Source organism: Oncorhynchus gorbuscha, linkage group LG19 (genome assembly GCF_021184085.1).
Source record: "Oncorhynchus gorbuscha isolate QuinsamMale2020 ecotype Even-year linkage group LG19, OgorEven_v1.0, whole genome shotgun sequence".
Lineage (NCBI taxonomy): Eukaryota > Metazoa > Chordata > Actinopteri > Salmoniformes > Salmonidae > Oncorhynchus > Oncorhynchus gorbuscha.
The window spans coordinates 49,204,894-49,263,741 of NC_060191.1; the positions used below are offsets into that span (position 1 = coordinate 49,204,894).

The 58,848-nt window shown below is 42.3% G+C and overlaps 4 protein-coding genes, 1 long non-coding RNA gene and 1 other non-coding gene across 7 annotated transcripts; 3 read left to right on the forward strand and 3 right to left on the reverse strand.

Annotated features, from left to right (window-relative positions):
• Positions 1 to 4,342: 4,342 nt before the first annotated feature.
• On the forward strand, positions 4,343 to 12,486 carry LOC124006210 (protein NipSnap homolog 2-like). Its single transcript, XM_046316056.1, has 10 exons — positions 4,343 to 4,500; positions 6,376 to 6,515; positions 6,725 to 6,770; positions 7,773 to 7,867; positions 9,227 to 9,297; positions 9,605 to 9,745; positions 10,049 to 10,080; positions 11,056 to 11,150; positions 11,332 to 11,415; positions 11,524 to 12,486. The coding sequence occupies exons 1-10, from the start codon at positions 4,355 to 4,357 to the stop codon at positions 11,586 to 11,588; spliced, it is 915 nt and encodes a 304-aa protein (XP_046172012.1). The 5' UTR covers positions 4,343 to 4,354; the 3' UTR covers positions 11,589 to 12,486.
• A 626-nt stretch (positions 12,487 to 13,112) lies between these two features.
• Positions 13,113 to 23,222, reverse strand: LOC124006211 (phosphoserine phosphatase-like). Of its 2 annotated transcripts, none has more exons than XM_046316057.1 (6): positions 23,007 to 23,222; positions 16,989 to 17,132; positions 16,672 to 16,806; positions 16,301 to 16,446; positions 14,195 to 14,343; positions 13,113 to 13,683 (listed from the first exon to the last, which is right to left on the reverse strand). In XM_046316057.1, the coding sequence occupies exons 2-6, from the start codon at positions 17,126 to 17,128 to the stop codon at positions 13,573 to 13,575; spliced, it is 681 nt and encodes a 226-aa protein (XP_046172013.1). In that variant the 5' UTR covers positions 17,129 to 17,132; positions 23,007 to 23,222; the 3' UTR covers positions 13,113 to 13,572. The 2 variants fall into 2 exon arrangements, with proteins under 2 accessions (XP_046172013.1, XP_046172014.1); XM_046316058.1 differs by lacking the exon at positions 23,007 to 23,222 and adding an exon at positions 20,896 to 21,037.
• A 477-nt stretch (positions 23,223 to 23,699) lies between these two features.
• Positions 23,700 to 45,467, forward strand: LOC124006209 (T-complex protein 1 subunit zeta-like). The gene is made up of 14 exons (XM_046316055.1): positions 23,700 to 23,937; positions 26,502 to 26,565; positions 26,812 to 26,946; positions 27,211 to 27,384; positions 41,127 to 41,230; positions 41,331 to 41,441; positions 41,861 to 42,020; positions 42,436 to 42,518; positions 42,799 to 42,895; positions 43,197 to 43,344; positions 44,106 to 44,239; positions 44,660 to 44,762; positions 44,887 to 44,959; positions 45,077 to 45,467. The coding sequence occupies exons 1-14, from the start codon at positions 23,801 to 23,803 to the stop codon at positions 45,147 to 45,149; spliced, it is 1,596 nt and encodes a 531-aa protein (XP_046172011.1). The 5' UTR covers positions 23,700 to 23,800; the 3' UTR covers positions 45,150 to 45,467.
• LOC124006543 lies at positions 43,531 to 43,664 on the forward strand. Its single transcript, XR_006833798.1, has one exon. It is a non-coding gene; the product is annotated as a small nucleolar RNA SNORA15 (small nucleolar RNA).
• Positions 45,468 to 48,693: 3,226 nt separating the features above from the next.
• Positions 48,694 to 52,715, reverse strand: LOC124004746. The gene is made up of 3 exons (XR_006833521.1): positions 52,662 to 52,715; positions 51,448 to 51,589; positions 48,694 to 48,900 (listed from the first exon to the last, which is right to left on the reverse strand). It is a non-coding gene; the product is annotated as an uncharacterized LOC124004746 (long non-coding RNA).
• Positions 52,716 to 52,933: 218 nt separating this feature from the next.
• On the reverse strand, positions 52,934 to 57,087 carry LOC124005343 (coiled-coil-helix-coiled-coil-helix domain-containing protein 2-like). The gene is made up of 4 exons (XM_046314490.1): positions 56,887 to 57,087; positions 56,125 to 56,389; positions 55,693 to 55,918; positions 52,934 to 53,745 (listed from the first exon to the last, which is right to left on the reverse strand). The coding sequence occupies exons 1-4, from the start codon at positions 56,934 to 56,936 to the stop codon at positions 53,735 to 53,737; spliced, it is 552 nt and encodes a 183-aa protein (XP_046170446.1). The 5' UTR covers positions 56,937 to 57,087; the 3' UTR covers positions 52,934 to 53,734.
• Between the last annotated feature and the right edge of the window lie 1,761 nt (positions 57,088 to 58,848).

Here is a 58,848-nt window from a genome sequence, read left to right on the forward strand (position 1 = left end):
GAAAAATCAAAAAAGAAATAGTCTCACTGTGGTTACCAGATACTGTGAGGGTTAAAGGTAGTGTCTCAAATCTGATACTGGGAAGATGACTACCATCTAAGGCGAACATGGGCGTAGGCTTCTCTAACTCTCTGAAAGGAATGTCATGTTTCCGAACCCATGCTTCGTCCATGAAACAACCCTCAGCCCCAGAGTCTATCAAGGCACTACATGTAGCACCCGAACCGGTCCAGCGTAGATGGACCGACAAAGTAGTACAGGATCTTGATGGAGAGACTTGAGTAGTTGCGCTCACCTGTAGCCCTCCGCTTACAGATGAGCTCTGGCTTTTACTGGACATGAATTAACAAAATGTCCAGCAACTCCGCAATAGAGGCACAGGCGGTTGGTGATCCTCCGTTCCCTCTCCTTAGTCGAGATGCGAATCCCTCCCAGCTGCATGGGCTCAGACTCTGAGCCAGAGGAGGGAGATGGTTGCGATGCGGAGCAGGGAAACACCGTTGATGCGAGCTCTCTTCCACGAGCCCGGTGACGAAGATCTACCCGTCGTTCTATGCGGATGGCGAGAGCAATCAAAGAGTCCACATCTGAAGGAACCTCCCGGGAGAGAATCTCATCCTTAACCACTGCGTGGAGTCCCTCCAGAAAACGAGCGAGCAGCGCCGGCTCGTTCCACTCACTAGAGGCAGCAAGAGTGCGAAACTCAATAGAATAATCCGTTATGGACCGTTCACCTAGGCATAAGGAAGCCAGGGCCCTAGAAGCCTCCCTACCAAAAACTGAACGGTCAAAAACCCGAATCATCTCCTCTTTAAAGTTCTGGAACTTGTTAGAGCAATCAGCCCTTGCCTCCCAGATAGCTGTGCCCCATTCTCGAGCCCGGCCAGTAAGGAGTGAAATGACGTAAGCAACCCGAGCTCTCTCTCTAGAGTATGTGTTGGGTTGGAGAGAGAACGCAATCTCACACTGCGTGAGAAAGGAGCGGCACTCAGTGGGCTGCCCGGAGTAGCAAGGTGGGTTATTAACCCTAGGTTCTGGAGGCTCGGCAGGCCAGGAAGTAACAGGTGGCACGAGACGTAGACTCTGGAACTGTCCAGAGAGGTCGGAAACCTGAGCGGCCAGGTTCTCCACGGCATGGCGAGCAGCAGACAATTCCTGCTCGTGTCTGCCGAGCATGGCTCCTTGGATCTCGACGGCAGTGTAACGAGCGTCTGAAGTCGCTGGGTCCATTCCTTGGTCGGTTCCTTCTGTCATGCAGGTGAAAGAGGACCCAAAAGCGACTTGGCGAAAACAGAGTCTTTAATCCAGTAAAGTAAATACAAACAAAAAACACAACTTTCACTCGAAATGACGAGGACAAACTGGAGACTCGATCTTGAACAGCAGGTGAACAGCAGGTTGCCTCGGGAAGGCACTTGAACCAGACAGACTCAGACACCTGCTCACCACGCAGCATCTGAGGAAAACACGACACGACAGGGCGATACACAAACACAGCACGGTGAATTCTAGACAAGGAACCGACAGGACAGGAACGGAACACAAAGGAAGAAATAGGGACTCTAATCAGGGGAAAGGATCGGGAACAGGTGTGGGAAGACTAAATGATTGATTAGGGGAATAGGAACAGCTGGGAGCAGGAACGGAACGATAGAGAGAAGAGAGAGCGAGAGAGTGAGAGAGGGAGGGGGAGAGAGAGGGATAGAAAGAGGGAAAGAACCTAATAAGACCAGCAGAGGGAAACGAATAGAATGGGAAGCACAGGGACAAGACAAGATAATAAATGACAAAACATGACACTTACAGGCTCTAACCAACAGTGCAAAAAAGGTATTAGGTGAACAATAGGTAGGTAAAGAAATAAAAACAACAGTAAAAAGACAGGCTATATACAGTAGTGAGGCTATAAAAGTAACGAGGCTACATACAGACACCGGTTAGTCGGGCTGATTGAGGTAGTATGTACATGTAGATTTGGTTAAAGTGACTATGCATATATGATGAACAGAGAGTAGCAGTAGCAGAAAACAGGGGTTGGTGGGTGGTGGGTGGCGGGACACAATGCAGATAGCCCGGTTAGCCACTGTGCGGGGGCACTGGTTGGTCGGCCCAATTGAGGTAGTATGTGCATGAATGTATAGTTAAAGTGACTATGCATATATGATAAACAGAGAGTAGTAGCAGTGTAAAAGAGGGGTTGGGGGGGGGTCACACAATGCAAATAGTCTGGGTAGCCATTTGATTATCTGCTCAGGAGTCTTATCGCTTGGGGGTAAAAACTGTTGAGAAACCTTTTTGTCCTAGACTTGGCACTCCGGTACCGCTTGCCATGCGGTAGCAGAGAGAACAGTCTATGACTGGTGTGGCTGGGGTCTTTGACAATTTTTAGGGCCTTCCTCTGACACCGCCTGGTGTAGAGGTCCTGAATGGCAGGCAGCTTAGCCCCAGTGATGTACTGGGCAATATGCACTACCCTCTGTAGTGCCTTGCGGTCAGAGGCCAAGCAATTGCCGTACCAGTGAGGATGCTCTCGATGTTGCAGCTGTAGAACCTGAGGATCTGAGGACCCATGCCAAATCTTTTTAGCTTCCCGAGGGGCAATAGGCTTTGTCATGCCCTCTTCATGACTGTCTTGGTGTATTTGGACCATTCTAGTTTGTTGGTGATGTGGACACCAAGGAAATTGAAGCTTTCAACCTGCTCCACTATTGATGAGAAAAATGCTGTAACATAACAAAATGTGGAAAAAGTATCGGAGTCTGAATACTTTCCGAAGGCACTGTACACACTACATGTCCAGAAGTATGTGGACACCACTACAAATGAGTGGATTCGGCTATTTCAGCCACACCCGTTGCTGACAGGTGTATAAAATAGAGCACACAGCCATGCAATCTCCATAGACAAACATTGGCAGTAGAATGACCCTTACTGAAGAGCTCAGTGATCCTATGACGTGGCACTGTCATAGAATGCCACCTTCCCAACAAGTCAGTTCGTCAAATTTCTGCCCTGCTAGAGCTGCCCCGATCAACTGTAAGTGCTCTCATTGTTAAGTGGAAACGTCTAGGAGCAACAACAGCTCAGCCGCCAAGTGGTAGGCCACACAATCTCACAGAACGGGACAGTGCGTAGTGCGTAAAAATCGTCTGTCCTCGGTTGCAGCACTCAGTACCGAGTTTCAAGCACAAGAACTGTTAGTCGGGAGGTTCATGAAATGGGTTTCCATGGTCGAGCAGCCGCACACAAGCCTGAGATCCCTATGCGCAATGCCAAGCGTCGGCTGGAATGGTGTGAAGCTTGCCGCCATTGGACTCTGGATATTAATGCCCATGATTTTGGAATTAGATGTTTGATGAGCAGGTGATTTGGTCATGTAGTGTGTATACTGTACCTATCAAAAGTTTGGACACACCTACTCATTCAAGGGTTTTTCTGTATTTTTGCTATTTTCTTCATTGTAGAATAATAGTGAAGACATCAAAACTATGAAATTACACATATGGAATCGTGTAGTAACCAAAAAAGTATTTGAGATTCTTCAAAGTAGCCACCCTTTCCCTCGATGACAGTTTTGCACACTCTTGGCATTCTTTCAACCAGCTTCATGAGGTAGTCACTTGGAATGAATTTCAATTAACAGGTATGCCTTGCCAAAAGTACATTTGTGGAATTTCTTTCCTTCTTAATGCGTTTGAGTCGATCAGTTGTGTTGTGACAAGGTAGGGGTGGTATACAGAAGGTAGCCTTATTTGGTAAAGACCAAGTCCATATTATGGCAAGAACAGCTCAAATAAGCAAAGAGAAACGACAGTCCATCATTACTTTAAGACATGAAGGTCAGTCAAGCGTCGGCTGGAAGAGTACATAAAAAAAGAGTATATCATTCCAGTCACCTGATGTAGACTGTCCTGGAGGCCGGGGAATTTAGAACAGGCACATCATCAAAGATTTTAGAATGCATGAATGAAGTCTTCCATTTATCCCCAATCATAGAAAATACAGTAGATATATTCAGTCAAGCAAAAAAGAAAGAAATTAAGTCTACAAAGAAGAGGAACACACACACCAGTCTCCTTTTCAAGTGTGTATGTAAAAACAGTAACATACGGTAGTACCGAGGACAGGTGGTCCTCCCCTGGTCACACCATTCATTTGTTTGTGTTTTACTACCACCTGGTGGCTACATTGTAGACAAAGTAATAATAGTGTTTTTGCATAAGACGGAGGTGTATTCATTACGGAAACTGTTTATCGTTTAAGAACCAAACGGAAGCAAACAGAACAAAACGAGAGCTTCTATTGGACAAATTCAGGTCCCGCCCCATTTGTTCCGTTTGCTTCCGTTTAAGAAATGTTTTGCAACCGATTCGGCGTAATGAACACGCTCCAGCGTGATCAATGGAAGATGGCGACGCGAGTCCTTCAGAGATTTGGCAATGGCCTGAGTCAGGCAAAAAACACGGCCCAGTCAACAGGACAGACCGTCGTTTTATCCAGGTGTGACTATTATTACTTTTCACGTTTAGGATTTAACGCGTTTGGGTTCTGACTTTTGTTCCATTTACGATTTAGGAGAATAGAGGCTCCCACTGACTCGTCTATGCTGCAAGTGTGCAGGAGTGAACCTGAACAAATGACTGCTAGCAAGCTAGCATAAATAGCTAGCCAGTCAACTATTGGCCTGTCGTCTATTTGATAAGCTACTAATTAGTGCACCTTCTAATTTGAGCTATTCTAAAATGGTTACATTCTTGAAGTTAATGCACGGCATACCCAGTTACTAGTGTACGTGTCTGTCTAACAGTGAATTATTATCACACATGCTCAAGGTCATTATTATAAAGGTAGGGCTACTGTTGTGGATATACACTACATGACCAAAAGTATGTGGACAGCTGCTCATCGAAGATCTCATTCCAAAATCATGGGCATTAATATGGAGTTGGTCCCCCCCTTTGCAGCTATAACAGCCTCCACTCTTCTGGGAAGGCGTTCCACTAGATGTTGGAACGTTGCTGCTGGGACTTGCTTCATTTCAGCCACAAGATAATTAATGAGGGCTGGGACTGATGTTGGCCGTTTAGGCCTGGCTCGCAGTTGGCGTTCCAATTCATCCCATAGGGGTACGATGGGGTTTGATATCAGGGCTCTGTGCAGGCCAGTCAAGTTCTTCCACACCGATCTTGACAAACGGTTTCTGTATGGACCTCGCTCTACCTTCCTCAAACTGTTGCCACAAAGTTGGAAGCACAGAATCGTCTAGAATGTCAGTGTATGCTGTAGTGTTAAGATTTCCCTTCACTGGCCTGAACCATGAAAAACAGCCTCAGACCATTATTTCTCCTCCACTAAACTTTACAGTTTGCACTATCCATTGGGGCAGATGGTGTTATCCTGGCATCTGACAAACCCAGATTAGTCCATTGGACTACCAGATGGTGAAGCGTGATTCATCACTCGAGAGAACGCGTTTCCACTGCTACAGAGTCCAGTGGCGGAAAAAACTGTGGCTGCTCAGCCATGGAAGCCCATTTTTACATGCTACACGCTTCAGCAGTCCCGTTCTGTGAGCTTGTGTGCCGGCGTTGCTCATAGAAGATTCCACTTCACAATAACAGCACTTAAAGTTGACCGGGGCAGGTCTAGCAGGACATAAATTTGACAAACTCACTTGTTGGAAAGGTGGCATCCTATGATGGTACCAGGTTGAAAGTCACTGAGCTCTTCAGTAAGGCCATTCTACTGCCAATGTTTGTGTATGGAGATTGTATGGCTGTGTGCTAGATTTTATACACCTGTCAGCAACTGGTGTGGCTGAAATAGCCAAATCCACTAATTTGAAGGGTTTTTCACATTTGTGTGTGTATATATAGTGTAGCTTACTGTATTTTGCATTACATTAATTGACTATGTTACTACATCAGCATTTCTTTACCTTATGTCAACTAGTCAATGATGCATCGTTTTAAAGATTTTTTTAGTGCATAAGCACCATGATTGCACGTGTGTACTGTATATGCAACAGTGGTAGTCTGTGGCAAGCTGTAACTGTCAATGCTTGTTGTTTACTTTGGAAACATCCAGAGACTTGCAAGAAATGGTACTGCATGTAGGAAACTACTGTGCATTTTCTCAAACATTGTGTGTAGGCAGCTTGGGCATCAACATACATGTGTTACTGTTATTATTCTTAGATAGACCTTGCTGTCATTCACCTGTAGAGAAATGTGGAATACATGCACGGTCAGATCTGACTTCAACTCACTACTCAGCAGTGAAATCCTTTGCTGCAGGAATAGATGAGTCAGTAACTTCATAAGATGTCTCCGTTCACATGTGTATTAACACCACCATCTGTATTTTTTTCTCCAGGGGGTTGTCAGCGTCAAACCATAGGAGTCGTGAAGACAGCTGGTTCAAGTCGCTATTTGTGCGTAAAGTTGATCCCAGAAAGGATGCCCACTCCCACTTGCTTACCAAGAATGAGGAAAGCAACCTCTACAAAATCCAGTGTAAGTTGTGCTTTACTGTAACTTGTTCACCTTAATTACTTTTTTATATTTCAGAGTTTTGAATGCAGTGTAATAACCATAAGCATAATGTGTAATTACAATACTTGTTTCACTGTACTTACAGACCTTGAGTGTAATGTAAAGTGTGACCAATTTAACCCCTTCCCACACAGAGGGCACTATGTCTAATAGAGCTTATTCTGTTACAGTCCATAACGTGAAACCAGAGTGCCTGGATGCCTACAACCAGCTTTGGTAAGTAAAATGGACCTTGTTCAGTCTAGGCCTTTATACCTGAAGCCGCTCAAGTAGTAGCCATACTGAGGGTAGTACTGTCGCAAATGGTTGTTTAATTTGGTTGTTGAGTATGTGTGAAATATAAGGTAAACGGTAGTAGTAGCTGGGATATTATGACTGCACAGCTGGTGTCACTAGTGGGTTGTGCACCATTACAGAAAAAAACACATGCTTTCATGTGTGGAAAATCACATGACGTGAAAACGTGTCTTTGGAACACATGTTGCCACATGTTATCAAATTAAGATCACGCGAAATTCATGTGGTTTTTCTTTAAGGGCAGAGTTTAGCCAAAATGTTTTCAGTTTTATTCCTGTGATGTAATTGACTCAGTGGCATGGCAACAGTGTGTAGAATAATTTATCTATGCTAATACTTAAGATGACTAAGTCATAATAACCTTTTACTTATCGTATAATCTGCACAACTGGTTTAGACACAGAAGACACCGCCAAAATGCATATTTTAAACATTTGGGATGGGGATTGTTATAGAGCATTCTATTTAGCTGGGAAGTGTATGTTGAAGTCCTAAGAGAAACCTGACAAGAAAGCTGCAGTGGTGTCTGTGCTAACATCAAATTATTGCATCCAGGCATCAATAATAACAGTTAATCTGTTATAGTCATAATAAGTCACATTTTTATATTATATATCAAACAATTATTATAAGGGGAACCTAGTCAGTTGCACAACTGAAGGCATTCAACCAAAATCTGTCTTCGGTATTTAACCCAACCCCTCTGAATCAGAGGTGCGGGGGGCTGCCTTAATCGACTTGCATGTCATCAACACCCAGGGGGGCAATGGTTGTTAACTGCCTTGGTCAAAGGCTGAACGGCATATTTTCCCAGCTTGCTGGCTCAGGGATTCGAACCACCGACCTTTCGGTTACTGGCCCAACGCTCTTAACTGCTAGGCTCCCTGGTAGAATGTGTTTGTTATTGTTTTCCCTTGACAGTGAGGAGACCCTGCCATCTATCCATAATGATAAGTACTATCCATGTGAGCTGGTGGGTACCTGGAACACCTGGTATGGAGAGCAGGACCAGGCTGGTAAGAATGCTGGCAGCAGAGTACACCCTCCTCCACTTTCTAGTCTAGTTGAACTGCACATTCTCTGGAATTGGCACACCTGTAGGGATATGCAACCTTAGTTCAGGAGAAATGGTTCAATGAAGGCCAGTCTCGCACATATTCGTAGTGATATGATGATTCAATTAAGTCGGCGTTACACCCACTTGGCAATAATAACAAAGCCTGCAAATAGTGCTGAGCATTTAACCGAAATGTTGGTTATTTTTTGTTTTTTAAACAACTAATCACAGGAGGTTGGTGGCACCTTAATTGGGGAGAACGGGTTCGTGTTAATGACTGGAGCAGAGTATGTGGCATGGTATCAAACACATGATGTACAGGTGTTTAATGCCATTCCATTTGCTCCTTTCCAGCCATTATTATGAGCAATTCTCCCCTCAGCAGCCCCCTGTGCAACTAATTGACGAATGTTGGTTCAATTATTTGAATACCATTTCATTAGCTTTTTTCTGTGAGCTCAATGCGCACATTGCACAGGTTCTCTAGAGTTAAATCAAATCCAGCATGAACTGTGCGATGTAGTAGGGAGTTGTAGTTTCCAACAGGCCAATATTCTACATAGTTTAGCACATAAAACGTGGCAATTACCTACAATGACCATAATCCATTGTGCATATACTTGGCCGGTCTGTGTTTCTTTTACGCCTGCTACAGATGAGAAGAATGTGCAATGGTGAGGTGATATAGAGAGCAGCTGTTACCTCAAAATACATGATATAAGTGATTAATAGTTGGTATTCAGCAGTCATAAAAGTATGACTTATTTACTTTGAAGAACTACAAAATAATGATTTTGTCAGAAAGCATAGGCAGCAGCTCTATAGAGATGAGATGTTGACTTGGAATTAAATAATAAAGTAATCAAATAAAACAAATGTAATATACACAACTGAAATAATGTATTCACGTAAAGTAATGGGCAGTCACTACCTGCTTATCAATTAATGGTTATTAAGTAATAAAAAGTAATGGGCAGTCACAACCATCATGGGACTTGTATTAATTGTTTTATTCTGTGTTACAGCAATCAACCTTTATAATTGAAAACTGTGATTATAGTTTTTATAGTCGAACCGAAACCAAAGCGACCTCAAAAAGCACTAATTGCTCAGCACCTGCAGACATCTACCTTTCCAGGACCAGTGTTGCCTAACCCCAGCCTTCCCATGTAATGTCTACACGTTGTCCGTAGTTACCTGGCTGTTGGTTTTGCATTGCTGAAATAATGCCCTTACACTTATCAGAAGGATTATGGATATGTCTCTGAATATGCTTATTATTGCTTTGCAAAGTAATTGCTATTGTGTGTTTTTCCAGTCCATATGTGGCGGTATAGAGGAGGATACCCAGCTCTGACTGAGGTCATGAGCAAACTTAGGCAGAACAAGGTAACAAACTGTTGCATGACTGTCAATTCCTCCCCGGCAGCATCTACAAGCCTTCACTTTGAATATAGTATTCTAGAATATAGCTTCATATGCTAGTATTGTCTGATGTTGCCTGTCACATTAACTCATATACTGGGTGGCCAACCTTCCTTCTGAAGAGCTACTGTGTGTGCTGGCTTTTGCTCCAGCCCTACTATAACCCCTGGCTTATAATCTACAGCTAAAGAACCCCTCTCTATATAGACAGTGCGGTATCATATGTGCTTATTGATATGAGGTTGACACCCAGATTGACGTTCATCCATAGGAGTTCATGAAGTACCGGGAGGAGAGAGGAAAGATGCTGTTGTCTCGTAGGAACCAACTGCTCCTGGAGTTCAGCTTCTGGAATGAGCCCATCCCCAGGAAGGGACCCAACATCTACGAGCTCAGGTCCTACCAGCTCAGAGTGAGTACTTAGTGACTGAACCTCATTAACCATAGTACTACTAGGGGTTTAGTTTAGGATGGTGCTATATTTCTGAACAAATATGAATCACCATGAGATAATGCAAAAGGTGGGCAATTGTTGACATAAAGATTGGAGAGTTTGTGTATGCTCTATGGAAACATGCTCATAAATGTAGGCCTATATTGCAATCCAGGTGAAAGGGACTTTATGATTAATTTTGAATCGTGGAGGAAATTGTGTCACACACTTTGTTATTCCTGTAAAATACAAAACCTTTTTTCTCATGTTTCCTTTTTCCAGCCTGGCACCATGATTGAGTGGGGTAATTACTGGTAAGGCAATCTGATGACATTTAAACTACTCATCATCTTTACTTTCAGCATATAGTTTTATTTTTCTGGTTAACACTTTCTCCTTAATTAAAGCTATTCCAGAGAGACACTATTTTGATACTCTGTTAGATCCTAGAGTGCACAGGATTTAAAGGGAGATTATACTATTGTCCTTGCTATTTTCAGATTGAATTTAGTTGTTTACATTCAACAGGAGCCTATGAGCCTGGATGACTCCATTCTCTCAGGTTTATGTTGAAAACATTTGTTTGTTTATGACAAATATTCAATATTTCAATGTTAATTAATTGTCCTGAATTATTCAAACTTGTCTGCCAAAATAAGTTTAATTTGTGATTTTGCGTACTCTGATTTATTTGATTCAGTAATTGATCAGAGTTATCAATTCTAATTGGGGGAAATGTAATAAAATAAAAAAAGTAATGCCACATTGTTAAAGCAACATGAATTAAGTCAGTATGATTTGGCTAATTAAAATGACTGTACATGATTGGTATTGATATGGTTGTATATACGATGACTAATAGGACTGCTTCAGAGCCAATAATGAAATGTCTCCAACCCCACACCATACAGTTAGCAGTCTCAATGCATGAGTACGTCCAATCCAACTGTCTGTATAGCCAACTGGTTCTGCCAAACTGGAATGATGGTTTTCAAGCAAGTTCAATCAAACCGTATGAGTAGTCAAATGAGTGTCCAAACAGTCAACATTGGTTGAGACACCACATGCACAGTAGCCCATTATAATTGTATATGGCTGCTGTGCTCGCCTCTTTGACAGGTCATCATGACAAATAAGAATATGTTCTTAATTGAATACTTGTATAAAGTAAGGTTAAATAGATATAACAATTATAATCTGCATGGGGTGGCATTGAGCAAATGTGAAGATGAAGCATTGGTTGTGGGGAAGTGTTGTGACTGATGCTGTGATTGGCATGTTTTCCCAAGGGCCAGAGCTATTGGCTACCGCCAGCACAATAGTGAGGCTGTCGGAGGGTTCTTCTCCCAGATCGGAAACCTCTACATGGTGCACCACCTCTGGGGTGAGGCCAGGCAGACCAGCTGTATCGCTCCTCTCTCCTTTCCCCTCGTTCATTCACACAGATCTAACATTCTTGTAGCCTCTCAGCCTAAAAGCCTAGTACATCTTATATACAAAGGTGTTATTATTTTTCTAAAAGAAGACAAACATTAATTTTATAAGTGTTTCATTGTTGATTTCAGCTTACAAAGACCTTGAGGCCAGAGAAGCCACAAGGAACGCAGCTTGGCAACATGAGGGTTGGGATGAGGTTGTGTATTATACAGGTCAGCAAAATCAGTTATGAAGTGTACTTTCACATAGTGTGCACACTTTTTAAATGAAAAATAATATGAATTACTTTGAACTCTCATCTGACCATGTATCTGTTTCAGTTCCTCTCATTCAGCACATGGACTCCAGAATCATGATCCCAATGAAGGCTTCCCCGCTGCAGTAACCTGAGAGAACACAGAAGGCCGAATGCCAAACCTCACCTGTTTTTAAATGTAACGAAGTAAAAAATCTCACTGCCGTGGTCTCAATCTCTAGTTAATGTTGCCAACCAACCCCTCTCTGATTTGCTTTCTTTTACTTTACCCATTTCTGACTTTGCACCCGCAAGCAATATTTGGTACTCAAAAAACAGACACAGGAGGTTAAAATATTGTATCCCATCTGGAAACTGTTGCCTAAAATACTCTTCTATAATTGGAAGAACTAAGGCAATGGCACGAGAGCTCAACAGTGCAAAATCAGCATATTGAAACCTGATAGTGGTTGGGTGGAGAACTGATGTCCAACATACTGGGTCATATTAACACTGGTCACTTGGCCACAGCAGATCTAGTATATATTTTTTTTTAGAACCAACCAAAGTGCTGCTTTGGAAAGAAGGCTAGCCTAGCAGTGTGTTCTGTTTGCAGTGAAGAATTGGGCAACTGGGGCACGACTTGACAAAAAAAAATCACTATAGATGCACAATGTGTGATTTAGCGGTTATTTTGTTTATTTAATGTAAATATATGAATCACATTGTTGCATTGCAAAATTACTTTTGGCTGAAATCTGATCTAAGAAATGCTGTTACTGATTAAAACAGAGTGCTAGAAAGACAGTCCAAATGGCAAGTGCATTGTTACTGTATTTTGTCAGAGAATATCTACTTAATGGTCAATTATGTAACTTTGAAGTGAAGGCACTGAGCGGGATTATTTCTTCTTGGGATAATTTGTGTATTAGTATTGTACTGTTAGACATTTACTGCACTGCTGGAGCTAGAAACACAAGCATTTCGCTGCGCCAACTTTAACATCTGCTAATCTGTGTACGTGAAAAATAAACTTGGATTTATTTGAGAACTGGTATGATGAATACAGAGCTAAAGCCCATGCCTATTTTAACCCAAAATGTCTTCTGTGAATTTTTTCAAGTGCATGTATTGATTGCAATCGTGGGCATTCTCTCCCTATTTCTTTCCCATCTGCAATAAGCTTGACGTTATTGTACTTGTTTAGTGCACATGGCTTGTTTTAACCTTATGGAGAAGATATTGCCCAGTTTGATCAGCTTTAACATGTTTTTGGTTAGGCATAATGAATAATCTGTTCTGCGTTAAACCACAAGTCTAATATTATCATGGAACATTTCTGTGCCCAGGTGCAACTACCAATGTACTGAAATGAAAGTTTAATTGTGGAGTCATGCTGCTACTCGTTATGATTTTAAAAGATGTTTAAGGGTTGATAGTAGCATGCATCATACTAGTTTTATTCCCTGATTTACAGGGTATTTATGAAAGGTGGCAAGAATTGTCAGCACAAAGTTATTCAAAGAGAAACTGGTAACTGGAAACTGCTGCCCTTTGTTGCCAGACTGTGCGCTAGTCAGTACAATATGGATGTGTTTGTCATTGTTTAGTGGATGGTACCATGAGTCTGACACAAAGAAAACAAGCAATTAAATGACCACGCACACTCAGAACTGCATTTTACACTTTTACTATTATTAGTGTCAATAGCAAAATTAAAACATCTATAAATGCACATTTGATGGCACATATTGTACAATGCAGTAGTTGTATTTTCCTGACCACTAAAGCATTGAAATGAGGACAAAACCACAAAAGTGCAGTTTAAAACATCCAGGATTGGGGTCAATTCAATTATTCCCGAATTAAACAAATTCTGAATTGAAATGGAATTGACTCTAATCCCTCCAAAAATAATAACATTTGGTTAATCTGAATTATATTCTCTAGTAGAAAAGTTAAGGGTCAAACCCAAGAAGACACTATTGTTGTGGAAACTTATTGAAAATTATTGACTGGGAAAAAAAAGTGTGCATTGGATAAAACCATAAAAGGCACACCATTAGGTGAAAATAAAACACTGATGTTAGCATTAGTAACACTAGTTGTAAGAGGTTTATATGGTATTTCTTTGTTAAATCTTCTCCAGTTCTTTTAGCAGCTCTCCAAAACTTGTGACGTACCACAAACTTTTCTCCTTTACTTGCTGCCTGACCACATTTCCACCAAATCCAATGAATGCATTCTGAAAAAGAAAACATTGTGCTGAGGAAAATTGCTTAAAAGGCAACCAGTGTCCATTATTCCAGTGTTACTTTACATTATAGCTGCCTTTAACACCTGACAATCTGGTACTGGGGTGTATTCATTAGTCGCAGACCATAGCAAAACATTTTGCAATGCAAACTTGAGTTTCTATTGGACAAATTCAGGTAGGTTCCTCTGTTCGTTCCGTTTGCTTCTGTTTGGTTCCTAGTGAATACACCCCTGTAATTGTGTCTTTGAAAAAGGCACTTAATAATTAACTCCTCCACAGGCACTGCTCTGCTCTGCTGTTAACACTGCTCCCCCTAAAATGTGTTGTGTGTGTGTGTTTCTGTGGTGTCTAGGAGTGTTGGGAGCAGAGACAAATATACAAATTTCCTTCTCAAGATGGATAATGAAGTATTCTATGACAGAAAGCCGGAGATTACATAAATAACAGCTTTAAATACTAGCTTGTCACCTGTCTTTAAGAGTATTGACAAAACACTTACTGCAGGGGGACAGGCCTCCAGGTCTGTGGCTCCATCGCCAATCATCACCACGTTCTTGAAGCCGTGCTTCTCCTTGAGCATGCTGATCACCTTCCCCTTCCCATTACTCTCAGATGTGGGCTGGGTCTCGTCAAAGCCAGCATATTCACCTAGGAGGAAAATATTATGGTTTGAATTAGTAAAGAATTTCTCCCTGTAGAGGCCAATCTACTGCTTGCTTGGCTGAAACCAGCCCTCTGAAGTTCAGTTCAAGTTTTATTAAGTACAGTAAAATGCTTCACTTGCAAGCGCTACCCAACAGTGCAGTAATCAATATCAAAATAGTATAACTAATGCACAAAAAAAATACACAGACCAGTTAAAATGTTGGACACCTACTCATTCAAGGGCTTTTCTTTATTTTTCAAAATTTCTACATTGTAGAATAATAGTGAAGACATCAACACATAACCCAAAAAGTGTTAAACATGAAAATATATGTTATAATTTTAGATTATTCAAAGTAGCTACCCTTTGCCTTGATGACAGTTTTGCACACTCTTGGCATTCTCTCAACCAGTTTCATGAGGTAGCCACTTGGAATGAATTTTAATTAACAGGTGTGCCTTGCTAAAAGTTAATTTGTGGAATTTATTTCCTTCTTAATGGATTTGAGCCAATCAGTTGTGTTGTGACAATGTAGGGGTGGTATACAGAAGGTAGCCCTATTTGCTAAAAGACCAAGTCCATTTTATGGCAAGAACAGCTCAAATAAGCAAAGAGAAACAACAGTCCATAATTACTTTAAGACATGAAGGTCAGTCAATATGGAAAATGTCAAGAACCTTTGAAAGTTTCTACAAGTGCAGTCGCAAAAACCATCAAGCACTATGATGAAACTGGCTCTCACGAGGACTGCCACAGGAAAGGAAGACCCAGAGTTACCTCTGCTGCAGAGAATAAGTTCATTAGAGATACCTGCCTCAGAAATTGCAGTCCAAATAAATGCTCCACAGAGTTCAAGTAATAGACACATCTCAACATCAACTGTTCAGAGGAGACTGTGTGAATCAGGCCTTCATGGTCAAAATTGCCAAGAAACCACTACTAAAGGACACCAATAAAAGAAGAGACTTGCTTGGGCCAAAAACCACAAGCATTGGACTGGTGGACATCTGTCCTTTGGTCTGATGAGTCCAAATTTGAGATTTATGGTTCCAACAGCGTGTCTTTGTGAGACGCAGAGTAGGTGAACGGATGGTCTCTGCATGTGTGGTTCCCACTGTGAAGCATGGAGGAGGTGTGACGGTGTGTGGGTGTTTTGCTGGTTTCACTGACTGTGATTTATTTCGAATTCAAGGCACACTTAACCAGAATGGCTACCACAGCAATCTGCAGCGATACACCATCCCATCTGATTTGCGCTTAGAAGAACTATCATTTGTTTTTCAATAGCACAATGACACAACACACCTCCAGGCTGTGTAAGGGCTATTTGACCAATAAGGAGAGTGATGGAGTGCTGTATCAGATGACCTGGCCTCCACAATCACCTGACCTCAACCCAATTGAGATGGTTTGGGATTAGTTGGACCGCAGAGTGAAGGAAAAGCAGCCAACAAGTGCTCAACATATGTGGGAACTCCTTTAAGATGGTTGGAAAAGCATTCCAGGTGAAGCTGGTTGAGAGAATGCCAAGAGTGTGCAAAGCTGTCATCAAGGGAGGCTACGTTGTAGAACCTCAAATATATTTTGATTTGTTTCGCACTTTTTTGGTTACTACATAATTCCATATGTGTTATTTCATAGTTGTAATGTCTTCACTATTATTCTACAATGTAGAAAATATAAAAAGAAAAGAAAAACCCTTGAATGAGTAGGTGTGTCCAAACCTTTGACTGGTACTGTATGTAATAAAGAAAACACAATAATTATATATGCAAGGTCAGTGCCAATACCAAATGTACAGCGATACTGGAGTGAGAAGATGGCCACCTGTTTTTGCTTCAAGTCGTCAAACCAAAATAACTCATAATATTCAAACATTAATGATCATACAGTAATCAAATACAGTTCATCCCTGCAACAGTGTGAGGTGATTCTGATGCTGCTCTGATCTGCTCTTACCATTGAAGTAGAACTTGAGGCGGTTGGCATACACGTGATGGAGGGGAATGTTGAGTTGAGTGGCAACATGCTCCACGATACAGCAGAAACCGCCAGTGACCAGGAACACCTTCACGTTGCGCTGGTGCAGAGTATCAACAAGCTCCCTGGACAATGGATGGAATTGTGTCCATTTATTCTACAACATGCAGAAATTAGTACATGTTTCATAGGCAATTGTGCAACTTGAGGTTAGACACTCAGCTTGAAGAGACTACTGGAAGTTCAACCATTTTATGTGCGAATGACGATAAAATTACAATAGCCTCTGCTAATAATTAAATAGTGTTGAGTGGAAAAAAATTGACCAATTGAAATCAGCAACCACTTACTTAATACCTGTCGTCAACTGGGGAGGGTGGTCAGTTATCAGTTTGTTCACTTGTTCCCTCGAGCATCGGATGATTGACAGGCGCTCTGTCAGAGCGGTTTTAAAAGTCACTGACCCCCCCATGGCCTTGCGAGTCCTGAAATGAGAGAAACTCAATGTACTCAACAAATATGTTGAGAATGAAACATTTAGAACATAACATGTAGAAAATTATGGCACAGAGAAATGTAGACAGGAATGTAGATGGGCCGGGATAAACGAGAGAAGAAAGCACATGCTTTTCATCTTAAAATCATTATGAATTGCTACACAACATACATTTCTGTGACAGCATCTCCAACCCCGCAGAATTTGGCTAGCTCATCAATGCCTTCTTCTCTGATAATAGTGCTGTCAACATCAAAGCACACAGCGTCTGCTCTCCGGAAGATTTCCTTTGTCTGTGATAAAGTTGTCATTATGCTGAAACAAAAGCATGCAGGATAGACAAAAACATAATTGATTGTTTAACTGACAGTGGTAATTTCTATTTGAACAGGACAGTACATTGAAAGTGCATCAGATAACAAGTAATTCAATTTGTCAATAGTAGACAGGTACAGAGGTCATGAGAAGGGAAAGCAAATCCTTAACTACTTGAGCATGCATGAAGCATGCATATGAGAGCAACAGCTGTTCCGGACGACTGTGTAATTACGCTCTCCGTAGCCAATGTGAGTAAAACCTTTAAACAGGTCAACATTCACAAGGCCACAGGGCCAGATGGATTACCAGGACGTGTACTCAGAGAATGCGCTGACCAACCTGTCCCTGACCGATGCTGTAATACCAACATGTTTCAAGCAGACCACATTACATTACACATAGTCCCTGTGCCCAAGAACACCAAGGCAAACTGCCTAAATGACTACCGACCCGTAGCACTCACGTCTGTAGCCATGAAGTGCTTTAAAAGGCTGGTCATGGCTCACATCAACACCATTACCCCAGAAACCCTAGACACACTCCAATTTGCATACCACTCCAACAGAACCACAGATGATGCAATTTCTACTGCATTCCACACTGCCCTTTCCCACCTGGACAAAAGGAACACCTACGTGAGAATGCTATTCATTGACTACAGCTCAGCATTCAACCCCATAGTGCCCTCAAAGCTCATCACTAAGCTGGTAAGGGTGGTAAGGTTAGGTAACAACACATCTGCCACGCTGATCCTCAACACGGAGGCCCCTCAGGGGTGCATGCTCAGTCCCTTCCTGTACTCCCTGTTGACCCATGACTGCATGGCAAAGCACGATTCCAACACCATCATTAAGTTTGCAGATGACACAACACCGTCAACGATGAGACAGCCTGTAGGGAGGAGGTCAGAGACCTGGCGGTGTGGTGCCAGGATAACAACCTCTCACTCAACGTGACCAAGACAAAGGAGATGATTGTGGACTACAGGAAAAGGAGGACCAAGCACGCCCCCATTCTCATTGATGGGGCTGTAGTGGAGCAGGTTTAGAGGTTTAAGTTCCTTGGTGTCCACATCACCAACGAACTATCATGGTCCAAACAGACCAAGACTGTTGTGAAGAGGGCACGACAATGCCTATTCCCCTTCAGGAGACTGAAAAGATTTGGCATGGCTCCTCAGATCTTCAAAAAGTTCTACAGCTGCAACATCAAGAGCATGGTTGCATCACCGCCTGGTATGGCAATTGCTCGGCCTCCGACCGCAAGGCACTACAAAGAGTAGTGTGTACGGCCCAGTGCATCATTGGGGCCAAGCTTCCTGCCATCCAAGACCTCTATACCAGGCGGTGTCAGAGGAAGGCTCAAAAAATTGTCAAAGACTCCAACCAACCTAGCCATAGAATGTTCTCTCTGTTACCGCATGGCAAGCGGTACCAGAGCACCAAGTCTAGGTCCAAAAGGCTTATTAACAGCTTCTACCCCCAAGCCATAAGATTCCTGAACAGCTAATCAAATTGCTACCCGGACTGTTTGCATTGTCCCCCCCAGCCCCCCCTCCCTTTTTTTTACACTGCTTCTACTCTCGGTGCTATATGCATACTAATATGCATGCAATAACAATGGTTGATACTGAAAATATATATTATTGAATGCCTAAATCAATTACACTTTCTTTGACATTTAGCTAACATTTCAACCTGGACTTAGTAAACATAAATCTGTCTCCCTCAGTATGATATGTTGTTTTGTATGATATGTATTAATTTGTGGATGTCCATCATCTATTTCGTATAGGTTACGAATTACAATATCTTATTGTAAAAATACAATTCGTATTTTAAATTTGATTTTTTACCTGTATTTAAAGCAAGTCAGTTAAGAACAAATTCTTATTTTCTATGCCTAGGAACAGGGGCAGAACGACATATAGTCCAACGCTCTAACCACTAGGCTACCCACCCGCCCCAATATGTTAAGAATTTGCAATACGTATGATATGTTAAAAAACACCCCATTTGTTGTGGCTGACGTTAGCTAGGTGGCTAATGCTAACGTTAGCTAGGCTGCTAACGTTAGCTAGGCTGCTAACGTTAGCTAGGCTGCTAACGTTAGCTAGGCTGCTAACGTTAGCTAGGCTGCTAACGTTAGCTAGGCTGCTAACGTTAGCTAGGCTGCTAACGTTAGCTAGGCTGCTAACGTTAGCTAGGCTGCTAACGTTAGCTAGGCTGCTAACGTTAACTAGACTGCTAACGTTAGCTAGACTGCTAACGTTAGCTAGACTGCTAACGTTAGCTAGACTGCTAACGTTAGCTAGGCTAGTGGTTAGGGTTAGGAGTTCAGTTAAAGTTAGCATGTTAGCTAACCCTTCCCCTATGTACACTGAACAAAAATAAACACAACATGCAACAATTCCAAATATTTTACTGAAATACAGTTTATAAAGGAAATCAGTCAATTATAATCAATTCATTAGGCCCTAATCTATGGATTTCACATGACTGGGAATACATATTTGCTTTAGTTGGTCATAAATACTAAAAAGAGGTAGGGGCGTGGCTCAGAAAACCAGTCAGTATCTGGTGTGACCATCATCATCTCCTTCACATAGAGTTGATCAGACTGTTGATCGTGGCGTTTGGAATGTTGTCCGACTCTTCTTCAATGGCAGTGCGAAGTTTCTGGATATTGGCTGGAAGTGGAGCACACTGTCATACACATCGATCAAGAGCATCCCAAACATGCTCAAAGGGTGATGCGTCTGGTGAATATGCAGGCAATGGAAGAACTGGGACATTCTCAGCTTCCAGGAATTGTGCAAAGATCCTTGCTACATGGGACATTATCATTATGAAACATGAGGTTATGGATGAATGGCATGACGATGGGCCTCAGGATCTCTTCACGGTATCTCTGTGCATTCAAATTGCCATGGATTAAATTGAATTGTGTTTGTTGTCCATAGCTTATGCCTGCCCATACCATAACTCCACCATGGGGCACTCTGTTCACAATGTTGACATCAGCAAACAACTTGCCCACATGACACCATAAGATGCTGTCTGCCATCTGCCAAGTAGTTGAAACCATGATTAATCCGTTAAGAGCACACTTCTCCAGTGTTTCAGTGGCCATTGAAGGTGAGCATTTGCCCACTGAAGTCAGTTACAACGACAAACTGCAGTCAGGTCAAGACCCTGGTGAGGACGATGAGCATGCTGATGAGCTTCCCTGAGTCGGTTTCTGACAGTTTGTGCAGAAATACTTCAGTTGTACAAACCCCAGTTTCATCAGCTGTCCGGGTTGCTGGTCTCAGATGATCCCTCCCGCAGGTGGACATTCCTGCAGTCAGCATGCCAATTGCACACTCCCTCAAAACTGGAGTCCTCTGTAGCATTATGTTGCGTGACAAAACACCACATTTGTGACTTATTTCAGGAAACGAGGCATATGGGTGGGCAGGGTAGCCTAGTGGTTAGAGCATTGGACTAGGAAGGTTGCAAGTTCAAACCCCCGAGCTGACAAGGTACAAATCTGTCTTTCTGCCCCTGAACAGGCCGTTAACCCACTGTTCCTAGGCCATCATTGAAAATAAGAATTTGTTCTTAACTGACTTGCCTAGTTAAATAAAGGTTAAAAAATATATACAAAAATAAAATGTATATGTTGCACATCACTACTTCACAGGATTTTTTTTGTGCCTTAATAACAACTGTGTATGCCATTTGTAAATATGAATACAATTGTTAAATTAAGAGCTTACTTGGTTTAGCCACTGAAAACGGCATGAACCTTCCCACTAGCCATGATTGGATGAGATAATGGATGGGCTGGAAATGCCGAGAGATGAGTTTGGATTGGTCTGCCATGTATCACGCTTCTGTCAATCACCACCTTCCGGAGTCAATCACCACCTTCCGGAGACACCTGAAACCCCACCTCTTTAAGGAATACCTAGGATAGGATAAGTAATCCCTCTCACCCCCCCCCTTTAAGATGTAGATGCACTATTGTAAAGTGACTGTTCCACTCGATGTCATAAGGTGAATGCACCAATTTGTAAGTCGCTCTGGATAAGAGCGTCTGCTAAATGACTTAAATGTAAATGTCTATAATGAGCTGCTCAGTGGATAATCTTTACTAACACATCTTTTTTTAAAGATACCTCTCCACTTTCTGGAGGACTCAATGCCCCATGGAAGCAGAGTATTATAGCTAATGAGATGGAGAAAATTCAGATGTTTGGTTGCAAATGCGGAGGGAGTCAAAAAGAGAACACAGAAGGTTGTTGTATAAAATATCTCCAGTCTCCGGATTACATCTTCAAACTAAGGGCAACCATGGCATCCGTGACAGAAACAGAGAAGCGTTCATCCATGTATTCAGGTAAGAGAGTCTAGCTAGCTACATTTTCAGATATTCTACATTTCTAATTTTGTTTAAAAAAATGATATTCGTATCTCAGAGCCATTTGCGTTGCTAGTTGTAGCCTAATGTTAGCTAACTTTGAACCTAGTTGGTTAGTGTTTCGCTACCTGTAGATTCATTTCAGCTAAGTAAACATGGGACCAACACTTGGCGTTCATATTTTTGTTCAATATAGTTGCTAATTAGCTAATATTGTCTGATGAGATTCAAACACACAACTGTTGAGTTGCTAGACATTCGCATTAAAATGCCCACCCATCCCGACCAATCCCCCTCCTTTCGTTTTTGCCTTAAGTAACCTTCTGTCTTTTGTAACCATACCAAACATAACATACCGTACTGATTTCAGTGTCCAGAGTTTGCATTTACCATGTTATGTCTAACTATGAGACCAGGCTGAACATTTGGCGACAACATTAAAAATAAAATGATGTGATCAGCTCAAGCATGCCATAGTATCTGTACCATACATGATTGATCAACAGATGCAGTGCAACAATCTGATTATTTAACCAGTGGTGTAAAGTACTTAAGTAAAAATACTTGAAAGTACTACTTAATTAGTTTTTTGGGGGGGGGGGGAGTATCTGTACATTACCATTTCTACTTCACTATATTCCTGAAGAATAGTATGTACTTTTTACTACCTACATTTCTCCTGACACCCAAAAGTACTCGCTACATTTTGAATGCTTAGCAGGACAGAAATGGTCTAATTCACACATTTATCAAGAGAACATCCCTGGTCATCCCTACTGCTTCTAATCTGGCGGATTCAAACACATGCTTCGTTTGTAAATTATGAGTGTTGAAGCGTGCCCTGGGCTATCCGAAAATAAATGTAAAAATGTTTTTTAAATGGTGCCGCCTGGTTTTGCTTAATATAAGGAATTTGACATTCTTTAAACTTTTAATTTACACTTAAGTATATTTTAGCAATTACATTTACTTTTGATACTTAAGTATATTTAAAACCAAATACGTTTAGACTTTTACTCAACCAGGATTGTACTGTGTGACATTTACTTGAGTCCTTTTCTATTAAGGTATCTTTACTTTTACTCAAGTATGACAATTGGGTACTTTTTCCACCACTGAATATAACAACTTTACCTTTCATTTTCTATAGTTAAAAATGTCATCGAAATAACCAAGTCTGTTGGTGCAACGTTTAGTTCTAGGCGCTGGCAGTAGAAACAAAGAGCACAACAGCACCCTGTCCCTGAAGAAAACTATCCTGCAATTGAACTGTTGTGTAATACTCTCCTCGAGAAAAATTAATTGCATGCGCGCAAAAGGTAATGAATGCCATTGCCAGATTGCGTTTTCACTGCAATACATTTGTGCACGGTTGGCATCACAGAGCAAAACAATAGAGTTCATTTGAAATCATGCAATGCGTTACATAATGTATCAATTTAAGGACAATTTATGAATCTGCATTACCTGTTCAAAGTGTCCTTGATGGTGTTAAATGGTACTCTTCTTTTGGCATGTGCTGGACCTGCAAGCTAAGTCTAATTTATTCAATAAGAAAACAATTTTGTGTAAAATGTTCTTGGTTGCTAAAGTGTTGATATAGCACTGTCCCCGGTTTCAGTATCGTCCGACTTCCCAGATGCATTCAATAGGTTCACTGGTGAGGAAGAGAAAGCTGCGCGAATCAAATGAAAGCCGGTACGTGAGACCGCCCACTACTTTTTCCTTTTACGTAACGTTAGTTCACCCACTACGCAGTGGTGGCCTAATGCCACGATCGGTATAGCGCCTCTAATTGCATCGTCTTTTTGACAGTGTGACCAATGACATCTCTTTTTACATCTTTTATGTTCATACTCATAGCATTTCATTTTACACATGTGCAATACAAAGTTGTTGCTCATGATGGTAGAGCTTAGAAAGGCGCAGTGAGTGCACTTTGTAATTGATTTATTAAATCACATACATTTAATAAACAGCCCAGTATGAACAGATTTGTATTATGTCCCGTTCAGCGCCAAATTGAATCTCGTGAACAAACAGGTTGACTCCTTTCTTTCGATATTTGAGTGAGCTGTTGTTCCACCAATCAGGGTAATTTGGATTTCCGTCTAACAGCTGGCCAATGAAATACAGTAAGGCGGGACCACTGTCAATTTCCGCACGTGAAGCCTAGAGAGTTCCAGAAACCGGCCTCTGTTAGTTTAGCCGTTACTGTAAATTATACAGCGTGGATTAACTGAATAGCTCATGCTTACACCATGACTGCAATAAAGGCATTAAACCCGAAAGCTGAGGTGGCCCGTGCTCAAGCCGCTCTTGCAGTAAATATCAGCGCTGCGCGTGGTCTTCAGGATGTGCTCAAAAGTAATTTGGGACCAAAAGGAACAATGAAAATGTGAGTGCGACTGGTCATGCTAGCTAGCATGCTACTACTACTGCTGCTAGCTTTAGCTAGCATCGTGGTAGCCTGGCAGCCAGTAGGCCATTTATGGTATTAAACATGTTTCTTTTGTCAGATCCATTGTAGACAGTAGTTTCTAAGAAACTCATCTTGCTAGATAGTGGATTTCCTAGCCAACACCAAAATACTTGTTTTAATTAACGTTACTGTTAGTTAGCTTTGATTTAGCTAGCCGAATATGTACTAATAGGAACCTACCGTTACTAGTACAGTAGTACTCCTTACAGGGATACTTCAGGATTTTGGTAATGAGAGCCTTATAATCTACTTCTCCAAAATTGGGTAACGTTAAACTCGTGGATACCATGTTTGTCTCTGCGTGCAGTTTGAAGGAAGTTGCTAACTAGCACAATTGAACAATGCACTAGCATTAGAACAGTCACTAAAAGTCTGAGCATAGCCGCGGGAACTATATAAAAAAAAATGTGTATATATATATATCACACACACGGTACCAGTCAAAAGTTTGGGCACCTACTCATTCCAGGGTTTAAAAAATATATTTTTAAATTATTTTCTACATTGTAGAAATGGAGTGAAGACAAAAACTATGAAATGACACATGGAATCGTGTAGTAACAAATCAAAATATATTTTGAGGTTCTTAAAAGTAGCCACCCTTTGCCTTCATGACAGCTTTGCAAACTCTTATCACAATGCTAAATCATACTGGCTGGATTTCTGCCTGCTTGAACTCTAATAACTCAGATACACATGAAAACATGAAATGACCCTGGAAATCGATAGAACATCGCTCAGATGCACAAAAACAATATACCATTAAAAATGGATGAAGTTTATCTTTAACCATAATCTAACCCCTAGTAGGCTGGACACATGACATTTGTAATGCTTTTCTGTAATAAAAACTAGTTCATTGCATCTGTGCTGGAGCCCAGTTTCATAGTATTACCATATGTCCCAGCTGCCTGCCATAGTTTAAGTAATCATGAAAAAAAACGGCCTTATTTTAGGGCATTTTTTTTCACCCTGCCTGCTCCTATTAGTTCTGTTGAGCACTGTGGCATCAACTCGCCTTCCGAACGTTCTAATCCCAGTTTATTGTTCAACATCACAATTAGAGGTGGGCCGATTAATCGGAATGGGCGATTAATTAGGGCAGATTTCAAGTCTTCATAACAATTGGAAATAGATATTTTTGGGCGCTGATTTGCCAATTAATATAATAATAAATAAAATATATATCTATTTATTTATTTTAATTTTATTATTATAATTTGTTATACCTTTATTTAACTAGGCAAGTCAGTTAAGAACACATTCTTATTTTCAATGACAGCCTAGGAACGGTGGGTTAACTGCCTTGTTCAGAGGCAGAACGACATATTTTCACCTTGTCAGCTCGGGGGTAACCTTACAGTTACTAGACCAACGCAATAACGACCTGCCTCTCTCTCGTTGCACTCCACAAGGAGACTGCTTGTTAGGCGAATGCAGTAAGCTAAGGTAAGTTGCTAGCTAGTATTAAACTTATTTTATAAACAACAATCATAATCACTAGTTAACTACACATGGTGGTTGATATAACTAGATATTATCTAGCGTGTCCTGCATTGCATATAATCTGACTGAGCATACAAGTATCTAAGTATCTGACTGAGTATCTAGCTATCTGACTGGTAGGCAGAAGCAGGCGTGTAAACATTCATTCAAACAGCACTTTCATGCGTTTTGCCAGCAGCTCTTCGTTGTGCGTCAAGCATTTCGCTTTTTATGACTTCAAGCCTATCAACTCCCGAGATGAGGCTTGTGTAACCGAAGTGAAATGGCCAGCTAGTTAGCGCCCGCTAATTGTCGTTGTATTGCTGGTTCGAGGCCAGGGAGGAGCGAGGAGAGGGACGGAAGCTATACTGTTACACTGGCAATACTAAAGTGCCTATAAGAACATCCAATAGTCAAAGGTTAATGAAATACAAATGGTATAGAGAGAAATAGTCCTATAATTCCTATAATAACTATAACCTAACTTCTTACCTGGGAAAATTAAAGACTCATGTTAAAAGGAACCACCAGCTTTCATATGTTCTCATGTTCTGAGCAAGGAACTCAAACGTTAGCTTTCTTACATTGCACTTTTTCTTTCTTCTCCAAAACTTATTATTTAAACCAAATTGAACATGTTTCATTATTTACTTGAGGCTAAATTGATTTTATTGATGTATTAAGTTAAAATAAGTGTTCATTCAGTATTGTTGTAACTGTCATTATTACAAATAAAAAAAATGGTTGATTTAATCGGTATCAGCTTTTTTTTGGGTCCTCCAATAATCGGTATCGGCGTTGAATAATCATAATCGGTCGACCTCTACTTTAGAGACTAACTTAAAAGCTGACTGTATCATAGTTTATATACAACTAGTCTTATTGCCTTGTAGCTATACTCACATGATTAGACATAAGCCTAAAATGCATCTAGTAATGTATTAAATATGCAAACATGACTCTCTAACAAATTATTTTTGTGTGTTTACTTGCAGGCTTGTATCAGGGGCTGGTGACATAAAGTTGACCAAAGATGGTAATGTCTTGTTGCACGAAATGGTAAGATTTTTTTTCCCATGAGTTTGATGCACAGTGAACACCCGTGTCTGCTTCTTTTGTATCTCCCCTGGATTTTACTCTGTGCTAGAGTAAAGTTTGGTCTGTAACCTCTATTGGAGGAGTTGCATTCTCCTCCACATGTATTCAACAGACTAGTACATTTCATCAAACAGCTGTAACCTTACTAAGTGTGAGATAGATTGCTTTATATTCTTGCTTTGACACTTATGTCTTTTCTTCAATCAGCAAATCCAGCATCCGACGGCATCCTTAATTGCCAAAGTGGCTACGGCACAGGATGACATCACAGGTGACGGTACAACATCCAATGTGCTCATCATTGGGGAGCTCCTGAAACAAGCAGACCTGTATGTGTCAGAGGTGAGATTTGGCTTGGGAGAAGCCTCCAACATGTCATTGAAATACCCTTTTCAACACTGGTAGTTTCATTGTTGAAAGAAGGGATTTTGATGAAGAATTACATTTTTAGCAAGGTTGTGTGATAGTTAATTGATAAATGTAGAATCGGTGCAACTAAAGCAGGTTGCAGAATCTGCATCCCAGTACCATTAGTTAACCCCCTATTCCTGTGTTTTTTTTTCCCCTAACCGGTTTTGTGATATTTCTTTTTCCCCCACCAAAAAGGGTCTCCACCCACGGATAATAGCAGAAGGTTTTGAGGCCGCCAAGGATAAGGCTCTGGAGGTGCTGGAGGAGATGAAGGTGACCAGAGAGATGGACAGAGAGACCCTCATCCACGTGGCCCGCACCTCCCTCAGAACCAAGGTCCATGCTGAGCTGGCTGATCTCCTCACAGAGGTAGGAGTGTGTGTTTGACTGTTTGTTGTGAGTGGTGGGTTGGAGAGTTCATTAATCTGGCTTACATTACTTTATTGCTTGTCAAGCAAGCACTTGTCCAGATCTGTGTTCAAAGGATTTGAAATCTTTCAAATACTTAGAGCAGGGATGGGTAACTCCAGTCCGTGGGGGATGGAGTGATGTCACACTTCTTCCCCATCATGATCATCATCATCATGATATTCATTTTAGCTGATTTACTTGAGTCAGGTGCTGTTGCACTGTCTACCAGTACCAAAACGTCATGATGCTTATGATACCAACATTTTAGAATACCGTAGTAACGTTTCATATGATACTATTTACTTTTTTAGCCCTACCGTTCTAAAGAACCTGATGGCACTTGTTGATAAAATGTTTATAAAGTCAGTTTTGTTTAAATATAGGTGAATTTAACTTATGGTATAGGGGATGCTTGCGTCTCACTTGGGGGAAAAAACAGGGAAAATGCAGCGCGGCAAATTCAAAAAAGGATATAAAATCAAACATTTATTAAATCACACATGTAAGATACTCAATTAAAGCTACACTCGTTGTGAATCCAGCCAACATGTCGGATTTTAAAAAGCTTTGCGGCGAAAGCATTAAGAAGCTATTATCTGATGATAGCACTGTCAATAAAGAGGGTAGCATATTTCAAACCTGCAGGCGCTACACAAAACGCTGAAATAAAATATAAAACATGCATTACCTTTGACGAGCTTCTTTTGTTGGCACCTCAATATGTCCCATAAACATCACAATTGTTCCTTTTTTTTCTCGATTAATTGCGTCCATATATACCCAAAATGTCCATTTATAAAGCACGTTTGATCAAGAAAAAAAACAGCTTACAAAAACAGAACATCACTATAAAACATTTCAAAAGTTGCCTATAAACTTTGCCAAAATATTTCAAACAACTTTAGGTATTTTTAAACGTTAATAATCGATCAAATTGAAGATGGGGCAATCTGTATTCAATACAGCAAGTAAACAAATCAAATCAAAATCAAATCAATCAATTTTATTTATATAGCCCTTCGTACATCAGCTGATATCTCAAAGTGCTGTACAGAAACCCAGCCTAAAACCCCAAACAGCAAGCAATGCAGGTGTAGAAGCACGGTGGCTAGGAAAAACTCCTTAGAAAGGCCAAAACCTAGGAAGAAACCTAGAGAGGAACCAGGCTATGTGGGGTGGCCAGTCCTCTTCTGGCTGTGCCGGGTGGAGATTATAACAGAACATGGTCAAGATGTTCAAATGTTCATAAATGACCAGCATGGTCAAATAATAGTAAGGCAGAACAGTTGAAACTGGAGCAGCAGCATGGCCAGGTGGACTGGGGACAGCAAGGAGTCATCATGTCAGGTAGTCCTGGGGCATGGTCCTAGGGCTCAGGTCCTCCGAGAAGGAGAGAATTAGAGAACGCACACTTAGATTCACACAGGACACCGAATAGGACAGGAGAAGTACTCCAGATATAACAAACTGACCCTAGCCCCCCGACACAAACTACTGCAGCATAAATACTGGAGGCTGAGACAGGAGGGGTCAGGAGACACTGTGGCCCCATCCGAGAGGACACCCCCGGACAGGGCCAAACAGGAAGGATATAACCCCACCCACTTTGCCAAAGCACAGCCCCCACACCACTAGAGGGATATCTTCAACCACCAACTTACCATCCTGAGACAAGGCTGAGTATAGCCCACAAAGATCTCCGCCATGGCACAACCCAAGGGGGGGCGCCAACTCAGACAGGATGACCACATCAGTGAATCAACCCACTCAGGTGACGCACCCCTTCCAGGGACGGCATGAGAGAGCCCCAGCAAGCCAGTGACTCAGCCCCTGTAATAGGGTTGGAGGCAGAGAATCTCAGTGGAAAGAGGGGAACCGGCCAGGCAGAGACAGCAAGGGCGGTTCGTTGCTCCAGAGCCTTTCCGTTCACCTTCCCACTCCTGGGCCAGACTACACTCAATCATATGACCCACTGAAGAGATGAGTCTTCAGTAAAGACTTAAAGGTTGAGACCGAGTTTGTGTCTCTGACATGGGTAGGCAGACCGTTCCATAAAAATTGAGCTCTACAGGAGAAAGCTCTGCCTCCAGCTGTTTGCTTAGAAATTCTAGGGACAATTAGGAGGCCTGCGTCTTGTGACCGTAGCGTACGTGTAGGTATGTACGGCAGGACCAAATCAGAGAGATAGGTAGGAGCAAGCCCATGTAATGCTTTTGTAGGTTAGCAGTAAAACCTTGAAATCAGCCCTTGCTTTGACAGGAAGCCAGTGTAGAGAGGCTAGCACTGGAGTAATATGATAAAATTATTTTGGTTCTAGTCAGGATTCTAGCAGCCGTATTTAGCACTAACTGAAGTTTATTTAGTGCTTTATCCGGGTAGCCAGAAAGTAGAGCATTGCAGTAGTCTAACCTAGAAGTGACAATAGCATGGATTAATTTTCTGCATTATTTTTGGACAAAGTTTCTGATTTTTGCAATGTTACGTAGATGGAAAAAAGCTGTCCTTGAAATGGTCTTGATATGTTCTTCAAAAGAGAGATCAGGGTCCAGAGTAACGCCGAGGTCCTTCAGTTTTATTAGAGACGACTGTACAACCATTAAGATTAATTGTCAGATTCAACAGAAGATCTCTTTGTTTCTTGGGACCTAGAACAAGCATCTCTGTTTTGTCCGAATTTAAAAGTAGAAAGTTTGCAGCCATCCACTTCCTTATGTCTGAAACACATGCTTCTAGCAAGGGCAATTTTGGGGCTTCACCATGTTTCATTGATATGTACAGCTGTGTGTCATCCGCATAGCAGTGAAAGTTAACATTATGTTTTCGAATGACATCCCCAAGAAGTAAAATATATAGTGAAAACAATAGTGGTCTTAAAACTGACCCTCGAGGAACACTGAAATGTACAGTTGATTTGTCAGGGGACAAACCATTCACAGAGACAAACTGATATCTTTCCGACAGATAAGATCTAAACCAGGCCAGAACTTGTCCGTGTAGACCAATTTGGGTTTCCAATCTCTCCAAATGAATGTGGTGATCGATGGTATCAAAAGCAGCACTAAGGTCTAGGAGCACGAGGACCGATGCCATTAAAATGTCATTTACCACCTTCACAAGTGCAGTCTCAGTGCTATGATGGGGTCTAAAACCAGACTGAACCATTTCGTATACATTGATTGTCTTCAGGAAGGCAGTGAGTTGCTGCGCAAAAGCCTTTTCTAAAAATGTTGAGAGGAATGGAAGATTCGATATAGGCCGATAGTTTTTCATATTTTCTGGGTCAAGGTTTGGCTTTTTCAAGAGGCTTTATTACTGCCACTTAGTGAGTTTGGTACACATCCGGTGGATAGAGAGCCGTTTATTATGTTCAACATAGGAGGGCCAAGCACAGGAAGCAGCTCTTTCAGTAGTTTAGTTGGAATAGGGTCCAGTATGCAGCTTGACGGTTTAGAGGCCATGATTATTTTCATCATTGTGTCGAGATATAGTACTAAAACACTTGAGTCTTCTTTTTTTTTTGTAAATTGAAATTTGCTATCGTAAATGTTCGCAACACCTCCGCCTTTGCGGGATGCATGGGGGATATATGGTCACTAGTGTAGCCAGGAGGTGAGGCCTCATTTAACACAGTAAATTCATCAGGCTTAAGCCATGTTTCAGTCAGGCCAATCACATCAAGATTATGATCAGTGATTAGTTCATTGACTATAATTGCCTTTGAAGTAAGGGATCTAACATTAAGTAGCCCTATTTTGAGATGTGAGGTATCATGATCTCTTTCAATAATGACAGGAATGGAGGTGGTCTTTATCCTAGTGAGATTGCTAAGGCGAACACCGCCATGTTTAGTTTTGCCCAACCTAGGTCGAGGCACAGACACGGTCTCAATGGTGATAGCTGAGCTGACAACACTGACTGTGCTAGTGGCAGACTCTACTATGCTGGCATGCTGGCTAACAGCCTGCTGCCTGGCCTGCACCCTATTTCATTGTGGAGCTAGAGGAGTTAGAGTCGTGTCTATGTTGGTAGATAAGATGAGAGCACCCCTCCAGCTAGGATGGAGTCCGTCACTCCTCAGCAGGCCAGGCTTAGTCTTGTTTGTGGGTGAGTCACAGAAAGAGGGCCAATTATCTACAAATTCTATCTTTTGGGAGGGGCAGAAAACAGTTTTCAACCAGCGATTAAGTTGTGAGACTGCTGTAGAGCTCATCACTCCCCTTAACTGGGAGGGGGCCAGAGACAATTACTCGATGCCGACATCTTTCTAGCTGATTTGCACGCAGAAGCTATGTTGCGCTTGGTGATCTCTGACTGTTTCATCCTAAAATCGTTGGTGCCGACGTGGATAACAATATCTCTATACTCTCTACACTCGCCAGTTTTAGCTTTAGCCAGCATAATCTTCAGATTGGCCTTAACGTCGGTAGCCCTGCCCCCTGGTAAACAGTGTATGATCGCTGGATGATTCGTTTTAGTCTAAGTCTAATACTGCGGGTAATGGAGTCGCCAATGACTAGAGTTTTTAATTTGTCAGAGCTAATGGTGGGAAGCTTTGGCGTCTCAGACCCCGTAACGGGAGGAGTAGAGACCAGAGAAGACTCGGCCTCTGACTCCGACTCGCTGCACAAACCATGCTCCTTTTTACATCTTGCGCAACTCTCAATAGGGTAACAGGATGTGCTTGTTCCAGGATGTGCTTCTTCTTCTTTGCACAAATGAATAACATCAACCAAATTCCAAAGACTGGTGACATCCAGTGGAAGTGGTAGGAACTGTAAAATGGTCCCTATCAAATATCCCTTGGCAAAGACAGAGGGAACGGTCAGAGGCAAAAAAAAAGAAGGAAAAAAATCTGAACAGTTAGTCCTCGGGGGTTTTGCCTGCTACATAAGTTCTGTGCCCGGTCTAGACGACATGTAATGTTTTAAAAGTTGGGAGTATGTGTGTTTGTGGGAGAGTGGTGTGTGTTTAAGAGTGCATGTTAACTGAATAGTGAAGGTTTCATGCAGTGTTTTCCCCTTACTGACACAATGACATGCAGATCATTATGCATGTATATCACAGGCGGTTGGTGGCAGCTTTATCAGGGGAGGACGGGCTCGTGGTAATGGCTGGAGCGCATTTGGTGGATCGGTGAAATCGGTCCGTTTGGTGGGTCATGTTTGGCTACCAAAAAATAACAAAATTCAGTTATCCAAACGCCAAACTTTTTTCCAAATTAACTCCATAATATCGACTGAAACATGGCAAACGTTGTTTAGAACCAATCCTCAAGGTGTTTTTCACATATCTCTTCAATGATGTATCGTTCCTGGAAGTATGAGTCTCTTTCTGTATCGCATGGTACAAGGATTGCCACTGGGAATTACGCACCGACTTAGACAAAGGACACCGGACGGCCCCCTGGCAAATGTAGTCTCTTATGGCCAATCTTCCAATGATATGCCTACAAATACGTCACAATGCTGCAGACATCTTGGACGAACGGCAGAGCGCATAAGCTCGTTCACAGCATATTCACAGCCATATAAGGAGACGTTAGTAAAACAGAGCGTCAAAAATCCTGATAATTTCCTGTTTGAAGTTTCATCTTGGTTTCGCCTGTAAGATCAGTTCTGGGGCACTCACAGATAATATCTTTGCAGTTTTTAAAAGTCAGTTTTCTTTCCAACGCTGGCAATTATATGCATAGTCGAGCATCTTTTCGTGACAAAATATTGCGCTTAAAACGGGCACGTTTTTTAAATCCAATAATGAAATAGCGCCCCCATAGCTTCAAGAGGTTAAGAGGCTCCTCTGACCTCCACTCGTTACCTGTATTAATTGCACCTGTTTGAACTTGTTATCCGTATAAAAGACACCTGTCCACAACCAGTCACACTCCAAACTCTACTATGGCCAAGACCAAAGAGCTGTCAAAGGACACCAGAAACAAAATTGTAGACCTGCACCAGGCTGGGAAGACTGAATCTGCAATAGGTAAGCAGCTTGGTTTCAAGAAATCAACTGTGGGAGCAATTATTAGGAAATTGAAGACATACAAGACCACTGATAATCTCCCTCGATCTGGGGCTCCACGTAAGATTACATTTAAGTCATTTAGCAGACGCTCTTATCCAGAGCGACTTACAAATTGGTGCATTCACCTTATGACATCCAGTGGAACAGCCACTTTACAATAGTGCATCTAAATCTTTTAAGGGGGGGGGGTAGAAGGATTACTTTATCCTATCCTAGGTATTCCTTAAAGAGGTGGGGTTTCAGGTGTCTCCGGAAGGTGGTGATTGACTCCGCTGTCCTGGCGTCGTGAGGGAGTTTGTTCCACCATTGGGGGGGCCAGAGCAGCGAACAGTTTTGACTGGGCTGAGCGGGAACTGTACTTCCTCAGTGGTAGGGAGGCGAGCAGGCCAGAGGTGGATGAACGCAGTGCCCTTGTTTGGGTGTAGGGCCTGATCAGAGCCTGGAGGTACTGAGGTGCCGTTCCCCTCACAGCTCCGTAGGCAAGCACCATGGTCTTGTAGCGGATGCGAGCTTCAACTGGAAGCCAGTGGAGAGAGCGGAGGAGCGGAGTGACGTGAGAGAACTTGGGAAGGTTGAACACCAGACGGGCTGCGACGTTCTGGATGAGTTGTAGGGGTTTAATGGCACAGGCAGGGAGCCCAGCCAACAGCGAGTTGCAGTAATCCAGACGGGAGATGACAAGTGCCTGGATTAGGACCTGCGCCGCTTCCTGTGTGAGGCAGGGTCGTACTCTGCGGATGTTGTAGAGCATGAACCTACAGGAACGGGCCACCGCCTTGATGTTGGTTGAGAACGACAGGGTGTTGTCCAGGATCACGCCAAGGTTCTTAGCGCTCTGGGAGGAGGACACAATGGAGTTGTCAACCGTGATGGCGAGATCATGGAACGGGCAGTCCTTCCCCGGGAGGAAGAGCAGCTCAGTCTTGCGAGATTCAGCTTGAGGTGGTGATCCGTCATCCACACGGATATGTCTGCCAGACATGCAGAGATGCGATTCGCCACCTGGTCATCAGAAGGGGGAAAGGAGAAGATTAATTGTGTGTCGTCTGCATAGCAATGATAGGAGAGACCATGTGAGGTTATGACAGAGCCAAGTGACTTGGTGTACAGTGAGAATAGGAGAGGGCCTAGAACAGAGCCCTGGGGGACACCAGTGGTGAGAGCGCGTGGTGAGACAGATTCTCGCCACGCCACCTGGTAGGAGCGACCTGTCAGGTAGGACGCAATCCAAGCGTGGGCCGCGCCGGAGATGCCCAACTCGGAGAGGGTGGAGAGGAGGATCTGATGGTTCACAGTATCGAAGGCAGCCGATAGGTCTAGAAGGATGAGAGCAGAGGAGAGAGAGTTAGCTTTAGCGGTGCGGAGCGCCTCCGTGATACAGAGAAGAGCAGTCTCAGTTGAATGACTAGTCTTGAAAACCTGACTGATTTGGATCAAGAAGGTCATTCTGAGAGAGATAGCGGGAGAGCTGGCCAAGGATGGCACGTTCAAGAGTTTTGGAGAGAAAAGAAAGAAGGGATACTGGTCTGTAGTTGTTGACATCGGAGGGATCGAGTGTAGGTTTTTTCAGAAGGGGTGCAACTCTCGCTCTCTTGAAGACGGAAGGGGCGTAGCCAACGGTCAGGGATGAGTTGATGAGCGAGGTGAGGTAAGGGAGAAGGTCTCCGGAAATGGTCTGGAGAAGAAAGGAGGGGATGGGGTCAAGCGGGCAGGTTGTTGGGCGGCCGGCCGTCACAAGACGCGAGATTTCATCTGGAGAGAGAGGGGAGAAAGAGGTCAGAGCACAGGGTAGGGCCGCGTGAGCAGAACCAGCGGTGTCGTTTGACTTAGCAAACGAGGATCGGATGTCGTCGACCTTCTTTTCAAAATGGTTGACGAAGTCATCTGCAGAGAGGGAGGAGGGGGGGGATTCAGGGGGAGGAGAAGGTGGCAAAGAGCTTCCTAGGGTTAGAGGCAGATGCTTGGAATTTAGAGTGGTAGAAAGTGGCTTTAGCAGCAGAGACAGAAGAGGAAAATGTAGAGAGGGAGTGAAAGGATGCCAGGTCCGCAGGGAGGCGAGTTTTCCTCCATTTCCGCTAGGCTGCCCGGAGCCCTGTTCTGTGAGCTCGCAATGAGTCGTCGAGCCACGGAGCGGGGGGGGGGGCCGAGCCGGCCTGGAGGATAGGGGGCATAGAGAGTCAAAGGATGCAGAAAGGGAGGAGAGGAGGGTTGAGGAGGCAGAATCAGGAGATAGGTTGGAGAAGGTTTGAGCAGAGGGAAGAGATGATAGGATGGAAGAGGAGAGAGTAGCGGGGGAGAGAGAGCGAAGGTTGGGACGGCGCGATACCATCCGAGTAGGGGCAGTGTGGAAGTGTTGGATGAGAGCGAGAGGGAAAAGGATACAAGGTAGTGGTCGGAGACTTGGAGGAGAGTTGCAATGAGGTTAGTGGAAGAACAGCATCTAGTAAAGATGAGGTCGAGCGTATTGCCTGCCTTGTGAGTAGGGGGGAAGGTGAGAGGGTGAGGTCAAAAGAGGAGAGGAGTGGAAAGAAGGAGGCAGAGAGGAATGAGTCAAAGGTAGACGTGGAGAGGTTAAAGTCGCCCAGAACTGTGAGAGGTGAGCCGTCCTCAGGAAAGGAGCTTATTAAGGCATCAAGCTCATTGATGAACTCTCCGAGGGAACCTGGAGGGCGATAAATGATAAGGATGTTAAGCTTGAAAGGGCTGGTAACTGTGATAGCATGGAATTCAAAGGAGGCGATAGACAGATGGGTAAGGGGAGAAAGAGAGAATGACCACTGGGGAGAGATGAGGATCCCGGTGCCACCACCCCGCTGACCAGAAGCTCTCGGGGTGTGCGAGAACACGTGGGCGGACGAAGAGAGAGCAGTGGGAGTAGCAGTGTTATCTGTGGTGATCCATGTTTCCGTCAGTGCCAAGAAGTCGAGGGACTGGAGGGAGGCATAGGCTGAGATGAACTCTGCCTTGTTGGCCGCAGATCGGCAGTTCCAGAGGCTACCGGAGACCTGGAACTCCACGTGGGTCGTGCGCGCTGGGACCACCATATTAGGGTGGCCACGCGGTGTGGAGCGTTTGTATGGTCTGTGCAGAGAGGAGAGAACAGGGATAGACAGACACATAGTTGACAGGCTACAGAAGAGGCTACGCTAATGCAAAGGAGATTGGAATGACAAGTGGACTACACGTCTCGAATGTTCAGAAAGTTAAGCTTACGTAGCAAGAATCTTATTGACTAAAATGATTAAAATGATACAGTACTGCTGAAGTAGGCTAGCTGGCAGTGGCTGCGTTGTTGACACTACACTAATCAAGTCGTTCCGTTGAGTGTAATAGTTTCTACAGTGCTGCTATTCGGGGGCTAGCTGGCTAGCTAGCAGTGTTGTTTACGTTACGTTGCGTTAAAAGAATGACAATGGCTGGCTAGCTAACCTAGAAAGTCGCTCTAGACTACACAATTATCTTTGATACAAAGATGGCTATGTAGCTAGCTATGTAGCTAGCTACGATCAAACAAATCAAACCGTTGTACTGTAATGAAATGAAGTGAAAATGTGATACTACCTGTGGAGCGAAGCGGAATGCGACCGGGTTGTTCTATTCGGTAGACGTTGGCTAGCTGTTGGCTAGCTAGCAGTGTCTCCTACGTTAAGGACGACAAATAGCTGGCTAGCTAACCTCGGTGAATTAAGATAATCACTCTAAGACTACACACTCTAAACTACACAATTATCTTGGATACGAAAACAGCAAAGACAGCTATGTAGCTAGCTAACACTACACTAATCAAGTCGTTCAGTTGAGTGTAATAGTTTCTACAGTGCTGCTATTCGGTGGACGTTTGCTAGCTGGCTAGCTGCTGGGCAAATAGCAGTGAAGACTACTTTAGGACGACGAAATACGATAATTACGCAATTATCTTTGATACAAAGACGGCTATGTAGCTAGCTAAGAAGAAATTGCTAAGATTAGACAAATCAAACCGTTGTACTATAATGAAATGTAATGAAAAAGTTATACTACCTGCGGAGCGAAGTGCGGATGCGACCGCTCGCTCCAACCCGGAAGTAGTCTTAAGATCTCACCCTGTGGGGTCAAAATGATCACAAGAACGGCAAAAATCCCAGAACCACACGGGGGGACCTAGTGAATGACCTGCAGAGAGCTGGGACCAAAGTAACAAAGCCTACCATCAGTAACACACTACGCCGCCAGGGACTCAAATCCTGCAGTGCCAGACGTGTCCCCCTGCTTAAGCCAGTACATGTCCAGGCCCGTCTGAAGTTTGCTAGAGAGCATTTGGATGATCCAGAAGAAGATTGGGAGAATGTCATATGGTCAGATGAAACCAAAATATAACTTTTTGGTAAAAACTCAACTCGTTGTGTTTGGAGGACAAAGAATGCTGAGTTGTATCCAAATAACACCATACCTACTGTGAAGCATGCTTTGGGGCTGTTTTTCTGCAAAGGGAACAGGACGACTGCTCCGTGTAAAGGAAAGAATGAATGGGGCCATGTATCGTGAGATTTTGAGTAAAAACCTCCTTCCATCAGCAAGGGCATTGAAGATGAAACGTGGCTGGGTCTTTCAGCATGACAATGATCCCAACCACACCGCCCGGGCAACGGAGTGGCTTCGTAAGAAGCATTTCAAGGTCCTGGAGTGGCCTAGCCAGTCTCCAGGTCTCAATATTTGGAGGGAGTTGAAAGTCTGTTTCCCAGCAACAGCCCCAAAACATCACTGCTCTAGAGGAGATCTGCATGGAGGAATGGGCCAAAATACCAGCAACAGTGTGTGAACCCTGTGAAGACTTACAGAAAACGTTTGACCTCTGTCATTGCCAACAAAGGGTATATAACAAAGTATTGAAATAAACTTTTTTTATTGACCAATTTTTTTTTCCCCACCATAATTTGCAAATAAATTCATAAAATACTACAATGTGATTTTCTGGATTGTTTTCCTCATTTTGTCTGTCATAGTTGAAGTGTACCTATGATGAAAATTAAGGGCCTCATCTTTTTAAGTGGGAGAACTTGTACAATTGGTGGCTGACTAAATACTTTTTTGCCCCACTGTATATAGTTAGCTAGCTAACTATATAGGTAGGTATCATCTAAAATAACCCTAATTTAGAAGACTGTTCTTATCTGATTAATGGTGGTTGGTGGGGCTGCACATTTTGGGGATTATTCAGACGTGGAAACCTTCCATGGGAATTAACAGAAATGTATGCAAATTAATATTAATACCATTTAAATATAGATGTTTTTTGCATTGGATATATTTATCGTATGGAGACAAACATAAACCTTTTTACCTTATCATACGTAGACATAAGTGCAAATGATTCAATCCTTCCAATAGAAATAAAAACAATTTAGTTAAGAATTGAACTTTTAATTAAATGAGTTCACTCTTCACATGGGATGATTTTATGGAACAACAAAAAGGGAATATTGAATGATCCCCAATGATCCATCGCATCTCCAAAAATGTTTTGAACATGAGTAAAATGATAGTCCAGAAACTAAAGCTTTGGTTGTCTTCCTCACAGGCTTTCATGCCTTCTCACTGAACCTCTTCAATGTCCACCTATTGAACCTCAGATGCTGAGGCCTCATCTTCACTGTCACTTTCCAACCTTGTTGAGGATGGATCATTGTCAAGCTCAAAAAGCCTCAAATTGATCTCTGCACCATACAGGCTGCTCTTGCCAGCATGCTTGGGGTCCAACATGTACGCTGCGGCATGTATGGGCTTCAGGCAGACGTCTTCATGGTTTTTGATATATTTCAGAACTGCAGTTTCCTCTGCTTGGAGCAACAGTTAGTGGGCAGGGCAGTACGGATTTCTTCTCTTACATATGCAAGCAGAGTCTAAACATCAGACAGGATGGCTTTGTCTCCCTCAATCCATGCAATGTCTACTGCTATAGGTTTCTGGCTGCTTGCCACTCTCCCAAATATATCATCCAGGAGGATCCTCTTGATGGGGCTGTCCACATCGGCAAACTGTGATATGGCCATTTCTCGGAGAGACTCCTTCCTCTCCAGGAGACTGTCAACACCCCAAAGGGTGTTGCTGTGCAGCTTCAATGTGGTCTTCTTATTCTTCTCACTTTTCCTGGTGAGGTAGGTTGCTGCTGTAACTTGATGACCATTCACATACCTAACCATTTCCTTGGCTCTCTTGTAGAGTGTCCATTGTTTTCAGTGCCATGATGTCCTTGAGGAGCAGATTCAATGCATGAGCCGCACAGCCAATGGGTGTGATGAGGGTAGGACTCCCCCACTTTAAACCAAGCAGCCTTCATGTATGCAGCATTGTCTGTCACTAGTGCAAATACCTTCTGTGTCCAAGGTCATTGATGGCTGCCTTCAACTCATCTGCAATGTAGAGACCGGTGTGTCTGCTTTCCCTTGTCTGTGCTGTTGTAGAATACTGATTGAGGGGTGGAGATGATGTAGCTAATTATTCCTTGCCCACAAACATGCGACCACCCATCAGAGATGATTTGCTTGACCTTCACTTGAACTCTGCATCCAGCAAATGACTAGATAAACCATGTCTTGTTGGAGTGTATGCTGGGCGAAGAACATTCATAAATCTCTTCCAATACACAGTGCCTGTGATCATCAGAGGTGAACAAGTTGCATACACAGCTCGAGCAAGACATTCATCAGCATTTCTGACTACGTTCCTCCATTTGGTCAAAAAACATTCTGATTCCAGGAGAACCATGAGCTGTTGCTATCGATAATGTGTCTGATTTATAGTTTTCACCTCGAATAGAAGTAGAGGGACTTTTGTCAGAGATTGCTTCTTGTGAGCGCTGAGGGAACATTATGCACGTGGCCAGATGATTCTGCATCTTTGTTGCATTCTTCACATATAATTCAATACCCTGCATGTGTATTTTAATGAACGTTTGAGTTTTAACTAATACCATTAGCATTTAGCGTAGCGCATTTGCATTTCCAGAGCTCTAAATGGGACGCCTGCGTGCCAGGTAGGAGCAAGTGGTTAAGGGCAATGAATTCTATTATCTTGCTGTTTTTTTATGGATTTCGCCTTTTGAGTTGTCTCGCGGAAATTTTCTTTCAAATGACTGCTCGATCCACACAGCAGACATTGTGGGTTAGGTTAGGAATGCCGTGTTGCGCAAAATGTTCTGTCGCGTCATTTGCATACATTATATAGGTATGCACATCAACTTTGACATCGGTTTTGCACATCGTCATTAAACTAGACATCGGGCCGATACCGATGTTGGCATTTTTAGCTAATGTCGTCCGATTTCGATATGTTCACCGATATATCGTGCATCTTTAGTTTCTATGTGTTTGATGCCTTTCCATTTGTGCCGTTCCAGCCATTATTATGAGCCATCCTCCCTTCAGCAGCCTCCACTGATGTATATTCCTTCCTCCCATTCAATGTGTGTGTTGTATTGAGTCGAAGTGTGAATTTCAGTGACAGGTTTTTGGAGAACGTTTAGCAAACGTGAACAAGCGTCCGGGGCGAGCATGACGCTAGGCCACTTTTTTTGTTGCGATTTTTAAATTTTCACTCTGTGGACAAGCTCAATCAAGCAATACTGTAATTGATGTACTTGTCATCTGATTGAATGATAAGTACATCTAACTTCACCCCCTCACTTTGTGGATATTTTGCAGGCTGTGGTGGATGCTGTGCTGGCTATCCACAGACCCAACGAGCCTATTGACCTGTTCATGGTGGAGATCATGGAGATGAAGCATAAGACTGACAGCGACACACAGTGAGTGTACATCTCTCTCATACACACTCACATGACAGTCACTGACACGGAGTACATTCAAATTCTGTCCAACATTGTGACTTTTGTGTCCCCTCCCTAGGCTGATACGAGGCCTGGTGTTGGACCACGGTGCCCGTCATCCTGACATGAAGAAACGGGTGGAGGATGCCTTTGTGCTCACTTGCAACGCCTCTTTGGAATATGAGAAAACGTCAGTATAATGTTGGCGCAGCTAGCTTTGCCTTTTACTATCTGGAATATATTTGTAGGCATGGACACATTCTGTGTTACTCTCAGTAGTAGATGCATTCAGACAACATGCAAAAGCATCCTTTCACATCTTTACTAAGGTGATGCTGTCTTGTGCCTCACCTACTGCATGGAGAAGTTAATACAAGTACAGCAGTTGAGTTAATTTAAGAGATGAGGCAACGCTCTTTTTAAGCAGCAGTGAATTTTGGTAATTGGAAAGTCACTATTTATAGGATGTACCTACTACAGTAAGGGGGCTTGTGGTGTGTCCGCCTATGTTGTATACTTTCCCAATGGGAGTGTCCTCAGCAGTTTGTGAAAAGAGCATGCATGGGTTTATAAACTGTCAGTTCACATAAACCCCTGCTTTACTTTCAGTGAGGTGAACTCTGGCTTCTTCTACAAGAGTGCTGACGAGAGGGAGAAGCTGGTGGCTGCTGAGAGGAAGTTCATTGAGGAGCGCGTGAAGAAGATAATCGAGCTCAAGAATGCAGTGTGTGCTGATAACAACAAAGGCTTTGTGGTCCTCAACCAGAAGGTATGACCAGGAAGTTGCTTTTTTCACCAGTGAAGAAATTATTTTGGAAATGTGGACTGATCTTTCCAAGGAAATTATTTGAAGACTCATGCAATACGATGACGGTACAATGAGTGGTCCTCTGTAGCTCAGTTGGTAGACCATGGCGCTTGTAACGCCAGGGTAGTGGGTTCGATTCCCGGGACCACCCATGCGTAGAATGTATGCACACATGACTGTAAGTCGATTTGGATAAAAGAGTCTGCTAAATGGCATATTATTATTATTATAACATCCCAGTGTGCTTTCTTTGAGCTGCATTCTCCTTCACATGTATTCAGCAGACAAATACATTCAATGTTGCACCATATTAAAGTTGTATTGATTGGAATTATATTTTTGATATTTAATGAACCCAACTGTATTTTCCTCACAGGGAATTGACCCATATTCCCTGGATGCTCTGGCCAAAGAGGGCATTGTAGCTCTGCGTAGGACCAAGAGGAGGAACATGGAAAGGTAAAATAAATATAGCCCGCCTCCTTTGTTTACAAGCTTAAACAGTGCATTTTGCTGAGGTACACTTCTTAGGCTTGGACCAATTATGTTACTCTTGTCAGTGGTAAAATCAGTCCGATACAATGCAAAAGCATATTTTCACTGCTACTTTACTAAATGTGAGTGCAGTCCTGTGCCTCACCTATTCAGTGGAGGAGTGAATACAATATGTCTGTTACTACTTTTGAATTATTTACTTTTTGTTGACCTGTCTGCCCCCGGTCTCTTCCCCTCCCCTCAGACTCACCCTGGCCTGTGGAGGTATCGCCATGAACTCTTTTGAAGACCTCACTCCAGAATGCCTGGGCCAGGCTGGTCTGGTCTATGAACACACACTGGTGAGTTAACATGCTGGTTCTTTACCTCATGACCAGAACAAGCAGTCATAAATAATCTATACCAGTCTGCTTCCCAAACAGTTGGTACAGAATTCCTCCTGTTGTGTGTGGAATCACTGTCCAAATTCACCACACTGAGTAAGGATACTAAAGGGGCCTATCAGCTTGCCTTGTCCCTTCTTTCCAATACTATGAAAATCTATGATTTTGTAAAAATGTGTATAAGATATCATGGTGGTGAAAGATGTAATGTTGTGGTTTATCATGAAGTTAAATATGTAGTGGTTTCTCCCCCATACAGGGTGAGGAGAAGTACACATTCATAGAGAAGTGTGGGAACCCCCGGTCAGTGACCCTGCTGGTAAAGGGACCCAACAAACACACCCTGACCCAGATCAAAGACGCAGTCAGGGATGGGCTCAGGGCCGTCAAGAACGCCATCGAGGACGGTACGTAACGCTGCAATGGAAGTTCAAACCCTGTTCATCTGGCACTCCAGGCAGGATTAATCCGAAACTATTTTAATCCTGCTCCGTTAGGCTTTACCATAAGATGATAGATTGAGTGGGGGAGTCTTTGATTTGATCAAGATGTGGCTGATTCTGTAAATGCTGATTGCTGAAATAGATTTGTAGGCATGGATGAATTCTGTGTCACTCTGTCAGTAGTGGATGCAGTCAGACACCATGCAAAAGCATCCTTTCATTTCTTTACTAAGAGTGAGTGCTGTCCTGTGCCTCACCTACTCAATAGAGAAGTGAATACAAGTCAAGCTTGGGACTATAAGGTTCTCTTATTTTATCGCCATAGCCTTGTTCTGTTCAATGTTCTCTACTTATGTATATAATTTAAATACCTCAATTCATGTGGTTAAGTTCAAAAGAATACTAGATAGGAATTGCTGATACCATTCAAACCAATGAGGGTTCGGAACTTTAAAGCCAATTATCTCAGTCATATTTTTGCAGATAGAACCTAATAGTCCTATGCTCTCGAAGTAGCTAGTTTTAATGCATACACAAATTTCAGGTTACGTCCCACTGTCAAGACCCAAAAGAATGTTCATTAGTCTGGTCAGATAGCATCCATTCACATCTACAAACTTAGCCTCAAATCACTTTATTGTGTTTGTCAATGTGTGCCTGACTGAGCTCTTCAGTACTGCTTATCAGCTGTTGTTCAGAGACTGACCCCAGTGTTGACTTTGCAGGCTGCGTGGTGTCAGGGGCTGGGGCCTTTGAGGTGGCTGTGCATGATGCTCTGATAAAGCATAAACTGTTAGTGAAGGGCCGGGCTCAGCTGGGTGTGCAGGCTTTCGCGGATGCCCTCCTCATCATCCCTAAGGTATGTAATGAGTCTTAAAACAAAGGTTTAAAGTTTTCTTTGTCAATGCCTTCCATGCTTTGACATTCTATTGATAAAACGCTGGCAATTAAGGATATCTAGCTTTTAGATTAAGGGATGCTTTAGGATTTTGACAATTAGACCCTTTATCTACTTCCCAAGTGTCTGATGAACTCATGTTTCTGCGTGCAGTTTGAAGAAAGTTGGTAGCTAGCGCAATTGTTAAGTAGTGTTAGCAAGCATTGGATTGTGAAACTACCTCTTAACTTCCTTCATACTGGACACCCGAGACAAAAATGGTATCCACGAGTTCATCTGGCTCTGGGGAAGTACATAAGGGCCTCATTGACAAAATCCTGAAGTAACCCTTTAAGAAAAGTCTTGCTGTCTACTGCTAATCGACTGTTTCTTTCTCTCCAGGTACTAGCCCAGAACTCTGGGTATGATCCAATGGAGACCCTGGTCAAACTCCAGACTGAGTACAAAGAGAGTGGTCAGCTGGTTGGAGTGGACCTGAGCTCTGGTATGGAATGTTTTTTTTTTCCTAAAAGCTCAAATTGGGTGTATATATGGCTCTATTTCACATCATACCCATTTCCTATGTCAAATAAAAAAACTATTAAAATTGACGCATTACCTTTCTTTAGGTGAACCAATGGTCGCTTCAGAAGCTGGGGTTTGGGATAACTACAGTGTAAAGAAACAACTCCTTCATTCATGGTAAGCAGAACACACCCTTTTAAAGTCTCAAATCAGTATTACCCTGTAGATTTAAGAATCAATGAGCCTTTGGATTAAACTGATGTTGATTTTTATTTTTATTTTTCCTGTACACAGCACGGTAATAGCCAGCAACATCCTGTTGGTGGATGAGATCATGAGAGCAGGCATGTCATCCCTGAAGGGCTAAGATCAGAACCGATGACCTCTTGTGGATGACTACCGCTTAAGATTCTAGTTATTAGAGCAGCCTCGTAGAATAACTAGGGGAATAAATGGACCAGTATTAGGTTCTCATAGGTGATGAATGGAGAATGCTCTTGTTCCCCTGCTTGTTGATATGTCCCTTCTGTCATATTATACATGGACACTCCATTTCATCCCACAAATGAGTTAATTTCCCACCCAAAAATGTGTTCTTGTTTTTTTTTTTTTGCTATGGATCATACCAAGGATGTGTATAAACCTCACTCTTAGTATGTAATAAACCTGTAGCTTGGCTCTGTGATGTTGAGTTTGCAGCTCATTATAATCCGTCTATTTAGTCATACATTTGCACAATTTAGGATGCATCAATTTCAGATTTATAATAAATAAAATTCATCCAAAAATTAGCACACAATTTAAGTGTTCTGACACTCCCTTAAGCAGTTTGCAGTATAACCTACTATGTACAGTACCAGTCAAGTTTCTTTTTCTACATTATAGAATAGTGAAGACATCAAACTATGAAGTAACGTAAACAAATCCAAATATATTTTCCATTTGAGATTCTTCACAGTAGCCACGCTTTGCATTGACAGAGTTGCGCACTCAACCAGCTTCATGAGGTTATCTGGAATGTAATTAAATTAACAGGTGTGCCTTAAGTTAATTGATGAAATATCTTTATGCATTGGAGCCAATCAGTTGTGTTCTGACAAGGTAGGGGGGTAAACAGAAGTTGGTCCTTTACCAAATAGGGCAAAGTCCATATGTAAAGAACAGCTAAAATAGGCAAAGAGAAACAACATTCCATCATTACTTTAAGACCTGGTCAGTCTGGAAAATTTCTTCAAGTGCAGTTGCAAAAACCATTAGGCGCTATGATGAAACTGGCTCTCATGAGGACCGGAAAGGAAGATCTAGAGTTACCTCTGCTGCAGAGGAGAAGTGTATTAGTTAACTGCACCTCAAATGTTTAAGTTCAATTAGGAGACTGCAGGAATCAGGCCTTCGTGGTTGAATTGCTGAGAAGAAGAAAGAACAGACTTGCTTGGGCCAAGAAACATGTCCGGTGGAAATCTGTCGAGTCCAAATGTGAGATTTTAGGTTCCAACCGCCCTGTCTTTGTGAGAGACAGTAGGTGAACGGATGATCTCAGTGTGTGGTTCCCACCATGAAGCATGGAGGTGTTGTGATGGTGCTTTTTTTGGTTACAGATTTATTTAGAATTCAAGGTACACTTAACCAGCATTTTGCAGTGATAAGCCATCTGGTTTGTGCCTATTTGTTTTTCAACGTGACAATGACCCAACACCTCCAGGCTGTGTTAGGTGCTATTTGAGCGAGGAGAGTGATGAAGTGCTGCATCAGATCACCCGATGTCAGCCCAATTGAGATGGTTTTGGATGAGTTTGACCGCAGTGTGAAGGAAAAGCAGCCAACAAGTGCTCAGCATTTGTTGGAAAAGCATTCCTCATAAAGCTGGTTGAGTGAATGCAACGCTGTCAAAGGCAAAGGGAAGCTATTTAAAATATTTAACACTTTTTTGGTTACTACATTATTTCGTAGTTTGTCTTCATTATTGTTCTACAATGTAGAAAAAAATAAAAAGGAAAGAAAATCACTAGCTTCATAGTACTAAGAAGCTTTTGCAGCAGTGCTGAGTTGAAGCTCATACAGTTGAAATGACCTTTTTAACCATAATGTAACACACTTCCCATCTAGGAATAATTCAGTTGGGTGCAATATTTCAGAACACAGAAATCTATATAATAGAATGGACACCATTCTTTATCAATGCAGTGTCACTGGCTTTGAGGTCCAGAGTTGAGGGTATAAGTGTTATAAACGGATATTTCACTGTGGATGTCATCTAGCTACTTGTTCTGTTCTAAACACAGCGGACCAATATTCCTCAGTGCAGGTCTTGGAGAGTATAGTTCTAGGACATTTCTCACGTCTTTGTTATAATTAATCTATTGTTTAATATGGTGGTTCTCAAACCTCTACTCTGGGACGCCCAGAAGTTTAACAATTTTGTTGTAGCTCTAAACTAGCTCACCTGATTCACCTATATAAGGCATTGATGATTAGTGATGAATTGAATCAGGTGTGCAAGCTCTGGAATAGATCAAATATATGAAACTGCTTAGAGTCCCCAAGGAGAGGTTTAAGAACCACTGGTTTTAAAGACATACCAGTCAAGCGACAAATAGCTGCAATCCATTGGCATGGATTTTCAGACCCAGCCTCCCCCTTTTGCTCCAAACATAACAATGGTCATTATGGCCAAACAGTTCTATTTTTGTTTCATCAGACCAGAGGACATTTCTCCAAAGAGTACAATCTTTGTCCCCATGTGCAGTTGCAAACTGTAGTCTGGCTTTTTTATGACGGTTTTGGAGCAGTGGTTTCTTCCTTGCTGAGCGGACTTTCAGGTTACAGTGCCTTGCGAAAGTATTCGGCCCCTTGAACTTTGCGACCTTTTGCCACATTTCAGGCTTCAAACATAATATATGTATAATATATAATATATTTATAGGGAGACTTGATTACACACAGGTGGATTGTATTTATCATCATTAGTCATTTAGGTCAACATTGGATCATTCAGAGATCCTCACTGAACTTCTGGAGAGAGTTTGCTGCACTGAAAGTAAAGGGGCTGAATAATTTTGCACACCCAATTTTTCCATTTTTGATTTGTTAAAAAAGTTTGAAATATCCAATAAATGTCGTTCCACTTCATGATTGTGTCCCACTTGTTGTTGATTCTTCACAAAAAATACACTTTTATATCTTTGTTTGAAGCCTGAAATGTGGCAAAAGGTCGCAAAGTTCAAGGGGGCCGAATACTTTCGCAAGGCACTGTATGTTGATATAGGATTTGTTTTACTGTGGATATAGATACTTTTGTACCGGTTTCCACTAGCATCTTCACAAGGTCCTTTGCTGTTCTGGGATTTATTTGCACTTTTCGTACCAAAGTACATTCATCTCTAGGAGACAGACTGTATCATTTCTGAGCGGTATGAAGGCTGTGTGGTCCCATGGTGTTTGTACTTGCATACTATTGTCTGTACAGATGAATGTGGTACCTTCAGGCGTTTGGAAATTGCTCCCAAGGATGAACCAACCTTGTGGAGGTCTAAAAAAAAATTCTGGGGTCTTTGCTGATTTCTATTGATTTTCTCATGATGTCAAGCAAAGAGGCACTGAGTTTGAAGTTAGGCCTTGAAAAACATCCACAGGTACACCTCCAATTGACTCAAATGATGTCAATTAGCCTATCAGAATCTTCTAATGCCATGACACAATTTTCTGGAATTTTCCAAGCTGTTTAAAGGCACAGTCAACTTAGTGTATGTAAACTTCTGGCCCACTGGAATTGTGAATTATAAATGAAATAATGTCTAAACAATTGTTGGAAAAATGACTTGTGTCGTGCACAAAGAAGATGCCCTAACCAACTTGCCAAAACTATAGTTTGTTAATTAACAAGAAATTTGTGGAGTGGTTTAAAAGCGAGTTTTAATGACTCTAACCTAAGTGTATGTAAACTTCCGACTTCAACTGTATCTTAAGTCCATTAAAGGGACAATAATGTTTGTATTATGGTGTTATTTTGCTTACTGAAGTTGTCCATTCCATAGACTTCTTTTGAGAATATCAATCTCCTTCTCTGTGGCCACTTTGATCTCCTCGATCTCTGCAGCCGAGATCTTGACTGCATAGTCCTGAGGCACAAGGACAGGAAAAACAAACGTCAACAAACAGCATCTGATCTAAAGGTAGTAAGTTACATCACACATATTTCACGTTCTGATTTTATTTGTACAGATGAATACTTAAGTGGAACTGCACTTATTAGATGTGTTCCAGAACAAAGAAACAAAGGCAATGTGCCCCTCCAGGGATTTGAACCGACAACCCTCTGATCACCACTCTATTCACTTTATAGGATGTAATCTCAGACACCCAGAACTAAAATCTTGTGTAATTGTCACTATTAAATTCTGGGAGGAGCATGGAGGTACTATAATTAGAGGGTAAACGTGTTAGAAAATGTACTGACGAAACTAGCGAAGTCTCAATCTCTCTAAATTGATACTCAGTCAGTTTTGGGCCAGTCTATGGGCAAAATGTCCCCTTCCCAAATTTCAAAAATGTAAAATCATGATTTGTCCAAATGATAAGCGACAAATAATCTGCGTACCAGAACCAAGTTTCTCATTAGTCGTCGAATTCCAGTCTGTCTACAGATGCACATAACACAAATGGTAGTAGCATCTGTCCACGAGATTATATAGGACGTAATACAAACCTAAGTAAACCAATACAGGACACAATGTGTATCTAATGCAGAACATTTACTTGAGCTAAAATCTCACAAGGCTGAGACTGATTGTCTATCCCTATCAGATAGATATTTAAATATTTGAAGCACAGCTTTATATATTAAGGCAGCCTCTACAACATGTTCATCCTTACCATTTTATTTTTGAGAACCCTCTTCAAATGTAGGCCTACACAATATAATGACAACGCTGCATTAGGCCACAAAAGCAAATACCTCTCAGCATATTGAAATGCAGGTGTTCTCTCCGTGTTCAGGAAACTGACACGATAATACAAGGAATGTGTATGTTATGCAATACTATACGGTGCGCTTTTGTGTGACCATGTCAGAGACCACTGGCCCAATCAAAACAGTGGTATAGTGCGTCACCAGGAGTAATGGCTAACTTATTCACACACACTGTAGTGGCCAATAGATTCAAACATGACACGACCAATAACTTTTTGAATTCAATGATAGACTTTTAATACACCCCTGTATCAGAAGCCGGAGAGCCCCGCAGGACTCACGGGACTCACCCATTTTCCAGAGCCCTGGCTCCAGTATTTATCCACATATTGCATATAAGCCCATCCCACATGTAAATTACGTTACATTCCAATCCGTGCATCCTGCTTGTTCAGACCAGTAACGCCCACATCTGCTTTCGGACAGATTATATGATGTCAAGACCCTTCCTTTGACCTAAAGATAATATACATCCCCCCTTCCTGTGGCTTGTGCTCAGACCCTGTAATTAACCCTGTGTCCCTTTTGTGTGTGTCTCTAGTTTTTAGTTTAGTGTGTCCAGCTGCTGTCCTGGTCACCTTCTTTTCATATGGTTGTCTAAGATCAAACAGACTTGTTTCCCCTGTGATGCAATTTATGTCTGCAATCCATCAGTTGGTCATTTGGCTGACCCCGTCCTTAGACAACCTCTAATCTTTGTATGCCCAGCTGGTCTAGGAATGTTTCTCTCTATCCTGGCAGCTATGTCACCTTTCCTTCATGTAGTCTGTTTTTAGTGTTCAACTACTCCATATATCCTATGCATTTGTCTATGTGTTATACCTGCAACCACAACACCCATGGTTAGGGGGTGTGTCCACTTCAAAACAACACTCTAGGGACATAAAGTGCCCATACAATAGCTAGGTTGGAGTACTGTACATACTATAATACATTATCTCGTGATGGGATCTGGATTTGAGGTTTATCATCAAGGTTTTTGTAAATGCAAATGGTTAGCTTGTGCTGACATGGGTAGAATGGCTCGGTTCGTTGGAGTATGATGTTGGCAACACCAGGGTTATGGTGTGTTTTATTCCCATGTGGCCCACATACTGCATGTGTTTTTTTATGTACATAACACTACAATGAATTGTCTCCTCTGATCTGTCCTGTCTTTGTTAAATTTTTGTGGATTGTTGTGTGAATCCGAGTGGGATGACATGACTCTACTAGCTGACCAATGACTGATAGTGTTCAGTGCCAAAACCTTGGTCCTAAAAACATGTTCAAATGAACACTGCCCGGCTCAACAATGCAGTTTATTTACTGAATGGCATACCGCTCGACTAACAAACTGCACACAGTGACATAAAGGATGTCACTGATGACAGGGTTTACTAGTGAGTTCACAGAACCCAAACTCTCTTCCATAACCAGTCTAGACTGAGGTGAGGTTAGTGTGTGTTTAGAGTTGGACATCTCATTGAATTGGTTATTTTGTTTAGTTTAATTTCTGTGGAGATTATTTATGTTCTAGTCTGGCCCAGATAATATGGTCATTGTGATGCATTGCCAAACATTGTTGAGTTGACATGCAAGTTTGTTACAGGTGTGCAACACAAACAGATCTGGACCCAGGCTATTTCTATGCAGTGAATGAATAGAAAATGGGTTCATGTCAACAATCCCATATGACATACAAATGATACCATACCTTCCCGGATCTCATTGGGGTCATATTTGCCATAGAACTCCTAAGCCCCCACCAAATCCGGGATCTCGGCCTCTTTGGTCATGTTGGCGTGACTGGTTATCTAGGGCTACTAGACTACTGTACTGATGCTGCTGCCCACAAGCTGAAGAAAAAAACACAGCAGGTAATATACAGGGCAAACTCACTTTATCATTGAACTGAGCTGCATGTGTGAAGTTGATTGCCCTTTTAACAAAACATGTAATACATTTATCAAAGCTAACACAGTGAAATGTTTAACATTAAGTAAAAATGTAATTCCCCAAAAATAATTCCATTCCGAACTCTTAACAGCAATATAAGTAAGCACATAGTAGACAATTTGATGTAGATTTTTGATGACCTTAGCCCTATTGTTTTGAAAACAATGGTTGTATAAAGTAAACACACTGGAGGCATTTGCCAACGTCAAATGGACCCTTTAATGATTGGGTCTGGATATAGGTCTAATAAACAATAGCTAGGTTGGAAACCCGGGATAGAGATGCAGATGCCATGTTGAATTGGTGTAAATGCTGTCTATGTACTGACATTTCGAAGCGCCCTCCGCGGGTAGCCATGAAGAGGGAAAGAACGTGTGACAGAATGTAGACATATCTATGCTATTTCACACTAGGTAATTCATAAACCCATGACAATATAAAAAAAACATTGATTTCGTTCACGCGTTATGCCGGAACTAGGATACTGGTAATGTTCGACTAGCTAAACTGGTTGCAGTTCTACACGTGTCGCTTAAACCAGTTAACAAGTCGGACATTTCTGAATTTCTTAGTTCCGACTAGCACGTGAATTAAATCGGCATTATATAATGATTACATTTTAGTTAAAAATATTCTAAAAGTGTCCAATATATTTCAGGAATAATATTTGTAATATATTATATGGACTGATAAATGTAACCATTACTAGATAGAATTTGTCATCATCATGCAAGCGAGCGTTGCATTCTGTGGGATACACGACGAGACAATATTGTTCCGTTAGTGAGCATCGTCAGCCTTTGTCACACGTTGATAGAAATTAGGCTAGCCGATTGAATATCAAGTCATTTTGGAGAAGAAACAAATCAGCCATAATTGCTGTCTTACATTTGGCTCCTATCAACATTTGACATTTTAAATAGCAATCTTGTCAAGTTGAACAAACACGACATGCTAACGATCAACACTTACCGTATCATGAGCAAAGGCACTCAACGCGTGTACACATTCTCTTGATGAAATAACAAACACACGGGTTAACATTCTCACCTGTGACAGCCCCCCCCCCCCCAAAAAAGATTCCTCTCTGCTCGATCCCCTTCAGTTTGCATGCAACAATCGTATAAAACTGGGCATACCAGCTGGCACATAAATAGACGTACTGTAGTAGTAAACCTTCAATAAAAATAACTGCATGTTCTTCTTGCTGTAGCCTAGCGTTACTTAAGACAAATGTTCCACAATGATTGATGATCCAATTTATTTAACACTGCATCACATTATCAGGGATAGGAGAATGTGATTCAGAAGTGTCTTTAATGTGAAGAGCTTTATTAGATCCTAAGCTTGTTACAAGCAAATTGCGACTGTACAACCCTAATCCAGATAAGGAAATATCTACCAACAATTAAGTTTACATTGTGATCTATGAGGGAGTTAGCCTGGCATCCGAACTGATTTCACACACTACTTTCAGTCTGCTTTAACCAGGCTATGAGGGAATATTACTGTTAAAATACATCAGGTAGATTTACAACTAATCTTGTCCCCAGCCGGCTGAGACTAGGGACCAGACTAATTTACAACAGGCGTGTATTCATTACGATTCTGTAGCAAAACATGGTCGGTTACAAAACGTTTTACAACCAAAAGCGTTTACTCCCAACGGAAAACGTTTTGCAACGAAAACAAGTTTCTATTGGATAAATTCAGGTAGGTCCTTCCCCATAACATTCCGTTTGCTCTGGTTGGTTCTTAAAGGTAAACAGTTTCCGTTACAATACGCAATGAATACACCCCATGTTTAAGCATTAAAGACAAACGTGTAGTTTATTTTTTTGCATGTTTTCATTTGAAATGACTTACAAGTTTCACAGCATCAACCCTAGGAGAATGTTTTTAAATTGTCCATATATGATTAACAGTTATTTGATCAAGTGCCAAAACAAAGCCAAGTCTATCAAGTGTTTGTAAATTACTTCTTTAATAGTATTGTGTGTGTATGCTGAGTGTGTCTGTCCAGCGTTGCTGGGGTTGTTTGTCTCTCAGGACATCCCTGTGGAGGAAAAATACAAAATTACATTAGGGAAATTGTACATTGTAATTTTTATTGATAAGAGGACTCCAGAGGCAATGCATGGCAGCAGCACAACCCCAAGATCAACATTAAAGAAAACATTTTGTGAAATAAATAGTAACTCCCTAACCGGGAATGGAGGACAGTCCTTACAGTGAAATCAAATGTGTGAGAGCCTGGCATGAGCACCTACACATTTCATGATTTAATGTCCCATAGTTATGCATCACCCTGTGGCCACTCAGTGTATTGCATACATTTGTGGTTAATGCTCTTGGGGGCCAAGAATATTAAGTGGGACCTTGTAACTATGACGAAATACATTAGTGGGCCTAGGTACAGTTTGAGTGGTGTTCAACAAATGAGGTCAGTTGACTCAAGTCAGTCTTAATAAAATGAATACCTGACACCTACAGAACACTAGTCTGGTTCCTCGATAAAGAACAGTCGCTGCCATAAAACTTTATAAATTCAGCAAAAAAAGAAACATCCTCACTGTCAACTGCATTTATTTTCAGCAAACTAAATATTTGTATTTACATAAGATTCAACAACAGACAAACTGAACAAGTTCCACAGACATGTGACTAACAGAAATGGAGCAATAGGGGGGGGGGCGGCCCTAGCCCTCACCCTCCGTGCCAACAGGTCCCAGATGTGCTCAATGGGATTAAGATCCGAGCTCTTTGCTGGCCATGGCAGAACACTGACATTCCCGTCTTGTAGGAAATCACACACAGAACGAGCAGTATGGCTGGTGGCATTGTCATGCTGGAGGGTCATGTAAGGATGAGCCTGCAGGAAGGGTACCAATTGAGGGAGGAGGATGTCTTCCCTGTAACAGTGTTGAGATTGCCCGCAATGACAAGCTCAGTCCGATGATGCTGTGACACAACACCCCAGACCATGACGGACCCTCCACCTCCAAATCAATCCCACTCCAGAGAACAGGCCTCGGTGTAACACTCATTCCTTCGACGATAAACGCAAATCCGACCATAACCCCTGGTGAGAAAAACGTGACTCGTCAGTGAAGAGCACTTTTTGCCAGTCCTGTCTGGTCCAGCGACGGTGGGTTTGTGCCCATAAGTGACGTTTTTGCCGGTGATGTCTGGTGAGGACCTGCCTTACAACAGGTCTAGATGCCGTCAGTCCAGCCTCTCTCAGCCTACTGCGGACAGCCTGAGCACTGATGGAGGGATTGTGCGTTCCTGGTGTAACTAGGGCAGTTGTTGTTCCCATCCTGTACCTGTCCCACAGGTGTGATGTTCGGATGTACCCATCCTGTGCAGGTGTTGTTACACGTGGTCTGCCACTGCGAGGACGATCAGCTGTCCGTCCTGTCTCAGGCGTCTCACAGTACAGACATTTCAATTTATTACCCTGGCCACATCTGCAGTCCTCATGCCTCCTTGCAGCATGCCTAAGGCACGTTCACGCAGATGAGCAGGGACCCTGGGCATATTTATTTTGATGTTTTTCTGAGTCCATAGAAAGGCCTCTTTAGTGTCCTAGTTTTCATAACTGTGACCTTAATTGCCTACCGTATGTAAGCTGTTCCACAGGTGCATGTTCATTAATTGTTAATGGTTCATTGAACAAACATGGGAAACATTGTTTAAATCCTTTACAATGAAGATCTGTGAAGTTTTGGAATTTTACCAATTATCTTTGAAAGACGGGGTCCTGAAAAAGGGATGTTTATTTTTTTGCTGAGTTTATTAATCCTATTCCAAAAGGTGACAGTGACACCAGGTAAGGCAAGCAATAGGCAACAAGTCAGTTGATCAAATCTAATGAATACATAAAATGGTCATGATAGAACATCACTATTTAAAACTTTCAGGGATACATAAAAGCACCCCCTTTTTCACAAATATGTCCAGTAACAGCTAAGATTGTATTAACACACACTTTTAGACTCACCATTTGAGAACTTGCACTGCTTGAGCACCTCGCTGAAGCCCTCACAGAGTTTCAGGTCGCTCTGGGTCTGAGCACACTCAATAAACTGCTTGAGCTCATATGAGCAGGATCCATGCTGTGGTGCAGGCTCCTGCTGGAACATGGACTGGGGCTGCTGCTGATACTGGGCTGGCTGGTACATGGGAGGTGGCTGTTGGTACTGCTGCTGGTACTGCTGGGGCTGCTCCTGAGAAACAAAGCATTGGAGGTTAGTGTTGATGTTATTCTCAACTATTTAGATGTTCTTCAAGGCCTGGCACAGGGTATAATCCTAAATGTCTTATCCTCTCTCTGACTCCCTCATACTCATCACTACTAACTGGGCTACATGACACAAAGCCACTTCAATCCCATGGCCCTGTCACTCACTGTGACTAAGCAGTGATCACCTACCTGGTAGGTGACATCAGGCTTGGCAGCCTCTTGGCTTCCTCCGCCCCCACCCATTCCTCCAGTCATTGCATGGCCGATCATGTGCCCTGCGGCTGAGCCAACGGCTACCCCAGCGGCTGTGGTGGCCATCTGCGCAAACATGCCTGGCTGCCGGGGGGCAACAGCAGCTGGGGCAGCCATGGCGGACGGGGGGGCATGGGCAGGCGCTGGGGCGTAGGATGGAGGTGGTGCAGCCCTGGCCATGGGGGGTGGCGGTGGAGCCATCCTGTTTTTTAAGAGAGAGTGCGTTCATTACATGAGCAATCAAGTGACAACACTCACTGAAGAACTTGAATTAAGTCCATGAACAGCATCAACCTCAGTAAATTATTCTGGGCCAATTCAGTAACATAGATCAAATTAAATTAGGGTAGTGTAAACATTAGCCTACCAGATATTTATTCAGTACATTTAGTTACTTGTATTATTATTATGAGTTTCACCTAACGTCACCAGCAGTGTCTAGCAAGCTAGCTAGTAGTTGTGCCAGCTGCCTAGCCCAAAATACCATATTTATATCTAACTACTATATTTGTTATCTTGCTAACGTTAGATGACTATTATAACACCTTTGAAATACAGACACCACATGAAATATAGACTAGGGAAATTATACAAGCCTTGCGAGCAAGTAAAATCAGGCAACTAGCGTTAGTAAATTTAGCATCACGTTAGCTAGCTGGCAATGCGTTGTTAATGTCATGACTTTGTCAATTTTCATACCGGGCTGGAGGGGCCATCCTTGACGTCCGGCTTCTGCTTCCTCTTGGCATTTTTGATAAAGATAGCGAACTAGTCAAATATAACAAGAAAAGTACTTCGTATTTGAAGAAAGCAACTCAGTAAAGTAGCTAATGTGTCTGTGTCTAATCGACCTTCGTAGGACTAAAAAGGACTGCTGTTCCGGAAGTTTCTAAGTGTCACGTCATATTTTGTACGTATAACTTCCGGTGAATCTTTTGTAATCTGTTGTAATATGTAGCCTTTCATAATCATGACTCCGTGCCAAAAAAAACGTTACGTATGTAAGGCTAGCTCATGACGCTAAGTATTCTCTAATATATATTTTGTGGTTTAGCATATTAAGTTTTCGAGTGCTGAAAAAAATCTAATCTCCAGTGCCCAGTGAAGTTCTGGAAATGCAGTTTTTCTATCTTTCCACTAGATGTTGCCCTTGGACATTGAATTTCCGTTTATGCAAGTGTGAAACTTTTTGGTGGGGAGTTAACAGTGCATTTGTATTTTCAATGTCAAAAACTTGAAATGGAAGAAGTATTATTATTATTTGCATTAGCATATTAATTAATTTATTCTAGCCTACATAGGCCAATATTTGTTTTTAAGTCAATTAAATAAAGCATTGAATCCTAATGGTGGTGGAAGAGTTGGTGGTGGAGCAACCTGGACTCAGGTGTAGACATAACATAGAAATTGTACATCTGAAATACTCAAACTAGTATGATATGTTATGTTTCTTATGGTATATTAATTAGTGGATGTTCATCATCCATTTTGTATGATATGTTATGAATTCCAGTTCGTGTGATATGTTACGAATTGCAATTGGTACAATATATTACTAATTTGGGAAACGTATGATATGTTACAAATTTCTATTTGTTGTGGCGAGGTGGCTAATGCTAACTTTAGCTAGGCGAGGGGTTAATGTTAGGAGGTTAAAGTTGCTAATTAGCTCAAATACGAAAGTTGTCCATGATGAGATTAGAACACACAACCGTTTACTATGTTACGTCTAGTGTATTAGACCAGGCTGGGTGGAGTTGACTGTGTAATTCGTTTCACATTTGAAATGGGAATGTTTACAGATGTTTTTTATGCTTATGGTTAACTGAGGTTATCAGGTAGGCTATTGGTAGGAAGTGAGTAATTGGTTCCACAATTAAATTTCTGTAATGTATTGATCTAGACCAGGGCTCTCCAACCCTGTCCTGGAGAGCTACCTTCCTGATGGTTTTCACTCCCAATTCTAATCTAGCTCCCCTGATTCTAATAATTAGCTGGTTGATCAGCTGCATCAGGTTAGTTACAACTGGGGTTGGAGCAAAAACCTACAGAGGGGTAGCTCTCCAGGAACAGGGTTGGCGATCCCTGATCTGTTGAATTACCATTGAATTTGATCAGTCCTTTTGTCGTAATCTTTCATACAGAAGGCTAGTTTAGCCTACCTAGTTAGACTGATCAGCAATCAGCAATTATCAGAGACCCCACAGAGATGCATTAGCTTTTAAATTAACGTTAAAGTAATGGATTAAAAAAACAATGTGATTGTGCTGTCTATTATAGAGACCATTGACTCTGAGTAGGCAAGGATAAGTGTGTCCTCGTTGACCTCATATTGTGATACCTCTCTGTATAGCCTAGTCCTTGAGTCCCCAAATGTAGTGCTTAGGGCCCATGTTTGGCATCCTGTCATGCTTTCGGCACACTCCCTTTAGGAGCCCTGCCATATATACAGATGCCCTGGAACAATGGCAGTTCCAATACTTCAGGATGCTGTGTCTTTTATTGTGGTGCTGCTGGCCCCTGCTCCCTGAAGCCTTGTGGCTATTGTAGCCTTGTGGCTACCGCAGGGTAGCGCCTATACAAAGGGCTGCAACCCAGCCTAGGCTGGGACTCTGGATCTGTCCACACAGGGTGCCATTTGTTCAAGGACTGTCTCACTGG

Bases quoted from the DNA above. Each gene is read 5' to 3' on its own strand.
- LOC124006210 (XM_046316056.1), top strand. From the start codon at position 4,355: ATGTTTTGCAACCGATTCGGCGTAATGAACACGCTCCAGCGTGATCAA. The intron at 6,516-6,724 runs GTAAGTTGTGCT...ATTCTGTTACAG, and splicing joins CAACCTCTACAAAATCCAGT to TCCATAACGTGAAACCAGAG. The intron at 10,081-11,055 runs GTAAGGCAATCT...TGTTTTCCCAAG, and splicing joins ATTGAGTGGGGTAATTACTG to GGCCAGAGCTATTGGCTACC.
- LOC124006211 (XM_046316057.1), bottom strand. From the start codon at position 17,128: ATGACAACTTTATCACAGACAAAGGAAATCTTCCGGAGAGCAGACGCT. The intron at 16,807-16,988 runs GTATGTTGTGTA...CTCTCATTTCAG, and splicing joins GGAGATGCTGTCACAGAAAT to GACTCGCAAGGCCATGGGGG. The intron at 14,344-16,300 runs GTAAGAGCAGAT...TTTTCCTCCTAG, and splicing joins CCTCAAGTTCTACTTCAATG to GTGAATATGCTGGCTTTGAC.
- LOC124006209 (XM_046316055.1), top strand. From the start codon at position 23,801: ATGACTGCAATAAAGGCATTAAACCCGAAAGCTGAGGTGGCCCGTGCT. The intron at 23,938-26,501 runs GTGAGTGCGACT...GTTTACTTGCAG, and splicing joins CCAAAAGGAACAATGAAAAT to GCTTGTATCAGGGGCTGGTG. The intron at 42,021-42,435 runs GTATGACCAGGA...TTTTCCTCACAG, and splicing joins TTGTGGTCCTCAACCAGAAG to GGAATTGACCCATATTCCCT.
- LOC124005343 (XM_046314490.1), bottom strand. From the start codon at position 56,936: ATGCCAAGAGGAAGCAGAAGCCGGACGTCAAGGATGGCCCCTCCAGCC. The intron at 56,390-56,886 runs GTATGAAAATTG...CTTAAAAAACAG, and splicing joins AGGATGGCCCCTCCAGCCCG to GATGGCTCCACCGCCACCCC. The intron at 55,919-56,124 runs GTAGGTGATCAC...TTTGTTTCTCAG, and splicing joins AGCCTGATGTCACCTACCAG to GAGCAGCCCCAGCAGTACCA.